This window comes from Coffea eugenioides, chromosome 9, assembly GCF_003713205.1.
Source record: "Coffea eugenioides isolate CCC68of chromosome 9, Ceug_1.0, whole genome shotgun sequence".
Taxonomy (NCBI): Eukaryota; Viridiplantae; Streptophyta; class Magnoliopsida; order Gentianales; family Rubiaceae; genus Coffea; species Coffea eugenioides.
Window position 1 is genome coordinate 8,956,409 of NC_040043.1, and position 72,089 is coordinate 9,028,497.

Sequence of the window (72,089 nt, forward strand, 5' to 3'; positions counted from 1 at the left end):
TCTTTAGCGATTCTTCTTTAATTTCGTAATTCCCCAAGACTTGGTTCACTATAAGCTGTGAGTCGCTATGGACCCTTAGCGATTCATCTCTCAACTTTCGAGCTACTTCCATCCCCGTGATCAGAGTTTCATATTCGAACTTGTTATTGGAGACCCTGAAGTCGATCCTCAAGGTGTAAGCCAGTTCTTCCCCGTGGGTTGATGAGAATGAGTCTAGCCCCGCACTCCTCCTTGCTTGAGGCTCCGTCCACATACAACATCCAGGTCGGAATATCCAGTTCGGCCGCTTCCTTAGGCTGTTCAACCGCTTCCTTGGGCTATTCGGCATTAGACTCCGTTATGGCCTGTTCGGTCTTCTGCAACCCGAAGGAAACTCTTTTCGCGATGAAATCAGCCAGCGCTTGGGCTTTGATAGCCGTTCGGGGCTAGAAACCCAGATCATATTCGGACAGCTCGACAGCCATTTGAGCATCCTTCCCGACATATCAGGTTTGGACAGGATCTGCTTCAAGGGCTGGTCGGTCACCACCACGATGGGGTGAAGCTGAAAGTATAGCCTGAGTTTTCAAACTGTGTGAACGCGTGTTAGGACATATCGCTCCACCGTAGAGTATCAGAGCTCATCCCCTTGTAAAGCATGGCTAACGTAGTACACCAGCTTTTGGACCTTGTCTTTCTCCCGAACTAACATCGCGCTGAATGCCTCCTCTCTCACAGCTAAGTAGATGAACAGAGTTTTGCCCTGTTCGAGAGAAATTAAGGTCGGTAATTCGGCAATATGGGCCTTCAGTTCGTCGAATGTTTTTTGGCACTTATAGGTCCACTCGAACTGGGGACCTCTTCTTAGAACCTTAAAGAAGGGGGAACCCCGAACTACTGATTTCGACAGGAACCTGTTCAAGGCCGTCATCCTACCAACTAGTCGCTGCACTTCCTTCATGTTTTTGGGGGGAGCCATATCCATGATGGCTTTAACCTTATCAGAGTTGGCTCTTACTCCGTCTTTGGATATCATGTATCCTAAGAATTTGTCCGACTTGACTCCGAAAGTGCATTTCTTGGGATTCAACAGCATCCACGAGCTCCGAAGGCCCTCGAAGATTTCTCCAAAATTCGTAATGAATTACTCCTGAGTTTTGCTCTTGACCAACATGTCGTCCACGTAAACTTTCATGTTCCAATCTATCTGATTCTTGAATAACCTGTTCACCAACCTCTGGTAGGTCGCACCTCCATTCTTTAACCTGAAGGGCATGGTGACGTAGTAATACGTACCGTACTCAGTGATGAATGAGATCTTCTCCTGATCTTCGTCAACTATGGCTATTTAGTGGTACCCTTTGAAGGCATCCAAAAACAGAAGATCTCATATCCCGTAGTTGAGTCTACAAGTTTGTCTATTCGTGGAAGAGGGTAGCGGTCCTTTGGGCAAGCTTTATTCAGGTCAGTGAAGTCCACACATATTTTTTAGGCTTTGTCGTCCTTTTTTACCAGCACAGGGTTGGCCAACCAGGTCGGATAGTAGACTTCCTTCACGATCTTTGCCTCCAATAGCTTGTCCACCTTTTCCTTGACGATCTCATTCCGTTCGGGCGCAAAGTTCATTTTTTTCTGCTTCACAAGTCGGACACCGGGATCTACGTGCAACTTGTGAACTGTCAGTTCGGGCGGAATCCCAGGTATGTCATCCGCACTCCATGTTAAGATTTCGGCATATTCCATTAAAAGGGATTCCAATGCCTTTCTGGTCAGTTCGTCCAGGCATGCGCCGACCCTAACTACTCGATCTAGTCTTCCCTTGCGGATCGGGAGTTCGAGCAGCCCTTCATCCGTCTCCAGTCTTTTCTTCTTTTCTACTGGCTCCCAAGGCTCTAAGTAGGCCGTTTGAGCTACCAGTTTCTCTTTACCCTTGAGATAAACGATGTAACAGGCTCGAGTTATTTTTGGATTCCCTAGCACCTCAACTACCCCCGCAGGCATGAAAAATTTCATACTGAGGTGCAGAGTTGAACAAACAGCTCGGAACGCGTTCAGAGTAGGTAACCCAAGGATCATGTTATACGACGATGGCTCCTTCACCACCGCAAAGTTCACTGGGACAGTTCGGCATTTCAGCTACACCCCCACCGTGACCATGAGAGTTATCATTCTCTTAGGTTTAATCGGTGGCCCTGCGAAACTAATCAAGGGAGTTCGGATTGGGATAAGCTGCTTGTCCTCCAGCTGCAATTCCTTAAAAGTCTTGTAGTATAACACGTCAATAGCGCTCCCATTGTCTATGTACACCTTTTTCACTTTGTAGTTGCACGTTATGATCTCTATCACGATGGCTTCATGATTGTTAGAAGCGAGAGGAACTGCATCCTCATGTCCATAGATGATTTTTTCGTACATCTTCAACCGCTTGCTTGGATTTTCTCCATTAAGGAATGGGCGATTGTTCCGTCGAGCTGCATGACTATCACCTCCGACAGGTCCTCCGGCTATGGTGTTGATTACTCCCGTCAAGTTCTACGTCTCCTGTTCGGGAGTTCGATCCCCTCGGCACCAGGGTCAGTCTCACGAGTAGTTCATACCTTCCCGTTTGTACTCCTTTCGTCTCTGTTTAATTCGCCGGTTCCGTATAAACTATATTAGGTGTCTCCGTTTGATTAGCTCTTCAATGTCTTTCTTGAGGTCTCGACAGTCCTCTGTATCATGTCCTACATCCCAATGATAAGCATAGTACAGATTTTGCTCCCTTCTGTTCTTATTACCGACCAATTTTCGGGGAGATCGAGAGAGACCTTCTTGTTCCATTACCACGAGAACCCGAGGTCTTGGTGTCATGAGAGGGGTCCATCCCCTTTCTTCCTCGAAGGGCATGTTCTTTGGCAGATGATCGAAGATACTCTTTTGCCTCTAACCTCCTTGCGCATCCCCAAGGTCTACGTTCTTTCTTCTCTTTTCGTCCCTCAGCTTTTCCTGTTCGCTCTTCAAGCGATTGGCCTCCTCGGCATTGGCCCTTTCATGAGCTCTGTCCAGCATCTCCCGAACAGATTTAGGAAGTTTCTCAACGAACTCCGTGTATAGCTTTTGTACACGCAGTCCATTGATGAAGGCAGCCATGACAACTTTGTCGTCCCGATCTCGGACTTGGAGAGACTCGTTGTTGAACCGCACCATGTATTCACGCAGGGACTCCTCAGGCTTTGGTGAATTGTCATTAAGTGAGCAGTGTTCTTAGAGAAGGTTCACGACGAAACGAACTGTACTGCGAACAGTTGCGTGAGTTGACTAAAAGACCAAACTGACCTAGGAGCTAATCCCTGGAACCATTGACGCGTCTTTCCTTCTAAGAACATAGGGAATATCTTACACTTGATCGCATCGGGAGCCGTTTGTAGGCGCATATGAATCAAAAATGCGAATAGGTGATCCTCCGAATCTGTGGTCGTATCATAGGACTTCATACTCGGTATCTTGAACTTAGCGGGCAAGGGGTAGTTCTTAATGTCTGACACGAAGGGGGAGACAGAATACCGGTTCTCCTCCAGATCTAACAATAGATCCAGTTCATCCTGAACCTGATACTCCCATTTCCTTGGAGAGTACTCCCTCTGAGGGACTCATCGAAAGGATTCATGGTGGTCTGTTCGGGAATTCCCGCGAGAGGACTCCAAAACCTCTATCTATTCGTGAGAGGGTTCCTTCCGTGCCCGCTTTTGTCTGGGGCTGGGGCTCCCAATTCGGGATTCTGACGGCTCCAATCTTCCCGCCTTCTTGCCCCTCAGTCCTGGGTCCGCCACAACTTGTACTAACCGTTCAGGCGGAATCCGCGAGGGCTCCGCCTCCTGTTCACCAGGAGTTGGTCCCTGGCGGGGATTTTGGGGATTACTTCGCTCGTTTCCTTTGGATTCTTCAGTGTTCCTCTGAGATCTAGTTCTCGGCATGTTTCGCGAGAGAAAAATTGTGTTTCCCACAGACGGTGCTAATTTATGCGACTGCCAAGAGCACGATCCGAACAGAGCAGCAGCGAACTGAGCGAACTGAAAGGGAACGGACTGATACCAGCGAAGTAAGCGAACTGACCTGCAAAGAGATAAACAACGGGGCTAGCTCCACGTTGTGACTTCAACGATCAAGTCAGTTATGCCTATAAGTAGAACAATGGTATTGATTATTGTAGAAGGTGTACCTTGTATTGTCTTTGTGTGCTATATTTATAGGACTCTTAATAGTAGTTTCCTTGTAGGATTATAAGCCCTAGTAGAGATGGATTCCCCTTAAGATTCGGCCTCCTGCCTAGTCTTGAAAAGCTAGGGAACTCCGGCCCATTCGGCCTACTAGTGAGGAGGCGACAGTCATGCACGAATTGGCCTCTATACCTGTCCGAACTGATTTGGCCGAGCTGACAAGTCATTATGTTCAACCTGACACGTGGCTCCGGTGGATTGGCCCCACTACATAACCGCTCTAGATCTATGAATCTCACATTATTGTTACATCATAAAGATTAGCTTTTGGAATATAATCCTACTCCTAAGTGATCAATGTTTCAGCAAATCGTAGGTCAAAACTGTCATAGCCTAATTTCCTTTGTAAGTACCTCACAGACTAAAAGGAATATACTTATTGGCTGTTTCAGCCAATAAACTGTCAATCATCTCCAACAACGTTGACGATTGAGCCTATACTATATGCCCATTCCCTTTGCCATTTGCCTTCCTCTCAGAAGTCCCACTGTTCAATTCTTCTTCAAGATCTTCCACTACTCAAAAGTCCACCAAGAAACAACTCAAAAAATGCCAATAATATTCGGAGAAACTTCTGACATTTTCAGTTATCACTCACACATGGGCTGGGATTCTATTTGGTTTTTACAGGATGCCAGTGCCAATCCTCTTCACCATGGCCACTGCTGGTGCCCATAGCCTTGGTCATTTTGGTCTGCTTCCTCTTCAGAACTCCGTCCTTTGTCCTAGACCTTGCGGCCGTGTTCATTCTCCACTTTCTCTCTCCCACTTTGCCGCCTACCTCAACTAGATCCTTCTCCCAGGGCTGATACTCAACACCATGCCCTTCCTCTTCTATCACCTTGCTTATTTTCTCCACCCGCAAGCACTAGTCTAGCCGCGAATAACGGCCCTCCAGTATTTCTTCATTTTCTACGTCTACAACTGTTGCATTCAAAATTTGTACCTGGAGTGGGATAGCCAAGAAGGCAATAGAGGTTGCAGGGCAGGAGTAATTATTGGCACTTATTTTCTCTTTGATCATCTTTTGTATATTCGGGAGCGGCTAAGACGTTTGAGGGAAGTTGCTGGTCATCTTGCTCTGGAGTAGGGTAGTATTTTAGCTAGTCATGATCCTTTGCTTTGGTAACAAAGTTGGAAATGTAGTAGTCCTTTTGTTGTTATCCTTTTTTAAAAAAAAATTCTTAAGGTTTTATCGTCTAGTAGTACTATTGCTTAATCTGTGGGAAATGATGTTTTGATGCTAGGGTTTGGAGAAGTAAAGAGAGAAGTGGAAGATTATGGGTTAAAATTGGACTTGTTCTGATACTTTAGATGCAAGATTTTTCTTGATGTTTATTTTTTTTATGGTATTTGTTTATGCTTTTCTGTTGGACATTCATGATATTATGATCAAGTTGTAATGCTCAGTCATTTTAAGTAGATTTGCGGTAGATATTAAGTAGATTTTAAGTAGATTAGAACTGACAAGATTTGCTCAGTCATTTTTTTCCTTTTTTGTTTATGTTTTAAGTAGATTTTCACAATTCATCAATTTCTAGCATAGCATGTCATTAATAATTTAATTACCGGGTTTTCCAAGCTTAATTAAGTATTTTTCTAATAGGTGCTCAATAGACACTTGTTAACGTATCTAATTTCAACTCGACCTATTATGTATACACACGCACTAACAATTACTATTCTTCCTTACATTTATATGTTTTTCTTAATTAATCTTTCCTTTCCAAAAATCTAACAATTGAATTACATCTTAACGCGTGTCTATTACATACCCGTTAGACAGATCCTTTAATTAATAAGGGAATGATCATAATTTTCTCAAAAGTCTAAAACTAGTAGTAAAGGGAACTGGGCTAATTACCACCAATATTGCAAAGTTTGAGAGTCCAACAAACCAATTGCTCATAAACATTAAAAATTATTTTTAGAAAAAAAAAGAAGAAAGAATGGTTAGTGTTTTGGTAAGCAAAAATAAGTAGAAGGTGTCCAGTTGTCCTTGAGATAAAAGTTTCAATACAACATTAATTCCAAGTCATTTTCATTTTCTCTTTCTGGCTGGGAAGTAGGAAGCCATTTTCACTTTCTATTGGCTTTACAGTTGATCATTTACTCTCATAATCACTCTTTAACTTCTAACAGATGATTAAAATACAGTGAAGGCCCCCAAATTTGTTTGAATAATTGTCCCTAGGACTTGTGTGGACTTTATTCTCAATAATTCTTGTATGAACCAACTCCTTTAGTATCTGCAACAATGAAAGTCTTGAGCCTCTTATATCACCAAATTTATGAATCAAATCACATGAACGATTGTCATGAGATATTATTGTCTCTCTTCAATATATAAAATTTCAAGAATTTACATTAACTCTCATTCCCTTAAATTAGATTGCCGAATGCCTTCCCTGAAATGCTAGAAAGATAGTATTACGAGTCGAATTGGAAGAATATATGCAACATTTGCAATAGTAACTTATAAGCTATATTAAGCTCTTTCTTTCACACACACAAATATAGCTATCTAATTTTCCAATTAAATAGTATTTCATTGGTATTAACAAATCTCAACCAGCCCTTCTTAAAAATAAATTTTCATGATGTTTTACCGACTATAGGACAAGACGTAGCAACTTTCTATATATGTCATTTTGTTCATATTAAAGACTCTGAGTTGGTAAGAGTTTTCTTTGGTTCTGCAGGTAATAAAAGTACTTCAGCATGGTGATAGCTATAGCTAGCATACAAATAAAGCTGCCAGAAGAAACCCTGCTGTAGTCAAATACCACCTGCTTCATTTCCCATACTTTGTCATGAGAACATGACTCAACCAATTGCTCTCTAGTTATCTTTTATCCAAAGATGTTACTGTGAGAAAATGACTCAGCAATTTCTCTTTTTCTTTTAACCAAAAATGACAGAGCAATAGCTCTTTTTCTTTACCCTTTATTTAGAAAAAAATGATTAAGTGTCAAAAGACGCATAGAATTGTTAAAAGGAAAGTTGGAATTGTCCTTTTGCGTATTAAGGTAGGTTTTGCAAAAGCTACAGTTGCAATATGTAGTTAAATCCTGTATAGATGGCCCAATGCTCTGTGCTTTAATTTGACACTTAATAAGCAATCTGACAACTACTAGTTCAAGGAAAAGTAGTAAATAACCATTTATAAACTTTACAGGCAATCAAGTTATACGATTTGATTCATAAATTTTGCAGATGGGTTGATGAGAATAAAGCTGCCAAAAGTCCTCGAAAGGCCATTGAAATTTATTTGCTACTTCGGGAAAGAAAATAGAAAATGAAAATGATATCCTTGAAAAATGAGAAAGGAGTGGTTGGAGATGATTTTACAAATTTTGGTCGCGACCGCTATTCTTGCTAAAGACAAGTAGCTATATACGAAGTTTTCTTATACTTAATTTGCTATAAATAATTCAATTAAATTATTTTGCTTGAGCAGTGAGTCTTTTTATTTTGTAAATGCATTTTGGAGGAAAACAAAAGAAATTGTGTTGTTGATTAGTTTTAACTATTTGTGACTTAAAATATTCAGTACTAAAAAATTATAGGATAAAATGCATTGACAGTATATATACTAGTAGATTAAGATTAATGTCACATATGCAAAATTTGATGTTCAAATTCAAAATGAGATGGTGTGCCATGCATCCAAATTCATCAATGTATATATTGATAACGTGGGAAAAATTAATTCAAGTACATTAAAAAAATGTTCTTTAGACTAAGCACATGAACTACGTTACAATTACTACTCCTCCAAATTTCCCATTTTAACCATAGAGAAGAAACTACAATTACCTCCATTTAGCAAAAAATTAACTTCTGGGCGTAATGAAAAAGGCAAAGCTGAAACAAGTATCCCAAGTGACATCATAAAATTCTTACAAAGTAAGATTACATCTCAATTTCAAATTAGAATCCCACACGACAAGCGAATTTCCTGCTCATTTCATCACATAAATCTGTTGAACATCTTGCAGAAAAGCACAGACAGAAAAGAGGAACAGTAAAATCAACAAAAGGAGCCATGCAATAATAGAGCAAAAGTGCCCCCGGGGCTAGAGCAGGTGGTAGTACCCCAGTTGGGGAGTACTTCCGCGAAGGTTCGAATCTCGGGTAAAGCAGTTGGGGGAGTACTTCCGCGAAGGTTCGGTGAAAAAGTTAGGCAGCCTCTCCCGACCCGCAGAGGATTAATTGGGTCATTAGATATTACCAGTCCGAAGATCCAGATACCTCTGTATTGCCAAAAAAAAAGAAGTAAATAATAGAGCAAAAGTACTAAACTGTTTATTCTTGTACCTAAATAAATGCCTATCTACTCATTCATCCCTTGACAATCTTCATGTATTCTTCTGCATCAGCAAAACAATTTAGGCTAGGCCCATGCTCTACGGCCTAAACCAGCAACCACTCTTATATCCCTAGCAATCTCAGCCTCCCTAAGGCGCCTTGGACGGTCTATTTCCAGACAATAGAAGCTAATAAGTAACATCATAGTTCCAATATAAGACTGACAGATCCCAAGTCCGTCCTCGTTCTCCCAATACTGATATAAACCCTTAATGCTAAACAAATATTCGGAAGCCATGAAGAAGTAACGCCATCCCATTAGCCTCGGCGGCGCGACCGCCACGGCCACCTGAGGAGGGTTGAGTAAGAGGAAGATTTGATATGAAACAAAGGGTATTGCATTCAGGATCAAGACTGAAGTTAGTAGCCAGTTGAGGTCCAAGTAGGAAAAAAGAGAGTGGACGACTGCTGTAGCTGAAATTTGTGTGACAGATGGTGGTGTTGCAAAGGGATAGTGGATAATCATAGTGGAGGTTAATGCTGCAAGGGCTGTCCAGGGAGAAGTGAGGTACCGGCTATAAATTAGATAGGTACCAAAGGCGCAAGATATTGTTGACTGAAAAAGCCAATAGCTCATGATTTTCTTGATTTTTGGAGGAATGGCTCAATGTTGAAGATGACGAATGATTTATGATGAAAATTTGCTTGGGTATTTCGTTGATGGGGTTCTGGACCTTCTGGTACGCTGGTAAAGATACTGCTACACAGAATTAAGTGATGGGATACCAGATAATATAGTACCCTTCCTGTGTTCCGGGTAGTAAAGGAGAAATGGACAAGATTTCTTTTTTTTTTTTTAATGACAAGATATAAAGTAATACCTGCTTTTGTTTTTTCTTCTTGGATAACGACATTGGTTGTACCATTTTTGTGTTTGTCTGCAAGATCAGTGCATACAGACTTGGTATGGAAAATAGCATCTGATCTCTCTCAAATTAAGGTGCGAAAGGTCAGAAAATTGGCTATTCCTAGTATATACAAGCCCATTACTGCATATCTTTGTGAATCTTTTATTGACCATAGCAAACATAAGTTGAGCTCAGGAAAAAAATAGGGTGAATCTGAATTAATCCCCTTTTCTATCATCTATTGGACAAAATTACTCCTATCATTCTAAATTCTTTTTTTTTTTTCTCTCTCTCTCTATTGTTTTTTTTCCCCTTTATCCCTCCTTTTTTCTTTGTCTCTTTCTTCTTTGTTTACTTCTTTCTCTTTCCTACAAGAAACTACATGTTAGTGATTGAAGTTAAAATAGAAAAATTGTAGAGATTTATATTTTCTTCAAATGATCACAAAATATTCAAACCCCTTCCCCACCATACCATGTTTTGACCTTTCAATTCTTTTGCATTTTCCCCTTTTCCATTCCAGTTTCTCATTTTATTTTCAAGAAAACATCGCAAAATTATTTTTAAGCTTATTAATGATCATTAATTGTAATTTACGATAGATGACATTATATAAAGATCAAAATTAGTTTTTTTATGCCTTTCAAAGTTTTATCTAGAAAGTTTATTTAAAGTTTTATGTTGAAATAAAGTTTTCTGTTGGGAAGGATGGAAGAAAGAAGAAAGAGAAAAAGAAATAAAGGACGGGAAAAAGGGAAAAGAAAAAATAAATAAAAAGTTATGACATTAATTTTTTTTGTAAATAGTGGTAAGCAGGTTCGAATCCACAGGGACTGGGTGTAACTGTTCCTTTTCAAATTCACAGTAATAAGGGAGTGTTTTTGGGTAAAAGATAACAGTTAAAGAAATTCAAATAAAATCTAAGAAGCTACTAAAATTAAATAATAATTTACTAAAATCAAGTGAGTGATAATTAATGATCTAACCAAGAAATAACTTTAGCAATGGTTCACCTAATTGATCATCGAAGCAAAGGGAATTCCAATTATTTGTCAATAAATAGGTTATAACTACCAAACAAGCGATGACACTATGACAGTCAACCCCTCCTTACTGTGTCGGTGACTAAGGTATGCTCGTTAATCACTACTCTAATTGGAAAATAATTCTAGATACGCCCGTAAGATTTAATTTTCCAATTACCTTACGTATTAGAGGAGCCCTATTCTAACCAAATAACGCACTACCAGGGTTATTTTAAATTAGCCCGCGTATCCTTTTGACACAAATCTAATCATGCCAGTTGTAACTAATTCAGAGCAATTAGATAATTACGGATCTAACACCCCAATTGACAATAGACTCCCCAATTAACTAATTATCCGTATTCAAGACAATCAATTAATTGAGCAATCACAAACACTATAATTAGGGAATATGCGAATACCAATAAATAAAAAAAAAGATAAAATTAAATTGATCTCATAATTTTTAGGCGAATCAAAGCATCCGTTGCTTCCTGATTAGAGTGCGAAAATTAGTTCATATTTGATGAGAAGAAACCATAAGAACTGAAGCAAAAGCTGCGACCATCGTCTTGCGTAATTGAGAAAATTCAACCTATTTGAGCAGTCAAGAAAACCGCGGCTACAGAGGAAGCAAAAATCCGAAGGAAGCAAAAATGCTAAAAGACAAGGCAGGAAAAGTCAAAGAAAACAACTCCTAAGTGCTCCTGACATGTGCAGGAGAAATCCTACTCAAAAGCATGAAAAAAAGAAATCAAAGCTCCGTTTCTAATTCCTATCTAATTCTCCCCAATCCGTTCGGCGGCTCTCTGCCCTCCAAGGAATAATGAAGTCTCTCCGTCCGCTGTCTTTGCCGCAATTACTAAAATGGGCATAAGTTTTCTTTTTCCAAAAATGCCCTTGGGACTCCTTTTCTGTCAAATTGGCACTTATTATCATATTTTCGTTCTACTCCCTGAAATAAACGCAAAATACTAAAAGTGAGTAGAATCCACCAATTAATCCACATCAGGTCAGGTAATAGGAGAAATTAATAATAAAATAAATGATAGAATTGCAACCTATCAAAAATCAAAATAATGAAAAGGTAATTTTGTCCTATAGAAGGTTAAGAAACAAAATTTATAGATTAGAGTTAAAATGAGAAATAGGATACACCTTAAGGGAATTAATTGTAATTAACTCGAAAATATTGTCTAGGTCATTTGATTCATAAGTTTGGACTTTGGACATAGGAGACTCTAAAGTGGCCAAGAGTTTCTCTAGGATTGCCGGATTGGTGCTATAATAAGCAGTTCACTATAGCGTTGATGAGAATAAAGCTCTCCTACCAAAAATGGGGAAAAAAAAGAAAAGAACAAAAAAAAATTACCAATTCTTTTTTTTTCTCCGTAACGATAACATTTGTATAACCTAATATATCCTATTATAGGAGAGGGGTAGACTAAAAAGGCTGTGTAAGGGAGGGGTAGCCTAAGGAAGTTATGTAAGAAATTAGCATGTATACAGACTTGATTAGACTAAAAGGTGCTCTGGTACTTCCTTTGAATTTTTTTCCCAAAAAGTGACTTAATCCCTTTTTAGTGGCCACTAAGCCAAAACCTCTGTTTTGAAACTCGGACCGGACCGGCCGGTCGAACCGGGAACCGGCCAGGTAGCCGGTCCGAGTCAAATTAAAAAACCGGAAATTTAAAACCCGGTCAAAAACTGGGTTTGACCGGGTTTGGCCAGGCAAAAACCGGTTTTTCCGGTTCAACAGTAATTTTTTTTAAAAAAAATTTAAACTTTTTAATATTATGTTTTGACCCCCTAAATTGTTAAAACTTATTGATATACCTCAAATATTTGATACTTTATAAATATTGTCCTAAAATTTGATGTTATTTTTCAATTAAATTCATAATTTTAATTCTAAACTTGTTAATATTTATTAAATAATATAAATTGCTACTTGATTGTTCTAATTTCTTTGTATTTTCTTGTTAAATATATTTGAAACATCAAATATATATGAATATACCTTTATTAATATCAATATATTATTAGATATTATATATATAATATTTTAATTTTTAAATAATTTTTATTTATGACGTCATCCGGTTCGACCCCTATCGACCCCCGGTCGAACCCATTGACCCCTGACCTCGGCCGAGTCGCTATCCGGTCCGGTTCTGAAAACATAGGCCAAAACTCGATGGTTAAAAGAAAAAAATACCAATTCAAAAAAGAGAAAAGGTATACAAACCTGACTAAACTAAAGGGGGTTTCTGACACCTCCTTTGAATTTTTTTCCCAAAAAGTGACTTAATCTCTTTTTGGTGGTCATTGAGCCAAAGTTCGTGGTTAAAAAAATTACCTATTCAAAAAGGAGAAAAGGGAGAGGAAGAGAGAGAGAGAGAGATAATAAAACTGTAATAAGTCTTCTGGATCACTTGAAAACTTGCCATTTTAGTGTTTGCGTCAGCTCTGCTTGAAAAAGTGGTTTGACAATTTTAATTTTAGACTGAATTGTTAATGGCTTGGTATTTACGAAATTTATTACGATACTTGTTTTGCTTTGAAATTAAGTACTACGAGAAACATTTCTCAGATAATTTAATTTTCATTATGGTGCAGTTTATTTATTGTTTTTTTTTTAACTTAATTGGGACTTCATTTTACTATGGTGGTTGTTATGAAGAATCGATTTCAAAGATTATCTTTCATTTTTTTCTTTTTTTTGCTTTGAGTTTATTGTGGTTCACACTAAAACGTCTTGGAATTGATTAATAGGTACCAAATTTAGAATAAGCGACTAAGCAATGCTTGATGGCTTCTTGAATTTTTATTGACCGTAGAAGTTAAGACAAGATTTCAAAACAATTACAAATGTGATCTCAGTCAAAATTTTCGAGATGGAAGAGAACAACAAGACTTTCATCAATTCAAGCCCTAAAACTAGTGCAGAATGTGATTCAGAAGAAAGCTGGCAGAAAAGTCATTGGTAGACTGTAAGTAAATTCTTTTGGCATTAAAAGCAAAGTCAAACTAACTTTCCAATTTTCATTTCTTTTGTCTTTTGACCTGGTACTTAATTGGAAATTTCTCAATTAATTGCTTTCCAGGTTTAGTAAAAAGGGGAGAAATTATTTTCTGGCACACATAAGTTTTACTTTGATGAGAGAAATTATTTTCTGTTTGAAAAATTTATTATTGCAGAGTTAATTAGAAATTCCACCTTCTATCTTTTATGGATACAAATGGAGAAAAGGACAATATATTATTATTACCCTTCTTCTTTTTGTTGCTTTTTCAATAGGGCAGTAGTTATACCATTTTCGTGTTTGTTTTTCTGCAACTGCAAGATCAGTAACAGGTTCATGATGACAATGAATTAAGCTCTCCTCCTACCACAAAATATAACCCAAAAAAAAAAAAAAAATCTTTTGCCGACCAAAAAACGAAATAACAAATCATAATAAAGGGGCAATACGTCCTATTTTTGGTCCTACTACAATATATCCTTTGCATAATTTGGAAAACTTGCCATTTTTGTATCTGTCTTAGCATTGCTTGATCAACGAGAAAATTGAATTTGAAGAAAGCCAAAGTGGCTTGGCAATTATGACGTTAGACTGGATTGTTGAAGACTTGGGGGGCGTTTGGTAAGAGGGTATCGGATTTGGGGAATGGAATGAACCCCATAAATGGTGTTTGGTTTATTGGAATGGGAATTGAAATCTTGGAATGATTTCTAAAAATTTGGTGTTTCTCCATTCCCAAGTATTTTGGTGGGTTTTGTCCGATTCCCAAGTTTGATTCCAAGAAACAAATCCAATTACATATTATAATTATACAATGATATAATTAATATTTATATATATTATATTTATTATACATTATAATATATACATATATATAATATATTATAATTATAATATAGTACATTATATAAATATATATTATAATTATTTAGTTAAATATAATTATATTCATATAATATATATTATAAATTTATTAATATTATATAATAATATATTTATAATATATATGTATATTTATAAATGCATATTATATGTGCATATGATTATAATATACACATGTATATAATATTAATAAATATATAATTATATTTATATTTATATTTATTATTTTAAATACAATAATATATAATAATTACTATATCTAATATTAATATGCATTATACTTATATAAAATATGAGTACAATTAATATTTATATATTATATAATTATAATTATGTATTTATTTAATAGCGTTTGTATTATATTTATTATACATTATAATATATACATATATATAATATATTATAATTATAATATCAGTACATTATATAAATATATATTATAATTATTTAGTTAAATATAATTATATTCATATAATATATATTATAAATTTATTAATATTATATAATAATATATTTATAATATATATGTATATTTATAAATGCATATTATATGTGCATATGATTATAATATACACATGTATATAATATTAATAAATTATATAATTATATTTATATTTATATTTATTATTTTAAATACAATAATATATAATAATTACTATATCTAATATTAATATGCATTATACTTATATAAAATATGAGTACAATTAATATTTATATATTATATAATTATAATTATGTATTTATTTAATAGCGTTTGTATTATATTTATTATACATTATAATATATACATATATATAATATATTATAATTATAATATCAGTACATTATATAAATATATATTATAATTATTTAGTTAAATATAATTATATTCATATAATATATATTATAAATTTATTAATATTATATAATAATATATTTATAATATATATGTATATTTATAAATGCATATTATATGTGCATATGATTATAATATACACATGTATATAATATTAATAAATTATATAATTATATTTATATTTATATTTATTATTTTAAATACAATAATATATAATAATTACTATATCTAATATTAATATGCATTATACTTATATAAAATATGAGTACAATTAATATTTATATATTATATAATTATAATTATGTATTTATTTAATAGCGTTTGTATAATTATAATTAATTATATATATAATATTTAATTTAATTAGTTACAAACTTATAATAATGATGTTATTGTATTATATAATTATATATTATAATTATTTATTTAAATATAATTATACTTATATAATATATATTATAAATTTATTAATATTATATAATATTATATTTATAATATATATGTATATTTATAAATGTATATTATATGTGCATATAATTATAATATATACATGTATGTAATATTAATAAGTTATATAATTATAATAATAATTATTTTAAATATAATAATATATAATAATAACTATATTTAATATGTAATATATATTATATTTATATAAAATATTATTATAATTAATATTTGTATATATTATATAATTATATAATTATATATTTATATTATAACATTTGTATATTTATATTTAATTATATATAATATTTAATTTAATTAGTTACAAACTTATAATAATAATATTATTATTTATATGTATTATATAATGTATATTAATTTATGTAATATAATTAATATTATCCATTATACTAATAATTATACATTTTTACTAATAGAAATTATTAATTAGTTAGACTAAATTTACTAATACATTTATACTAATATATTTAATTAGTGAAGATTTCTTATATCCCATTTACAAAGAGCTAATAACTATCATTTACGATGGGATTTATAATATATTTATTATATTCCATTCCGAAAGAGTCGACGAACCAAACATTAACTATAGTAATGATACACATTCCAGGTACTTGAACCAAACAAATGTATTGAAATGAATGACCTCATTCCAAACCCAAGATATCCGATTCCGAATCCGAATCCAATACCGATGTGCGAACCAAACGCCACCTTGGTTTGCTTTAAAGAGAACGTAGGTAATGCTGATGAAAATTATTAATTCTTGATTTTGACAATGAAAATATTGGTGAATCACCTATATTTGTTTTCTCTTGCATTTTTCATCGTGACCGTCCACTTCACACACACACACAATATATATATATATATATATATATGTATGTATGTTTTGATGATTGGTTTTGATTTTGTCTTGGCACAGAAAATTCAAGAATAAAAACAATAATTAATATTTGATTTGATCAATATCTGGAACCCAAAATAGCTATATCCCATTTTCTTTGCCTATTGGGTAATAAGTAACAAACTTGAGAATGAGAGGCTACTTGTCAAAAAAGAAGAATTATATCAAGAAACTAAACAAAACCAAATTAGAGTTCTTCTCCTAAGCCCCCAAGTAAAACAGACTAAGGCTCCGTTTGATAACACTGAATCTGAATTCTGAATTCTGAATACTGAAATAATTAATTTACTGAATTTTAAACACTGAAAAGAGATATATGAATGTCTGAATTTTAATGCTGAATCTATTTATACTGTTTGATAAATATTCATAACTTAATGCTTAATAAGCTAAATTGTACAATTTTGCCCTTCTATCTTTTAATCCAAAAAGGAAACAGAACCTATGATTTAATTAACTTAAAATTGTTAGGTATGAAAATGACAATGATTGTGAAGAGCAACGCATACAATGACAATGTTTCTTTGTGTGGGAAAAGGGTATGGTTTCATCGTTTTTGAGAATGGGAAAGCGAGTTTTTAATACTCCAAAAGCATGTTCAATTACATTTCTCAATCTTGCATGTGCTTGGTTAAAGCGTTCTTTTTTTGATCTTGGAGGAGAAGCATTTCGAAAATTAGACAACCAATATCTAATATTTCGATATGGTGTCATAAAGCCACGTGTGTGTGGATAAGCTGCATCACATAAATAATATTTATCTGCACACAAAAAATATATATCAAAATATAAATGTTTGTGGATGAAAATTACTGCAAAAAAATACTATTGTTAAAAAAAAAATTTGAATGGAGAATATCAGGTTGTTTTGTTTAATTAGATAAGGATTTTGAATAGGAAATATTAGATTGTTTAATTAGATAAGGATTTTGAATGTAATTAACAAACAGGAATATATTTAGTAGATAAGATAAAGTAGTTGAAGTAAATCTCTTGATTCTTATCAAATTAAGCATTCAGCTACGATTCTTGTGCTAAAAAAAATACATACAAATTCAGCACTACTTAATAAGTTCAGCAGGTGAATTTTTATTTATCAAACACCCACAACATCTGAATGTCTGAATGAATTCAGTTTCAGCACTTTTTTATGTTATCAAACAGGCACTAAGCAAAATTTCTAGTCAGAACCCCATCAAGAATATTTTTCCAGTTCAGATTTCATCCCAAAAGTCTAATCACTGAAGCACTGGACTATTTTCCTCCCTGCACTAAGATTTAGCTACTACGACATTAATCAATCCAAAAGATGTTCTTCATCTACTGATCATCTCTGCATAATCAAACCTCTGCTTTCATGGGCATCAACCTGCAATCTGCGCTTGCCTCAGACGCTCAATGCGCCATTTGAGAGTCAGACAATACATTCTAATCAGCAACATGAGAATCCCAACACGAAATCCGAATAGTTCAAGTGTTTCATCATCTTCCCAATATAGCTACAAACCCCTGATGCAGACAATGTATTTGCTAACTATGTAGATGTACTGCCAATGCCTCAGCCGTGGCCCAGCAATAATGTTGTTATAACCACCCCTAAGAGCCAAGAGAACGTGATAAGCAATCAAGGGAAATGCAGACAGGATCAAGATTGATGTGAGAAGCCAATTGAGGGTTAGATTGGTGAAGAGGAAGTGGGCAACAGCTACTGCTGCGATTTCAGTGGTAAATTCTGGGGTTCCAAAGGCGGAGGAGGACCCAACGAGGGTTCCGATTAAAATCCAAGTGAAAGTCCGTAGAGAGACGCGAGATTGGTCTAGGAGCAGAAAGGGATAGGTGGAAAATGAAGCTGTTATTGTTAATTCGAAACCCCAAAACTCTATTTTCTTTTTCTTGATTGAAAGAAGTTGATGGAACTGGAAATGGATTGTTGGCTGAAGGTTGAAGATGGCTATAAACGGTCTAAAATATGCAATTGGTAGCTTTTTTGGTGGGTGGGGAGCTGAGGACGTACGGAAAATATTCACCTGTGATTCTCTTCAGGCTCAGTACACAAGGGATCGTTGCGGGTACAGCATTTTTCTTTTTCTCTTTTTTTTTAACCTCCTGTGCAGAATACACGTAATCCATAATCTGATATCGCCATAACCATTTCTTGTGAATATAATGAAGTTTTATGGGATATTTATGTGGATTAATTATTCCTACACTATCAGTATATATATATTGATGGAATCTGATGCATGTCATATCGTTTTAATTTGAATTTGAACGCCAAATTTTATAAATGTGGCATATATCTAAATTCGTTAGTATGTACACTGATAGTGTATAAAAAATTTACTATATTTGTGGTGCAACTTTTTTTTGTGAAAATTGTGGAATTAATAGTGTGACAATTATCTAATTGAGGGACAATGGAGAGAAGAGATACAGGGTTTTTTTTTTTTTTTGGTGCTAGTAATTTTTCCGGGTTCTAATTTCATTATGCGTAGTACTATAATAATGCATTAATGCTAAAGGATGAGCTCAATTTGAAGATTTTGGAGTGTTGGTAAGCTATATACCTAAGTACAATCAATCAGGTAGTGGGAGTTTTGCCTCTATTGTGTATGGATATGCAGCGTCTTTCAGATGGTGAATTCCGTTGAAAAAAATGCACAACGAAGAAAGATAGGATGAGGCCAAAGTGCAGTATATACAAGACTAGATGGCTTTGCTAAAATCAATCCATTAAGCATAGGTTGAGTTCTTATAAGCAAATTCTTAGGGCAATCACGTACTAAACAATAAGTGGCACAACCGTGACCACATAATCTGATTTTTCTTATGGACTATTAGAATTGGATAGAACTATTAAATTTTCTATATGTGGTTTCTTACCATTTGCTGTGTAAATATGTTGTCTAAGCTCTTATAATTTCAAACGTTGAGGTTACAAATGCCACATAGGGATTCAATGGAGGAAAGCTATAGATTCAGTCGAACAATTCTTCGTTCTAATTACTTGAAGAATTGAGGATCCTTGAGAGTGGCCAGAAAGCAGTATGCAACATTTCTAATATTTATCAAGTAAGCACTGTTACGAGTTTGTATGTTGTACATTGTATAGTTATTATAAAAGTCTTTGCTTGGTTATGAAGGGGGAAAAAAAGTTTTAGATGTTGATTAATTATTTTAGTATAACACTAGATGCAAAGAACTGATTAATCAGTAAACTGTGAATCCTTTAACCAACTTGTTAAAACAAAGTTCACCAGTAAGAGGGATTTAAAATTCCTTACTGATAGTAGGTTTGGAGTTTTAAAAAAATCAAGAAATGATGTTTTTTTTTTAAAATTTTTTTCCTAACAAGAAAAGGATGAGATTTAAGAAAAAAAGGTGGGGAAAAAGGAATTGGGATCTAGAACTTCTAGATCTTGGGGAATAATGTTAATGCACCCTTCTAGTCTTATGTGTTTTTCCTTCTATCCCTTTATATGATCCAATTAAATTATTCCTTTTCCTTATGGTAGTATATATAGTATACCTATTAGTGTTTATAAGAAGGGAAAATGACCTGTTTCATCCCTCACATTTCGCAAAAATATTCTTTTCGTCCCTCACTTTTAAAATGAAGCAAATTCATCCCTGACATTTAAAAATTAAAACTATTACATCCCTGAATCTAATTTTCAATCTGAATCAAACCATCCAATAACCCAGTAATAAATTTCGAAAATAGAATTGATAGATCATTCGGTCAATTTCATTGTATTCACATGACATTTATTAAACCAAAAAAATAAAAATTATAACATAAAAGGGCATTCTTTGTCTTGGAATAGTAGAGTTTTTTTTTTATAAATCTTTTCATGCACCGTTAGTATATCCGCTTGCGAATCTAGATGTGTATCATAAATATAAAATTTGGTGTTTAAATTTAAATTAAAATGATATGGCGGTACATAAAACCTTCAGTATATACAATGATAATGTAGAAAAGATTAATTTTTCTTTTTTATATTATAATTTTTTATTTTTTCTTTTTAGGTTCATTAAATTTTACATGAATATCAAGTTGAGTTAATCGAGTGATCTACCAATTACACCCCCAAAATTTGTAATCAGGTTGATTGGTGGTTTGATTCAGATTGAAATTTGGGTTCAGGGATGTAATAATTTTAGTTTTTAAATGTCAAGGACGAAATTGCTTCATTTTAAAAGTGAGGGACGAAAAGAATATTTTTATGAAATGTGAAGGATGAAACCGATCATTTTCCCTATAAGAACAAGAAGTTGTTTATGAACTTTACTTTATACACTAGATAGAAGTATAATACAATAGGTAAGCACCGAATTATGAACATTAGTCCTAGTAATCTGAGTAAACTTGGAAGATGGGTTCGTTGTGATCCATGATAAATCTACAATGACATTTATATACATTCTTGGAAAGATGGGTTCGTTCTGAACATATAAGTCTCTTGCACAGTAGACGTGGCATCAATTTTGGTAAATAAGTATTGAATATAGTTCGTGCACTCAAAGGTACAAAAACAAATTTTGTAGTGGCCATAACACAAAATTTTAAAAATAATGAAATGACATATATCTGTCTGTCTTTCAAATGTCATAAAATTTACTAGCTTTATTTCTGCGGCTGCCAAACTTAATATCTAATTGCCCTTTAATTATAAAAGATTTCCTTACTTTTGTGTACTTAATTTATATAAAAAAAAAATAAAGTGATCACCCTTTTTTTTTCTTTTTGTGTGTCTTCTTGAAGTCAACTTAATTAACATAATAGACTGGAAAAATCGTTCAAAATGTCTCTCATATTTCGTGAAATGAATTTTCTGGTCCTTCACTTTTAAAATGATAACTTTACCTCATTTACAAAATTAAGTCAATAAATTTTGATCCCAACTTAAATTTTCAACTATTTTTTATATTGAAACCATCGCTTGACTCATACATATATATAATCATACATATTTGTCTTTTTTTTTTTTTTCCGAAACGATATTTGATTATATTACTTTCAAAAAATATACAAGTGCGAGCAAATGCTCGAATTGACTCTACAGCCAGTGTACTTAACACTGAGGAAACACCAAGTCCTCATCAATTGTGATGCCTAAGGCATACATGCTAATACTAGAGCTTAGATAATTTTTATCACTACGAGCTAGACAAAAGGAGCACATATGAAACAACCTTTTCAACTGTACAATGTCCTCCACCAGCGTGGCTATTCTGCTGTCACTTGCCTTCTGAGTTCGAATATGATTGAGGAGTTGCTTGTTCTTCACTTGGAACTGTACCTTCCTCTGGTGCAAAGTATTTGCTTTGCACATAGCCAGCTTTAATGCTACTGCATCGTCCACTAGCTGTACCCCTGAGCTTCTTTCCCTTAGCGCCCATCCTATCATTGGTTCTTGGTTCCTTTCAGCTGCAGTTATTCCAATGCCTAAGATAGGTTTGTCTGTTTGTCTTGTTGCCGCAACTATCATCTTCACAGTTCCCTCTTCCGGCTCTAAATGCAGGTCTTCATTGTTGTGAGTTGATGTTTCTCCTGTGCTCATCCTAGCTTCCTTCTTTGCAACTTCATCAAATTGTAGCCATTCCTCCTGTGCTTTCTTTATAATCTTCCAAGGCTGATGAACTTTCCCCGTAAATTCCATGTCATTTCTAGCCTTCCAAATGTGCCAAAGAATGTTGACAGTTAAGGCCAAATGTTGCAATCCTGCTACCCTATGCCTTGCCTCAGTGACAGAGATCCACCATCTTTTGAAACAACCATGATGTTCTTGCATCCCATCCCATTGGATTGGGGCAATGTGCCAGATATGTCTTGTTTCTCTGCAATTCAGTAGCAAATGCTCCACCGTCTCTACTTCTTCCCCACACCTTCTGCAGATGGGGTCACCTGCTTTGGTTCTGCCGTTGATTAGCTCCCGTACAGGCAGTACATTATTCAAACATTTCCATAGAAAAATCTTCAGCTTGTGTTTGAGCTTGAGTCTCCACATTACTTTCCACATCTTATGAGTTTGTTTCCCCCAGCTTGTAGATACCTCCCTCTGACTCACTTCTTGTGACCTTTCTTTGTTGGATACCAGCATGTTGTACCCAGAACTGACTGAGTATCTTCCATCTTCACCGTGCATCCAGAAGTAACTATCCTCTCTTCCAGCAAGACTGATTGGAATGCTCAGGATTCGTTCTGCGTCCTCTTTATTAAAATTCTGGAACACCAAATTTCTGTTCCATCTCTTCTGAATTATCAGGTCTTCCACCTTATGCAGTCTGCTATCCCTTTGTTTCATAGTTGTCACTCTTCCAGTGGTAGTATCTGGGATCCATCTGTCTTCCCATATTTGTGTACTCCTCCCATTGCCTATTCTCTTTCTAACCCCTTGCTCCACTACTTTCCTTGCTGCCATTAGGCCCCTCCATATCCAAGATGCATTCTTTGGAATTTTGCACTCAAATATGGAGCTCCTAGGGAAATATTTAGCCTTCATAACTTTACTGACCAGGAGGTTTGGATTTGTAAGAATCCTCCACACCTGTTTACCCAGCAAAGCCATGTTGAAAGCTTCCAGCTCCTTGAAACCCAACCCCCCCTTTTCCTTATCCAGAGTTAGTTTTTTCCAGGAGCACCAGTGGACCTTGTTCTTACCATTTGTTTCCCCCCACCAGTAGTTAGACATGAGAGAGCTGATGTCTTTGCATATTCTTTTTGGTATTTTGAAGCACGACATTGTGTACGTGGGCATAGCCATTGATACCGACTTGAGCATTGTCTCTTTTCCAGCTGCACTTAAAAGTCTATTCTTCCACTTGAGGATCCTATGCTGTATGTTTGTTCGCACAAAACCAAAAATCTGTTCCTTTGTTCTAGTCACCACCATTGGTAGCCCCAGGTACTTGCCTTGATTTACCTGTTGCATGTTTCCCATAATATGACAGATCTGATGCTTCTTATGTGGACACATATTTTTGCTGAAGAGTATAGAAGACTTATCCAGGTTTATCAGTTGACCTGAGGCAGCTGCGTACACTTGTAACACTCTCATCAGTTCTATTGCTTGCTGCTCGTTTGCTTTGCAGAAGATTAAGGAATCATCTGCAAAGAACAAATGAGTAAGACTTGGTCCCTGTCTGCAAATTCTCATTCCTGATATCCTCTTGTTCCCTGCTGCCTGTCTGAGAAGGCTTGAGAACCCTTCTGAGCAAAGGAGAAATAGATAGGGGGATAGGGGATCCCCTTGTCTGATACCTCTTCCTGGGATAACATATTCTTTAACATCCCCATTTATAGAAAAAGAGTAGGTTACTGTCCTTAAACATTCCATAATCCAGTTTCTCCATTTGTTGTGGAATCCCATTTTGGCCATCATTGCATCCAAGAAGCTCCATTCTACTCTGTCATAAGCTTTGTACATGTCCAGCTTCACAGCCATGAACCCATCCTTACCTTGCCTTTTATTTTTTAGATAGTGCAAATATTCATGAGAAAGCATAATGTTGTCCAAAATTTGCCTACCAGGGATGAAGGCAGATTGGTTTTTGCAGATGCAACAATGCAATACATTTTTAAGCCTATTTGCTAAAATTTTAGCAATGATTTTATACACGGTATTACAAAGACTTATGGGTCTAAACTGATTCAGAGAAGTGGGATTCAGCACTTTAGGTATGAGAGTGATCACCGTATGATTGACACTTTTTAAGAGATGACCATTGTGAAAAAAAGTTTGGACTGCATTTATTACATCCTTTTTGATGATGTCCCAGAATTTTTGGAAAAAGATTGGCGACATACCATCAGCCCCAGGGGCCTTTTCAGGACTCATAGAGAAAAGAGCAAATTTAATCTCCTCTTCTTCCACGGGTTTAATGAGGTTTTCATTCATTTCCACTGTTATAGTGTATGATATACCCTCAAGTACCTCAGTTAAGTCCCCCTCTCCCCTACTGGTCAAGAGTTTCCTATAATAGTCGGCAACCTCATAGCTGAGCTCGTGCTCACTCTCAGTCCATGATCCATCTTCCCTTTGCAGCTTGTTCATCCTATTTCTCCTCCTCCTTCCTTTCACAGTTGCATGAAAGAATTTTGTGTTCTTGTCACCCTCCCTGAGCCACTGAATTCTTGATTTCTGTGACCAATACACTTCCTCTTCTCTATAAGCTTCCTTTAGCTTCCCCTTGAGCATGGCTATGCTGCCTTTGCTGGCCCTGATATCCCTGTCCTTTAGCTCGCTCATTTGCCTCTTAATCTGATCTATGTTTCTTCTTGAGTTTGCTTGGAAGGAATTTTTCCATTTCAGTAGAGCCACTCTGCAGTTCCTAATTTTTTTTGTCACTTGGAACATTCTTGATCCTTCAGTTTGCAGTTCCCATGCAGTCCTAATAACCTCACCAATGTCCTCTCTTTTCAGCCATCTCTTTTCAAAATAAAATCTCTTCTTCCTCTTACTTGGCATTGGACGTGTGTCTATCATGATCATGCTGTGATCTGAAGCATAGGTCTCCATATGTCTACACTTGACTTGATCGAAAGTCTGATACCATGAATAACTGCAAAGCCCCCTATCCAACCTTTGTTTAATTTCACCTTCAGCATCCCAATTGTTACACCATGTCCATGGGTGACCTTCAAATCCAATATCAATCATCTGGTTTCCATTGATGAACTCTTTAAAGTCCCTAAAGCTTCTTTCCTCCCTCCAATTTCCACCCCATTTTTCATCATTTGAGACAATATCATTAAAGTCACCAGCTATTATCCACCTTTCTCCCCATAGTCGTTTTCTGTTCTGAATCACTTTCCATTGCTGACCTCTCACCTGATTATCACAGCTCGCATAAAGACCAATGAACCACCAGTCAATGTTAGCTTCATGGTCCTCCACATGTGCCTCAATGGTAAAGGCAGACATCAGAACCTCTTTTACTGTCACCTCTTCTTTCCATAAAAGAGCCATTCCACCTGCTTTGTTCATGGCTTCAGCTACTGCACACTCATCGAATCTTAACATATTTTTTATTTTTTCCAAATATTTTTTCTTGTTTTTGGTATCACACAAAAAAATCATGTTTGGAGAGGAGAGGTTATTCACCTCCCTCAGTTGGGGAATTGTCAAGGGGCTCCCCACTCCTTGACAATTCCACACCAACACCTTCATTGTCTCTCTGGGGTCCAATTTGGGTTGGACCCCTCCCCCTCAGCTTCTTCCCTTCGAATACCAGCTCCAATATCATTCTTACTTTTCTTACAGCCCCCAGTTCCTCCCCCAGCAAATTCCATCTCCACATCCATCTCGTTGATTTTCCTTTTTCCTTGATTTTTCTGATCATCATGTTTATTGTTACTATCCCTTATAGATAATCTTCTGTTCCGTGGTGGCCTCAAGGGATTCAGGATTCTTCTGATTTGTTTCAGCCCTGTCACTTTCTTCCTTTTATCTCTATCAGTATCCACCAGCATTATTTCAGTTTCTATTAGTCCTTCATCATTATGGATATGGTCCCTGTTCTGATGTTCACCGTCCAATTGTTTAGCCTCTTGCCTTCTTTCATCTGTGATCATTGCCTCTACAGTCTCATCAATCCCAACTTCTAGATTAGTAATGCTACTGACTCCCTCACAAGGTGTAACGTCCTCCTCCTCTGTGTCACTTCGCCTTCCCATGCATGTAGCTTGGCCTAATCCAGGTTGCGTTGTAATAATCTCCCTACCTGTAGGAGAAGGCTGAGCATGTCTCTGTTCCACAATCCCATCTCTGTTTCTTCCTGTGGGTATTCCTGTTTCCCCTCCACCCACTCCATTATTGTCTTTCCTTATCACTGGAGCTTCCTGGTTCTCTTTCTCCACCCAGTCTCCGTTTTTAAAGCTCCAATGCTGTCTTTGGGGATTATAGTTAACACTTGTTTGGTTTTTCTGAGGTGACATTTTTCTATTTCCATGCCCAGCCCGCATCCATGTACCATACTGATTGTCTCTTTTCCCTCCTCCAACAAGCATAGGTTTATCACATGTTTTTTCACTGTGGCCTATTCTACCACATTTATAGCAAAAGTCTGGACACCTCTCATACTTAAAGCTTGCCCATTTTGTACTCCCTGCTACCTTAACAGTTGTCCCTCTCAGCAGAGGTTGTGCAATGTCCATTAGTACTGATAGTTTGAGATGTCTTCCCTCCTTCCCACCCGTTTGTGGGATTATGACATCTCTCACTTGATGGAACACAGCACCAATCCTTCTCCCAGCTTCTTTAGACATCCAATGTACTGGTAAATTCCAAACTTGTACCCAAATTGGTGCCAGATTAAAAGCTGTTTCGTCATCCTCTATACCTTCATACCATCTATTCATCACTAATACCTGGTTATCCAGTATCCAAGGGCCTCCATTCATGACTCGGTCCCTGTCATTCTCTCCTGGGAGTATGAACTGAAAAAGGTTAGGCCCTAATTCTGCTACTTTCAGGTCTCTTGGGTAGCTCCAAGCTGTGCTAACAAAGTTCTTAACTCCTGTGTAATTTGCAATCTTTTCGCCCATAATCTTTCCTATGAGGCTGCATTGACACTCCTTAATGCCTATGGCCAACTCCTCCCTGCCCACATCAGTAACCTGAAGTTCCTTACTCGAAAGCTCAAAGCTTTGCAGTATTTCTGCCAACTCCTCAGCCATGGGACTTGAAAAGAGGTATAACTGGTACACCACACACTAGCACAGCAGAAAAAGAAAACACCAAGAAAGCAGCCATGAGAAAGCCTTTATGTTTCATCACACCACAGTAAATATCTCTTAATTGTCGCTTTAAATGCTTCCTTCGTGGTAGATCCAGACAAAAGACTTGGTTTAAGGTTGTCTGAGATCGTGGAGACCGCCAGCAATTTGGATCTTGTTGACCTTAAAAGCTTTTTTGTCACTTTCTGGTCTCCCACTACGGAAAGAAAAAGCTCCCTTTCTAAGAGAGAGAGAGCCCCTACTAGAGAGAGGAAAAAATCGAAGGTATATACATATTTGTCTTGAAGTTAACATAAAACTATAATAAAAAGACGTAGATAGTTATCTGTCTTTCGGATTAAGGAGAAAAGTCTGAACATAAACCTTTTGTCTTTTGAAACTGGAAACCTTGAACGCTTAAAAATTGTCTGTTTCAGTTTAAGGGAAAAAATGGGTATAAAAGAAACCACATCAAATATATTCTGATTAACTTGAAATTGTCTTTGGAAAGTGTAAGCCCACATTTTGATAAAACTTTGACTTCCTCAATTACTTCATTAGCAAATGAAACACTAATGGTTAAAATTATATAAGCAGCTTTTCTACAGAATCCATGTTGAACAAGTTATAATGAAGCATAGATTAGGTCGAACAATTCATCATCCTAATTGCTTGAAGAGTTTCAATCCTTGTCTGTAAATTGGACAAAAAAAAATTATAACTAAAAAAAAAAAAAGAAATCCAAAAGAACAGTGTCAGAAAGCACCATGCAACATTAAAAGGACAATTAACCAAACAGTCATTACTTTCAACTAAGCAATGTTACAGGGAAATTTCTTGCACGAAGTAGAGACATTATAAGACTTCACTCAAATAAAAGTATTTAATCAGTATTCATTACTCAAAAGATGATGTTACTTCCACGATCTTGTGCAGAAATACCAATTAAGGTTGCGCTCCATGATGTAAATTAGTGATAACGCGCAACTTTCCTGCGATTTGATCCTTCCTAGTCCAAGAAACGCCTTTGAAAAAACTCCATATGATCATGAACAACCGCACAATGAATGCCTACATAAAACAGAGCATATCCCACAGCAGCTTCCTGGTTCCTAACGGCTTCTTCATCTCCCCAACTTTCGAATAAACCCTTAATGGACACGAAATAAGTCACAGCTATGGAGATGTATTGTAATGCCGTTAATCGAGGTGGCCCCAGCTCCCCAAAATCCAGTGCTTGCGGATTGAATATGTACAGAAGGTGGTATGCAATGAAGGGTATTGAATTAAATATCAGAACTGAAAGAAGCAGAAAGTTGAGGGGCAATATGGATGAGAGCAAGTGGAGAATGAAGATTTCTGCAATGTGCATTAGAGTGGTGGGAAGGTTCTTAAGAGGTAGTAGAAAATAATTCTTAAGGTAAGTGCTGTAATGGATGGCCATGGGGAGGGGATGTATTGGCTTGAAGTCAGATATATACCAAAACTGTTTGATATCAGCCACTGGAAAAGCCAATAGTTGCACCAGGACACTGGCATTTTTCTTCTGTGAAGCGTGAAGTAGAACTGAATTCAGAGGAATGAAAAAAAGGTTGAAGACGGGGAAGAGTTAGGTTGAAATGTGCTGCTTCTTGTAAGGTGGAAAAAGTTAAGAAAGCCTATGAAGATACCTGATGCAAGATATGAGGCAAATGTACTTTACTAGAAGATAGGCTAAGTTACAAATTGTCCCCTTGTAATCACGACTCAGAGGCAAATTACCCTGTATTCAAAACGTACAAACTGCCTCTGATAATTAAAGTCAATTGTTTGTGCATAGCAAAAGGACAATGATGGCCTCATTATAAAGATATGTCTAATAACCATTTTTTCATTTTCTCTTTTTTCTTCTTCTTCTTCTTCTTTACTTTACTTTACTCTGTTTACATCTTTTTTCCTCATCCTTCATTCCTATCTCTATACATTTATTTTAAGTATATTCTTATTAATTACTTATTGATGTTAACTACCATTATATATGATGCATCAATTTTTATCAAAAAATAGAAATTATGTAAAATATTTTTACTAAACATATACTTTTTAATTTCATTATATTTGATGATAATTTGATATGCTATTTAACAAAATAATGGTACGTATTTAAACCTTAAAAGAAACTGTTAATAAGAATAAAGAAGAATGAAGAAGAGAATGAAAGATAAAATTAAAATAGTTATACTATATATGTAATATATAATTTTGATGCTTAATGAGAAATTGTTAGTAAAATTAGCATGTACTTGAATTATCTTTAATAAATGTGCATTAATTTTTTATTTCTCATGATGATTTAGGATGACTAAATCCTTTATAAGAAAAAAATAAATATTTAACCATAAAAAGAAGAACACAAGCACATATTCATCGAGATTTATATTTCACAATATAGATGGAGGAGGAAAAAGAAATTTGAATACAATATAGAAAGAAGAAGAAAAATAAAAAAAAGGAGGTCATGAGACAAATTTCCTTTCTTACTCATTTACATTTGACTTTAGTCATAAGAGAGCAATTTGTACGTTTCATGAATATTGGGGTGATTTGCTACTCATCCTTAATTATAAGGGGACAATATGTGATTAAGCCTAGAAGCTATACAATTTTGTGCTTCAATGGTAGTTCAATATGACATTGACTTCTTGGCCTTCAATGGACTGAAAAAGCCTACAGATATTTAACTCTTGCCAATAGATAGGAATATTTTGGAGAGCCCTTATGATTTCCAAGGCAAGTAGGACGAGGGCGGTATCTACCTATGGCTATGAGCCATGAGGTTGTATCATCCAAACAAGGGTAACGTAGTTGGACACCATTGCCATATATATAGTGCAAAACAGAATTGGACCAATTTGCCAATAGTTCGTTCAACCTGCAGAACAAAAATAGATTAATTTGTTACACTAGTAAAGTTGACAGAAATTTGCAACTTATATTCGTGGTTATGTAGATTTAATACCAGAAAAGCAAAAAAGTTTGGTAGAGAAGATATTTTTTGGCAGAGACTAGTGATGAAGATTTTGTTTGACTACTCTTCTACCCAACCCAAAAGAAAAAAGAAAGTTTTTGGTACCATACGAAAAGGTTTGCTATTTATAATGTGCCTGTGGTCTCTGTTAGAGCCATGAGAACAAATTATCATTACAGGGGAAATTAGTCGAGACTGGAAATGATTCAAAGCAGATGCAAGTGAAATAACTCCTGGCAACTTGGACTGAGACTTTGATACTGTGAAGGACAAGGCAGCTAAAGGAGTTATGGCTACTTATCTGGCACGCAAAAAGTACGACGTTGCCTAGTTTCTTTATTCGAAAACTGGGTTGTGAACTTGAAATGATAGTCTATCAAGGAGTTATTTTTAGCCCTTTTAACGGCCTTTCAATCCCCAATTATCTGGTACAAGATGCGAATATAGAATATGGCGATTCCTAATTATCAGGCACAGAATTCGAACAGTGAATATGGTAAAGGGAAGTACTCAAAGAATCGCCCTTCCTCACAGGACAGTTCGTTTGGTCACGATTGCTTCCTTAAGGCCGCTGTCCAACCTCCCGAAAGGGTTCGAGTCCCGTGGTTAACGTGTTCGGGGGATGGGGCCTTTTCTCCCAGGTCGGAGTGGGATTAGTCGGGCCCCATAAGAATTGACCGGACACCCACTCCGTCAGCAAAAAAAAAAAAAAAAAAGTACTCGAAGAATCTCCCTAGCCATTATTTGTTGGCTCAAAAATATGCTCAATAAGAAGTTTAATAGAACTTGAGTTATTATTTAGTTAATTGCCTCGTGTACTTCAAGCAAACAAAACTTAATGAGATTTTGTTCAAATATATGAGTTTGTGCACGTATATTCCTATCTAAAGCATGACTTCAACAGCTAGGTCGCATATTACATTTGGCTTAAGCTCGATATAACATGTTCAAGAATATCTTTTAGTAGTAGATTTTTGTACTTTTCATGGCATAAACTATCAAAACTCGAAATGAGAATGAATACGATTGATTGCAAAACTATGCTGTACAAATTCCATAACAAACCGGTTATCCTATTTTCAATATTCAATCTGTAATTAGCAGAACTTTCTAATACGGTTTATGTTTAATTGCTTTTGAGAAAGAATGAAGAAGTCATTAACAAAGCCTAACTGCAATTAAACAAAAAACAGAGAGAGAGAGATAGAGATAAAAATAAAAGAGAGTGAAGGCAAAAATAGGAGAAGAAGTTCCAAATGAATGATTAAACGATTATCTTTTAATCTTTTAGCTGAATGTGCTTAAAGACAGAAGTTCATGGGATTATCAAAAGATATCTAAAGGTAGAATATCCCTGTAAGCAATGGTTACTAGTTTTATCATAAATACAAATTTTGATGCCATAATCTAAACTAGTGAGCAAATTCACAAGTCTTAGAATATGCTGTGGAATAACTTAGACAACATCAACTAATTGCAAAATCTGACATAGAAAAAATTATATTGAATAAATCTAAGGTTATTAGTCTGTTTCTTCAATTACTTTGTCATACTAATCTAACAATAATTAAAAACATATAAACACTTAAAGAGCGAGTTAAAATCAAAATCAATAAAAGATTGTTAATTAAAATAGTTACACTGACAATTAGCCATACTAGCTACTACTAAACTAACATTAAGCCATACTAACTACAATTAGACTATTTCTTGCACTAATAATTATTTACAAGGGTTGCCAACCCACACTTAAACACTAAAATTAAACTAACTTCGCATTATTGAAAACTTTTGTTTTCTTTTTCCAAATTCATGATATTTTCTGCAGCAACCAAGTTAATTAGGCTTGTGTTCTCCCGCCAAATCCACCAATGACTCGGATGTCTCTAGCAACCTGAGCTTCCCTGAAACGCCTAGGGAGCTCAATCAGCAAATGACCCAAAAGGCAATAGAGGCTAAAGAACTCCAGAATAATCCCAATAACATTTTGCATTTCTCTTATCCCAGCTTCGATTTCTCGACTCACGAAGAAATTCGTAACGCTGTAGAGATAACTGAAAGCCAAAACCAAGAAAACAAACTGCCAAAGCTTTGGTCGAGGCGCAACCCTCCAAGGATTACCCATGAGGTTTAGTGCCATTTGCGGGCTGAGAAAGTAAGCAATGTGAATGGACAAGAAGGGTATTCCATTCAAAATCAGCACTGATTTTAGTATCAAGATGAAGGATGATTGTCGATAGAAGAGAAAGTGGACAAGTGATATTGCTGTTATGTCCATGATAAATGGTCTGGTTCGTGTGAGCCGGCGGAGAGCAATTGTCCAGGCTATTGTTGCAAGCAAAGGCCATGGAGAGGCGGTCAGGAACGAGTTGAAAAACATGTAGGATCCAAACCCGTGTGACATTGTTGATTGGAAAATCCAAAAGTGTTCCCAAGATATTGCCATTTCTTGGTACTTAAATCCTTTTTATATGTGCAAAATCAATTATATTGGAGGATCAACTAGAATAAGGAAAGCAGTAGCATGCTAGGTGATCTTATATGGGATTATGGACTCACAGTTGAAAATGTGATGAAGGGATGATTTTGATGAAAATTTGCTAATTCCTTTCTACTGCTTGCTAGTCCTCTATAAATAGATCAAGCTTCTTTTCTTTCTTTCTTTATTTTTTTTCCCACCTTTGTGTGTGTTTGGTAGCAACTACAAATTGAGTTTCAGTTAATGCAACATTAAAAAGTTGTTGCGTTTTGCAGCTACAGAGCTGAGCATGAGTTTCCTTTGGTGGACGGGAAATGGAGTCTTGTCTATTTATGACCTATTGGTGTAGCCTTGATGAGTTTAAGTAGTCTATTTTGCACATTTAATGTTGGAACCATTTGCCATTTTTCGTGTGTCTGAAACCTTTCTTGGAGCCGGACAACAAATGATCACCATGAAGTAAATTGGAAGTGGAAATCATTTATTAGGGAAAAAAATAATAAGTGATGTGACTTTGGCAACTTTGACAAAGGGCTCATGTTTATAAAAACATGGTAGCTTAAGAAAAACCAGAGTGGTACTTGAGTTGCTTTCAAGTTTCACTGAGAAATTAATTTTCTGGAACGTATAAATTGCATTCATGAGTCTATAGTTGAGAATAATTACTAAGCTGACAATTTCTAAATTCTTTATTGGATTATAGATTTCAGTATCAAGCTTTAAGCAATGTTCATTAGTTATTTGTTCAAATCACCTCAAGTTCACGTGTATACGCAACAAAGATATTGCTTAATTTAGATCTTTACCTTAAATGCTACATAATTGCATAACTATTCCTTTTCCCCTAAATTGGTCATTAGAATTTGAAAACTGTGATTAACTCATAAGATTCTTATTAATATATATATTAGAAAAACATACACATTGAATATCATTAATCGAAGTAGTAGTTTTGTGATTTTTATTGGTTAAACTATTCAATAGTTAGGTTTTCATCCAAACTTGATAGAATGGAAATATTTTCCTAATTTTTATATTAGAATGGAGAGGTTTGGGTTGGGTAGTAAAGTGGGACGGATTGTAAATAAGAAATTTTAGGTTCAAAACCTCCTGCTTAAAAAAAAAAAAAGAAGCTCAATTAAATGAAACAATATATAATTGGAAATATAAAATTTATCCTACCTGAATTTGGCCTAATTGTGGAACATTCAAAACCAAATTGAAAAGTTTAAGAAGCAAATGGACATTTTTAAAAGTTTAGAGATCAAATAGGAACATTCTTCAAAAGTTTAGTGATGTTTGGGATTTTTCCTTGCGTCGCTAATACTTAAACTGAGCTTGAGCCTCATTTGCTAACTAATTAAAGTAAATATGAACAATATTTTGACTTCATTAAATTTTCAAATACGGATTGAATTTCGTGCAATTAACATAAAATTTAACATTCATGTGCATATAGTTCAATCTACTCGAATTTGACTTCAAAAAGCTCATTTGAATTTCGATTACTAAACAAACAAGCACAATCCTGATGGGATTTTGAACTTGCTAAATAACAAAATGCTTTTAAACACTAAGGTGGTGCTTGGGTAGAGGGTATAAGAATTAAGAATTGGAATGAATCCCAGCATATCTAAAACTACTTGTATTTTTATTTGTTTAGCTTAGGATCTTCACAATCGCGAAAACTGTCTAAAAATCAATTGTGAAAATACCTAAAGTATAGGGATAAGGAGATAGAATAATGATAAATTTAGAAAAATTGTGATTAAGAGTAATTTGTAACGTGTTTTTAACATTCTTATTTTACTTCTTAGATATATCAATAGTTGCATTATATAATATTATTTGAAAATTACTATCGTAAAGAAGTTTGCGGAAATTCTGATTTAGGCCTGACCCATTTTGAGCCTAAATCTTATTGAATTAAAAGGGCCAAATTTGGGCTATTATGTTGAAGTACAAATTGTCCTGACACAGGCTCTAGCAATATCTTTTCTTTGGGCCTAAAGTTCATTCTTTAAGAAATGTGATCCAAATGGCCCATTTCAGATATTCATATTATAAGGATAATTCAGAAATCTCCCATGAGGTTTGTAACATTTTTATTGACCTCTCTTGAGATTTTAAAAATCATACTAACCTCCTTTATCAGATTTTTGGGACCCTTTGCTTACATCATCCAGGCTAAAATCACTTATTTGTCCAAAGACATTGGGTTTATTACCAACATTTATTTGGAAAAAGTTATCCCATGAATTAATCAAAAGAAATAACGATTCTTAAGAGGAATAATTATTTTTTTATGTGTAATTAACAACAATAACTGTAATTACTGTCATTCACACAATACTATTTTTTGATGTGTAATTAACAATAAAAATTGCAATTGCCTCACTAAACTGCTATCTCTTCTTCTACTGTAAACTTCTTCTCTCACTAAATTGTTGTCTCTTCTTTTACTACTAATTTTTTCTTCACCTCCATCATACCATTTGAAGTACCTACACTTTGCATAATAGAAATATAACTTGTTTCGATTCTTTTGACTCTCAAATATCTTCACTATAGCCTTGCCATTGCAGCTGCAATATCTATTCTTAATGGTGGAAGTTGTGGGTGAATTCTATGATTCCCTACTATGGCTTAAAGAGGCCATAATTTCTGCACCAAGTTTTTCACTATCAACATGCAATATAGTACAACAAAATCACTTCTTTTCACCTTAAATATTGAAGTTCATACCCCAAATGGAATAGTTGTGAATTTTATAAGTTGTTGTACAAGAATGAGAAAAATGGCCATTGCACAAAACTAGCCATTGGTGTTGCTGCTGAAACATGGCTTCGAGTTATTACTGTAGCTTTCAAGTTTCTAAATTGCACTTACACCTCCTGAATTGTTTTTCACCCTTTATTGATTTTCAATCTTTTACTAATACAATAAGCAAAAGGGCATTTGTGGAATAGAGATATCATCTCACTCATGAAAATGCTATCTTAATGGTGTTTGGACTGAATTGTTGCCAAAAATATAAAACTAAGGGAGGTTAGTGTAATTTTTGAAAACTCAAGGGAAGTCAATGAAAGTATCAGAAATCTCAGGGGAGGTTTCTGAAATTACCCTATTAATGCTAGGTGATCATACATGGCCTCAATGTTAAGGGACATTATTAATGAAAATTTGCTTGGTTTCCGGTGTTTGCAAGTCGGCTACAAATGGAACTTTAGTTGATTCAACGTTAACATTTTGTGTTTCTATGTTGCCTGCTTTGTATGATGTAATTTAGTGCCCAAATATGTCACGTTGACATGGCCAATATGACCTGCTCCAATTCTGCCCCTAGTCTATCTCAGTTATTGCTATGCAAGATCTTTATTAAGATTAGAATTGTTGTAATAGAAGTTTCAGAACAATCATACAAGTTAACGTCTTTATCTCTCATCTAGGACACTAGCAACATTTTTGAGGTGTCTTCTCTCGTTCGGTCTCAGTTATTGGAATGCAAGATCTTTATTAAGATCAGGATTGTTGTAATAGAAGTTTCAGTGCAATCATGTAAAGTTACATCCTTATCTCCCTAGAACACTAGCGACGGATCCGTCTATAGTGAGTATTTGTGGTGCAACGAGAGCTTGAAAATTAAGGATGTTGTGAAGTCAATGCAAAATGCAAAACGCTTACAGCAGAAGACCGTGAATGACTAGAGTGACCAGCCAGAATCTCTTTAGCCATGTCGGGTGATGATACAACCACCACCACAAAAACTTCACCAATCCCAAGCCGCAGCCACAGGGGCGGCCATGTTTTGCTGCCAAACCTCTAAGGTTGCCATGAGAGGCAACTTTTAACGGGCCTCCTGGAGCCGTCCGACTATGGTAGGAACTTCTTACCGTAGGTAAAGCCTAGCCTACAGCACCGCTCGAATTGTGTCAACAAAGAACTTCTGAGTTTGGTGTGGGGCTTGATGTTTGTTTCAACTTCATATTTTCATTGCTATCTAGCGCATGTAATGAGGTCACTGATTTGCTTTACTTAAGGTGGCTGTCACGAGAAAAAAATAAGTTTTGGAAATTCTTATTCAATCACATTTAGGTAATTGGTATACTACTGTTGTGACACTAAACAAATTTGTGATGCTCAAACTAGTTTTCATGTAACCTGAACTGTGGTTTGCAATTGCCGCCTTTATAATAATTTAGTGATACGAGTGCAAAATACGGCATCTTTCTTCCTTTTTACACATTATGAATTAGTCAATCACTTGAAAAGGTTTTACTTGTTAGAATTTTGGGCAAATTACACTTTACCCCCTGTGGTATAACTAATTTTTACATAATCCCCTATAGTTTTAAAAGCTATTTATAATTCTCTCATAGTTTGAATTAAAGTGTCAAAGTGATGAAAACGATCATCGGTAATAGAACTTATAAAAATGTCAAAATTACCCTTATTTAAAAATTAAAATGGTTGAAGTGACCAAAATATATAAATATAATATGCATGACACTCTAACCTTGTATAATTTTATATTTTACCATATAACTCCTTTATGGTTTAGTGTTTACCATATAATCCCCTTATGATTTTCAATATATATACATAACCCCCCATGGTTAATAAATAATTTTCAACTTTACATAAGTGTATTTTTGACATTTTAGTTGGATCTGTCATGGATTGCAAATTTCGTCACTTTGACATTTTAATCTAAACCATGAGAGAGTTATGTATTATTTTTGAAATCATAGAGGGGTTATGTAAAAAATATGAAATCACAGGAGGTAAAGTGGAATTTGCCGTAGAATTTTGTATTGGTACGAACCTAATGGGTGAAGGTCTAACTGTTATCTTGGAGAAAGGATATAGGAGTAAACCCCAAACGGGCCCCTAATTAGGCTTCAGAGCACTAAACACCCTTTTAACTATACAGCAAATGGCAGTTTACTCCCCTAAACTGTTCTATAGGCACTTTACTTCCCTTAATGGTGTGTTTAGACAAAACTATTCTTCCTATCATAATAGTTTTCTCTTGTCTCCCTCCTCTTTTTCTTTTTTGTTTTTCTTAATTTTTTCCATTTCTCTCACTCCACTAGCCAATTCTTTAACTCTACTACAAAATAATTACCTTGAATTTTTTAAGTTTCTTAAAAAATAAACGAAATAATTACCCAAATTTTTCTACTACAAATCAACAAAACAATTGTTTATTTGCCAAATTAACTCTTAGTAATTCATTCATCATAAACTCTAGACTGATACAAAATATATGTAGCTTACATCTTAAAGTATATTTGATGTAGTAATTCAACAACTTAAGCACATATAAACTAGTTAGAGTTTACAATTACTCAATCAAATATAACATGTATATCATGCAAGAAAGCAAGATTTACAAGTTATTTATAGTAAAGTATACAAAGAAAACAACAATTATATTAGTTGATTTGTTCATTTGGTATTTATCACTATTAACAATTGATTAATCAATACGTCTATTTAGCTAGTACGTATGTAAAGATTTTTAAATTATATATTATCCAATACAATAAGTATTTATTGAACTATATATTCAATTAATATACTTAAAAGCATATAAGCACTTAATAAGTGCTTCTATTAAAAACTCTATTAGATAAAGTATTTTTTAATAAATTACTGCAACTTTGCACCCGCTGGTTTGTTTGAATAGAGTATTATTTAAAATAATTACTGTAACACTTTTTATGATGTGATGTATGTGAGATAAAAAAGTGATTGAAAATATAAAAAGATAAGTTAAAAAATGTATTTATGATGTAAGTAAAATATTATTTGGAAAAATCTGTTATCCAAACATTGTTGCACACTTTCTGCTATTATATTAAACATCTTAAATGACAACGACAACGTATCATTTACAAAATTTCTTGCCTGAGCATCATTCACAAGTTGAAAAGCGAGTGGCCCTTTAGAATGAACGAGTGGACACCCATGCCGGCACTACAAAAGAGAAAAACAACCTCAGAAGAGTTCAAGCACAAATTGGATTTCACAGTCCTTACCAATTACTCCCTCCCTTTTTTTATAACTGACGTTTAAGGTTTTGCACACAAATTAAGAAAAGTTTTTCATTGCTTAAATCTGTACACTACTTTCCTTTTGTACCCTCATTAATTGTCCAATTCATCCATATTTTCTCTCACTAGAGTACTAAATAGTGTTGTTTTACTAGGCCAAAAGCAATGCAATAATTACTAGGAGTAGTAATTAAGAACCCTGTATTGGAAAAGAGAGATAAAAGGGTAAAATTGTTAAAAAATAATTAATACTGTATGGAAATAATAAAACGACAGATAAAAATACACTAGAGTAAATTTCTTAAACGTCAGTTATAAAAAAGGAAGGGAGTATAAACTACCGCTACCTAGGGATGGCAACTGGGTCAGGGTGGATGGGGCGAGGATCATTTTCTTTCCCTGTTAAAAGGTGGGCACTGGATAGGAAATATAACCCTGTCCCATCGATCGTCCCATCACACACGCGCGCGCACACACGCAAATATATATATATTATTTATAATAATATTATTATTAATTATAAGTATTAGATTATGTATATGTAATATAATTAATATCATTAATTGCACTAATACATTTACAATAAATTACGAATTATACTTTTTACTAATTATATGTTTATTATATTATATACTTTTTTAGTAATTATATATTTATATTAAATTACTAATTGCACTTTTTTTCCACGGTCACCCTTAGGGGAAGTGGAGCGGGGCAGGGCAGGATGAGCGGGTGATGAAGCAAGATGAATGTTTGGACAACAGGGCAGGAGGAAGGATTTCCGTCCCACCTTATCTAAGAAAGGGTCCAATTGGATAAAAAAAAAATCAATAAAAATTGAATCACCATCGAACCAAACAGATGCACTATACACCTATTTACATTTAAAGGAGTCACGTATTAATGGCAAATGATGGTAAACAAGGGTCGAACTCTAAACCTTACACCTCACAAAGACACAAAGACACTTAAAGGTCTTTGTGATGGCCTCGTTGGTTGAGTTTTATCAATAGATGCTCAAGTTCATATGTTCATATTAGAGGAAAATGCATTTCTTGTACCCAAACTTTGGCCGATTAGCCATTTTCATCCCCAAACTTTGGATGAAAAGAAATTCAGTATTCAAACTTTCAACTTTTGAACACATTTTGTATCTTTGACAATTTTTTTCCAAATTGCTATCAGAAAGTCATGTGATAGTCACATGTCTGGTAACTATTGTATAAAAAAAATATCAAAAAATGTAAAATATCCTTTTGATAAAATTATTAATCCTTAAACTTAGTACTTAGTGTCAGATGGATATTTTACTTGATAAAATTATTAGTCCTTAAATTTAGTACTTAGTTTTATAAGGATATTTTACATGACACTTAGTATCAAAAGGATATTTTACGTATTTTTGACATTTTTTATACAATAGGTGTCAGACATGTGACTATCACGTGACTTTTTGTAATAGTAATTTGAAAAAAAATCCATCAGGGGTACTAAATGTGTTCAATAGTTAAAAAATTAGGTACTAGATATGTCATTGTCCGAAATTTGGGGATTAAAACCACTCATATGTCAAAGTTTGGGTACCAAAACTGCATTTTTCTCTTCATATTATTAAGAACTATCCAGATATTTTTAAACAATGGAAAAAAAAATAGTTACAGGGTACATAACTAAATTTTGATTAGCAAAAATTGTCAACCTAGTTAAAGCTTAACATTCATTAAATATTTGAAAAAAAAATCCAAACCCATTAGAAGCTAAACTGAAATTGGACGTTAGAGTTTCAATTCAGCTAGTTTTTTTTTTTTTTTTTTTTTTGTCAATTCAGCTAGTTGCTAGGCGGCTAACTTGACCGCGTGGCTTAGGCTCAAAAAAGTGAATTGAATTTTTACTAGAATACTATAGCTGATGACTTAAAAAAAGTGATTTGAATTTGTACTAGGATCTTGTCAAAAAAAAAAAAATTTTTTTTTTACTAGAATAGCACTATAGCATACGCATGCCTATGCATTTCAAGTTTTTTTTTTCTTTTTTCTTTTTCTTTCATCTTTTTCATTAGTCAAATATTCTTTCCATTCCAAATTTTTGCCATATCTCGGGATTTGAACTTTTTAAAAATAATGATTTGACGTAACGTTAGTGTATTTATTTTTAAAATTGTTCTTAAAAATTTAAATTTTCAATCTGAATTTAATTGAAAATATAGAAAAAGGTGATAAGATGATAAGATGATAAACTTTGACTTGGATAAGATGATAAATATTTTAAAATATCCCAAATGGAAAGCATTTCGTTTTCAATCTCACAGAGGGAGTACAATTTTGATTCATGTCTATGTTTCTGGTCTATCTGATACTTTTTCTTAGCACTAGAGAGAAAAACAGGTAGGGACGAATTGATAATAATGGAGGTAGGGACTAGTAATTGATAATAATAGATGGTAAAGAAAAGGCTGCCTCGCCTATAAAACTCGTAAGCCTGTAGACTGTAGCCACTAGCCAGTCACAGAGTTGCAAAAACAGGATATCTTAGTGGGCGATCCGCTTTCAGACAAGCAATTGTGGTTTCAAGGAGATATTGGCTGAGGTGAAGTGACCCAGTTAGAGATGGCGATGAAGCGTGTAGCTGCCTCTGCACTTCGTGCTTTTACCTCTTCAGGGGATTCAACTTCATCACTTGTCACCAGACACCTCCATGTAAGTGGCATTTTTTTTTTTTTTTTGGTTTTACGCTTAAATTAACAGCTAAACTCTTGCAATAATCACTCTTAATCTCAGTTGTACATGAAATCATTGATTTTAAATGCAATAAAACCTTCAACAAGTAGACTCGCACTGAATTACAGGCCTCTCCTGGTAGCAAAAAGATTGTTGGTGTGTTCTATGATGCAAAAGAATATGCTGCAAAGAATCCCAATTTTCTTGGGTGCACAGAAAATGCATTGGGCATCCGCCAATGGCTAGAATCACAGGGCCATCAATACATAGTCACTTCGGACAAAGAAGGACCATATTGTGGTAAGGAATTCAGTATCATATGGTAAATAAACATGTTTGTTTAGTTAGAGCACAATCTTTCGGTTCCTGAGAATGAATTGTGTTGCAATTGGCCCATGACCAAGTAGTACATCGCTTGGCAGTTTGTTTTTGTGGAGATTATTTGGTGATTGTAGATCAGGCATTTGGTATATTGGATTTTGGTGTGGAGAGTATTTGTTTTTTCTAACATATACCGCTAGCTAAACATCTTAAACAATCATGTTCGAGGACAATTTGTTGCTGGATCTCAACCTCAGGTTTAAGTATTCAAAATCCAAAGCAGCGCTGGACTATTAATATCAATTTCAAGTTGGCTTGTTTCCGTGACTAAGTACCTAGAACCTTTTCCAGTAGTGATTTCTGACATTGTTTAAATGACACTACTTACATTGGCATTTCTGATTTATCATTTGCAGAACTTGAGAAACACATTCCGGACCTCCATGTGTTGATAACTACCCCATTTCATCCAGCATATGTCACGGCTGAAAGGATTAAGAAGGCAAAAAATCTGCAACTTTTGCTGACTGCTGGAATTGGCTCAGATCATGTTGATCTGAAAGCTGCAGCAGATGCTGGGTTAACAGTTGCAGAGGTCACTGGGAGTAACGTTGTCTCGGTTGCAGAAGATGAATTGATGAGGATCCTCATTCTTGTTCGAAATTTCGTGCCTGGACACCATCAAGTCATAACAGGGGATTGGAATGTTGCAGGTATTGCTTACAGAGCTTATGATCTTGAAGGCAAGACTGTAGGAACTGTTGGTGCTGGGCGTATAGGCAGGCTTTTGCTGCAGAGATTGAAACCTTTCAACTGTAATCTTCTCTATCATGATCGGCTCAAGATGGATCCTGAGTTGGAGAATCAAATTGGAGCCAAATTCGAGGAAGATCTCGATAAGATGCTGCCGAAATGTGACATAATTGTTATTAATATGCCTCTTACAGAAAAAACTAGGTAAGCTGGGGTCATGCTATACATTGCTGTGAGAATGGTAAACTGCTTATTCTTTTGAATCAATCTCTATATTTTGAAAGCATCGCTGGTTGCATTTGAGCTAATAATATGGGGCAGACTTGCACCTTACTCTATTGTGAAACGCTGAAACTTGTTGCTTGACAATCAGCATAACCCTTTTCTTTGAGTACTCATAAAAAAATGTTTTGTTTTTTTTTGGAATCAGAGGGATGTTCAACAAAGATAGAATTGCTAAGCTAAAGAAAGGAGTTTTGATTGTAAACAATGCTCGAGCAGCAATCATGGACACACAAGCAGTTGTTGATGGTTGTTCTAGCGGACAAATTGGAGGTGATATTATCATTCAGTTTTTCTCATGACTTCAAATGATACAAAGATGTGACTTTCCTTGTAACTTTTAGTTTCTGATAGCACGTCTGATGCGTCAAATTTGATAGAAATCGATGAACAAATTTCTTACTTTGATAGAAATCAATGAACAGATATCTTTTTCTTTCTTTTTCTTTTTTTTTTTGGGGGGGGGGGGGGGGGGTTTGCGGGGGTGAGCATTTCAATTTTTCTGTGTTTAAGTTTTTTATTTTTTCTAGGAAGTAAAAAAAAAAAGGTTAACTTTTTATCAACCTCCCTCCTTAACTGGCTCTTCCTTGTTGTTTTTTCACAAGATTAGGTTACAGTGGAGATGTTTGGAATCCACAACCAGCTCCAAAGGACCATCCTTGGCGTTACATGCCAAACCAAGCTATGACCCCTCATATTTCTGGTACTACCATTGATGCACAGGTACCATTCCTGGAGATGTCATATCCTCCCATGTTTCGAATTTTTCTTCTTTGTGCTGTGACGCCCACCTCCCCAAACTCTGTTCTTCTACTTTTTGCTTGATTTTTCGCAAATTATAGTTGGGACTTCAATTCATCTCTTACATATATTAGTCTTCAAGATTCCAGCTCTGTTAAGCGCTTCCAAATTGTCACCGAGGCAAACTCATATTATCCCACATAGCTGCTATGTTTAGGCAGATGTTCAATCTCTATTTGCCAGCCTTTTACGTAACTTTGATATGATGAGAAAATGCTGCAGATACGCTATGCAGCTGGAGTCAAGGACATGCTGGATAGGTACTTCAAGGGAGAAGATTTCCCTCCACAACATTACATTGTTAAGGATGGGGAGCTAGCAAGCCAGTATCGTTGAATAAAACCTAGTCCATCGAGTTTGGTGTGTGTAGTAAGTGTCAAACTTAGGAAGACGCTTGCAGAATAATGAGGAAAATTGGCCTTGTATTTCCTCTGAATGAAAGATTTCAGACATTCCAGAACATTTACATATATATATATATATATATATATATATATATATCGGTTTGTGAACTTGTATGGGTGGGTAGTTGTTTGTCCAGAAATTATGTGCGAAAAGCTTCACTCATTTAAATTTAATTATTTTATCCTATATTATGAACTAAATAGAGAGATAAATATATTAAAAAAATTTCAAATTATATAGTATCCAATACAATAAGTACCTGTTGAATTATGTATCCAAATAATATACTTAAAAACAATTAAGCACTTAATAAGTGCTTTTATTAAAAACTCTATTAAGTAAAGTATTTTTCAATAAACTATCGCAATCCTAAGCAGGCTCTAAAACATGTCTCTGCACTTCAAAGGGAAAATGCTAGTTTTTATCCTCAAACTTTGGGTTATGGACACATTTCGTCCCTCAATTTTTGGGCACGACACATTTGATGTCTGAATTAATAATTTTTTACCATTGTCATCCTCAAATGGCAATTTAGCCAATTTTTAATGGAACTGGTCATGTGAAAATCATATGACCGTTAAGTAAACTTAAATGTCATTGTCTGAAAAACAAAATCAGGTGAAAATGCAGCTGTCTTCACTTTCCTTGTCCGAAACCAAATCTGAACTTTCTCTTTCTCTTCTTACCCTTTTCCCTTTCCCCTGCTCTTCAAAATCGCATTCCGTGAAATTTTAGAAGATCGAAGAAGCTGACCTGCTGTGATTAAGTAAGAAAGTGGAGAAATATGTTGATGCGAAAGAAAGAGTTGAACAATCGTGCACCCCCAAATTATGGTAAGCTGTCTAGGGTTTAGTAATTTGTTAATTAAAGTGTTAATAATGAAAAGTTTGACCTTTTTTTGGCATTCTATGTAGATGTAGTCCTTCATATCTGTTTGTGATGTTTTTATTGATTTCGTTGGGTCCAACTACAAAGTTTGACCTTTTTTTTTGAATATGATACATAGGGGCCCTTGATGTCTGTTTTGTGGATGTAATCTTGTTAATGTTTGGTCCATATTGTTTGAAAAGATTAATTTTTTAATGGTTAGAACATATATGTTTGAATAATAAACTTGTAGTCCCTTTTGGATAGTTAAGTTATAATAAAAAGTATGAGTTTATCCGATTCTGTTAAAATATGAAAGTAATGGTTTGGTTATCCGATTCTGTTAAAATATGAAAGTTATGGTTTGATTACTTATTCAGTATTTGATATATACATTTTTTTTAATTATCAGAACAAGGTAGCTCACTGATTACGCTAAGATGTCACTGTGGAGGATTGATTTTTTACACTCCTCAATCACATTATCAGGGTGGAGATGTATGTGTCCTTGATTACGTTGAGAGTATAGGTTTGAGTATTTTTGAAGTGAATAGATTGATTGAGGCTGCTGGTGTCTTTGGTCACAAAGTGCACTATGGTTGAGAGAACAATAGCTTTAAAAGGATAGACAATAGTAGAGAATTGCATGGATATATTCAGAAGACTGCTGGTTCAATCAGGGAAATTATCTTGTACCTTGAAGTCTCATTCCATGAAATTCTAGTTCACCAACTTGGTTATGATCCTTATGAGGTTAATGAGAATGAAGAAGGTCCTGGTAATGGTAAAGATATAACTGCAAATCATGACCATGAATGGGGAGGGAATGATAACAATGAAGCTGATTCATCCAGTGAATCTTTCTTCTCAGCGGTAGATTCTGATTATAATCAAAGTGAAGAAGATGATGCTGATTTCAATGATAACATAGATAAAAATGCTGAATGGTTGGGTGTATAACACTATAAAGAATTGCAAACTAATTCGGCAAAACAAGGACAGGTTGAAGCTAATTTGGTTCCACCTGAAGATGATGATGTAGCCTCTAATTCTGAATCAGATTTTGAGAGTGTGCATGGGCCTGATGATGAAAATGGTAGTAATAGGTGTGTTGTGTTCAATTCCAAGCACATGGATAATCCAAAATTGGAATTAAAGATATTTTTTAGCACCATCAAAGAGTGCAAGTTATCTATTATAAACTACAGTGTGAGACAGGGTAGGCTTTGTAAATTTGTGAAGCAGGATTTGGTTAGATTGAGGGCAAAATGCAGAAGTGAATGCTGTAATTGGCAGATCTATGCTAGAAAATTAGGTGGAGAAGGAAGTGTGCAAATTAGGACATTTGAGGACATTCACAAATGTGGCTTTACCTATGAAAATCCACTTGTAAATTTTGGATGGGTTGATAGAAAGTACTGTGAGGAGTTTAGATCCAATCCTAAGGTAGATGTGGAGCATTTTAGAAAAACAGTGATGAAGGATAACAAATGCTTCTTCACAAAAAAACAATCATATAGGGCTAGAAAAAAGGCTCTAGATATTATTCATGGTAGTGAAAGTGATCAATACAGCAAGTTAGGAGCCTACATGCATGAAATTCAGAAATCTAATCCTGGTAGCTCTATCATATTAAAGACTATGGATGGCACTTCAAAAGGACAGCAAAGGTTCCAAAGACTTTACATGTGTTTTCATGGAGTGAAACAAGGCTATTTAGGTGGGTGTAGGCCCTTGATTGGGATAGATGACACATTTTTGAAAGGAACAGTAGGGGGTTCTATTGATTGCTATTGGACTAGATGCTAATAATAACATTTTTTCAGTTGCATATGCTGCAGTTGAGGGTGAAAACAAGGAATCCTAGACATGATTCTTCAAGTTACTTAAAGAGGATTTGAAAATTGAGAGAGATTATGAATGGACTATCATGAGTGATAGCAAAAGAGACTTATTCAGGCTTGTGGTCATGTTTTTCCAAATGCAGCTCATAGGTTCTGCGTAAAGCACTTACATAACAACTTTTCTACTTCTGGGTTCAAAGGTGAAGCTGTAAGGAGAGCATTGTGGGCTGCTGCAAATGCAATTACACCAGCAGAATTTGTTAGGAAAATAGAAGACATGGCAGCAATTGACTTGGATGTTGCCAAGTGGTTTAATGATAAACCACCATCTCAATGGAGTAGAGCTCACTTTAGCACCTATTCGAAATGTGATGTCCTATTGAATAATATTTGTGAGTGTTTCAACAGTAAAATTTTGGATGCTAGAGAGAAGCCAATCATTGAAATGATGGAATTACTAAGGCTATATATGAAGCAAAGAATGCAGTAGAATAGAGACATTGCTAGATAGAAATGAAAAGACTATATATATTGTTCTAGAATTATTGAGAGAGTACAAAAAAGAATGGATAAGGCAACACAATGTTTTCCTTTCAAGTCGAATGATGACTTGTATGAAGTTTCATGTCCATATGGTGATCATTATGCTGTGAACATTAAAGAGCACACTTATTCATGTAGGAGATGGGAGCTGACAGGAATTCCTTGTCCCCATGCAATTGCTGCACTTTGGTTAGCTAAAAAGGATCCCATGTTATATGTATCCAGCTGGTATACAGTTGAGACATACCTAAAATGCTATGAAGGAGCTATTTATCCAATGACTGGGAAAGAAAATTGGGAGAAGACTAATGTTGATGGTCCAAAACCCCCTTTATATGGTAAAGCAGCTGGAAGACCAAAAAAACAAAGGAGAAGGACTGCTAATGACAAACAACAAGCAAAGGAAAAAAAAGGCCAACAAAATACGTAGAGTGGGGCGGTTAATAAGATACAAATACTGTCTGTAAAAAAGTCATAATGTGAGATCTTGTAAGCTTAAAAAGGCTGAAAACAATGCCTCGGGATTTGGTATACAGAGCAATAAAGCTGCCAATAATGCAAGATCTGATGAAGTTGACAGTGGAGATTGTAATGAAGCTAATTGCACCGAGGTTCTGGTTACATGTACTCCCCAAATATTTGACAAGAATCCAAATAATAAGTCTGCCAAAATACCAGTAAGCCTTTTATTACAACTATTTTTATGTTACAGTTTCATTTTCTCACATTCTATTCAATAGTTTATAAAAATTAAGTCACTGCGGGTTGTTTTTCTTTCTTTTGTAGAAAAGACCACATGCAAAAAGTAGAGTTCAAGATGGGTTAATGCATGATGCAACAAAGTTTGCAAATTCAACTGTGAGTGTGGTACATGTTCACCACAGTAACAAAGTTTATCATAGTATCTTCTAATTATTTATTTGGATGGTGTAGGAGACTAATCATTTGGAAGATGTTACTGTTACAAGTTCTGCCCCAGCTTCGCCTAATTTATATGAAGTTTTCGGTCTAAAAAGATCTCAAGTGAAATACAGCCAACCGCTACATTCAAGAAAAGAGAAAGAGAATGTGCAGATGCCTGTCAAGGGCAAATCTATCCACATGGAAGTTGCTGCTACTGCTACTGCTGCTACCAAACGAGTTGCTGGTTCTTCAAGAATGAAGGGGAAAAACAAATTACTATAAATGTTCATAATAGATGCCTTACATGGTTCTTTTATTTTGATGTAGATTATGGACTGAAGTTGCCAATTGGAATTGTCCTTTTTTGATGCTGACATCTTATTTTGGTAGTGGTCACCTTTTTGTTTATGGTCCCCAAAGTGAAACAATAGGAACATAATTGAAATGTTGAGATGGACTGATTCTATTTTCTTCTGCCTTGTGGCTTGTTTTTGTAATGAAATTTGGTGGTCAAATGAATGAAAATCTTATGATGTTTGTTCCAGTTGCTGCACCTGCTTTCTTGCCACTGGTAAACTGACCCAAAAAACTGACTTTTATGATGTACCTCAACAAGGAAATTTCAACACAGAGGTTCCATTAATTAGACACTAAGGTTGCTATCAAATGCATTACGTTATTTGCTTTAATCTGACTATGAGTATCTGTGCCTCTAAATTTTTATTACTGAAAGATGTCTCTTAGTTATGCTGACATCTAAACTTTCTTGACAAGTAAAATACTGTTAAAAGCCTTTCAGGCTAAAAGAATCATTAGACCGTAATAACCCTTTTTACAAAGGCAAGAACCACATGATCACCTAGATGACCGAGCGGAAAAGGATGGTCCCTAGGAATAGGACAAAAAAAATGATTAAAAAAAAGTATGAAACAGTATGTTTTTGGTACTTTATTAATGGAAATCATCATTTGCAAAAATTTGTCCTGTCCAGATGATGCTTATTGATACATTTCGCTATCTTCAAACTAGTTTTATTGACAAATTATTCGCAGTCTAAACAAGCAAAAGGACAATCAAATTACCAAACTAAGATTACATAAATTAAACAAAAGAGATACATAGAACCTCAACATTCCACATAAACAAGAGAGATACATAGGATACACTGGTTCTTTAAGACCTAAATCCTACATTCTCGCTAGGTGAGTCAATACATGCCGTCATTTGCAAGAACCAACCAATGCTAGTTCTACTGCTGCTAATCCAATAAAAAACAATACAAAAATCAAAATGAACTAGATTTAGTAGCTCCAATTCAATAACTCACTCCAAGCTTAGCACTAACTTTCGCTCCATTGCATGTCCAGTCTTTTTTATAATAATAGACATAATCAGCAACATAGCCAATAGTATGATGATGCCAATCAATATTTTTTCCTTTCTACGGCTTTTTACAATTGTTTTTTTCCATCCGATTCACCCTCCTTAGCAAACCCTGTATAATCATTCTTCCTCTTGTACAAATTGGTTAATTATGCCATTCAAAATATTTACACCTGTCAGGTCTCTACAAATATAATCCCATTTAGAAACATCAGCAAAGCACAGCCACAATTTAATTTGAGTTGAAAGAGTAACAAAAATAAAAATTTTCTTTCAAACCATCTCGAACAACCATAGAACCGTCTCCCAGGATTATCATCCCGCCATGATGTTGCCATTCTTGCCCGCAATCCACAACCACAGAGCCAGGTGTTGCTGGTTGATGTTGATGATAATGACGACTCAAGACTTCTCGATCTCATTTTAGGAAAACGCAGCCACAACGCTGGGTGTTGCCTTATGCTGGTTTCTTCTCGATTTGTTGATAGAATTTGATTTGGAAGAAGGGGTTTACTCTCGGAGAAATTTGCAGGCAAAGCTTAGTCTTGAAAAATTTGCAGAGGAAGTTGTCGAAGTGAAAGAAAAAGGAAAAGTGAATACAACTGCATTTTCACCTGATTTTGTTTTTCAGACAATGACATTTAAGTTTACTTAACGGTCATGTGATTTGCACGTGACCGGTTCCTTTAAAAATTGGCTAAATTACCGTTTGAGAATGACATTGATAAAAAATTATTAATTCAGACATCAAATGTGTCGTGCCCAAAAGTTTAGGAACGAAACCATAACCCAAAGTTTGGGGATGAAAACCGGCATTTTCCTGCACTTCAAATAGAGAACTAAAGTAAGGTAGAATAAAACCTATGACGACAAAATTCGATTGATTGAGTTAGTTCATGCTTCAGTCTATAGGATTCTCGCGAGATTGCACATGTATATTGAGACAGAATGTAGCATATTCTAATAAGGCTTTAAGATAAAAACACATAATAAAAGTTATATTGCTTATTTAAGTTTCTTAAAAGGACTAAAATTTTGAATAATGTCATTTGACCACATAATTTTCCTTTATGTCCTTCCTTATCTGTGACTATAGTTTCAAATTATTTGGTTAGCACGGACTATACTATCTTCTTGAAATGTAAACTCAGAAAAAATCATAATTGAGCTATAGCTAATTTTACTTGTGAAACAATAATGGATTAAGGTCTTGATCTAATGATTAAGGTTGAGATTTCAAATTTTAGAATCAAATTGCCCTAATACTTCCCCATTCTTTAAATTCCATTCTTCCCATGCTATAAAAAAAGGTACAAAAAAATAACGACGTTTGATAATTCAAGTTCTTGTATTTTCTATTCATTTTGCACTTATTACATATTTCCTTAAGTTTGTGTATTTTCAAACGCAACCGTATCTTTGACTTTGATGATAGGTGTGTTTGGATATGAGATTATTTGAAATAATTACTATAACACTTTTTGGGAATTGATGTATTAAAAGATAAAAAATTGTTAAAAATATAAAATATATATAAAAAATGTGTCTATGAAATAAGCGAAATATTTGAAAAAAAATATACCGAGACTTATTCTTTTTTTTTATTATTCGTCATTTATCTACTTTATTCTTATTCCAACTTAATTTAGGAGGAGGCCCAACTGGACCTATAGGGAAATCGGGACTGAACCACCATCGGATAAGACGGATGCACTATATGGATTCGAGAAAACCACATATTGTGACAAATGATTGGAGGCAAGGTTTGAACCTTTGACATTCTACTCATCAAAACTTACAGTTTTTTATGGTGGCCACCGGCCCAAATAACTGGTGGTTGGGACGCATTCGTACAACATAGTAAGTGGGTTCCTTTAGGTTCCTGTGATCTTTTGGGTCGCTTTGCCAGATTTCAATGGTTGTCTGTCCGCTCACACGTACGCTTTCTCACCAGTTTCACAATTGCTTTGTTGTCGTAGCTTTACCTACGGTTACTTCCTAACGTAGGTGGAAGCTTTGTATTTATTATATGAGTAAATTTTATATACACTATCAGGGTTGGATGAATGACATATGAACAAATTTTAAATTTAAATTTTGCACATGTGTTATTAGTTACATGAGCAAATTTTGAATTTTGAATTTAAATTTTATACATATGTCATATAATTAATGGTGATAGTATATACACTGACAGTGTATACATGTTCATCCCAATTTATATGTCACGGTCAATGTTACACACAATTTAAGAAAAGTAAAATTTAATCAGACACTTCAATTATTAAAGAATGTTTTTCTATTATTGCCTCTCAATTATGTTTTAATATTTTGCTAATTGAGTTTGGAATTTTAAAAAAAGGAACAATTACAAACAAAAAAAATCATAGTTTGTAACATAATTTGTTTGGAGTACATCTGTATTTATTTTTTTTAAAATTATGACAAATTTTTTAAGGATAAATCAAACTAGAAATTAAGACTTATAATATGGGACTGAGGGATTACTAATAGATGTTTTTGTTCTTTTCGAAATCTTGACAAGAAAAAATAGGAAGGGAAAAGAGAAGGAATACATCATAAAGGGAGCTGAATTTCATAGAGAATCCATTATCCTAGAAAATTTTGTCGCCAAGCTGAGGTTATTCGTGTGGTGCTCCCTTCACTTGATTTTGCGTTGTATTTGAAGCTCGAAAATTCACATATTTTATTTTTGGTTATCAAATATATTTGAACATATTAAAATCTGAACCTATTAATTTAAGTAATGACTAGGGTTATCAAACAGGGCCTTACATACATCACACCCTCAAAATAAAAAACAAAAATAAAAATAAAAAACAAAGAATTGAGCATACATAACAAGATTCTCAGCAACATCTGACATGGATGGATGATGTGGCAGAAGACAAGCGCACGCTCGATAAAGTTGCACTAATCTCATTTTGCAACTACGAAAGTTTTGAAGTACAGCACAGAATTTTGGGTACTAAGATTATGGATTAATCTTTCCTATAGTAATAGGATATACACTCTCAGCATTAGATGAATGATAACTATGTAAAATTTGAATTTGAAATTCAACTTTTGCACGCATATCATGAATCCAACGGTTATAGTATATACACTGTTAATGTATATAAAATTTACTCTAAGATTATTGTAAACGGATAATTAGATAGGAAAATTTACAGGATAAGGTTTTCGAATTGAAGGTGGAAAATGAGTTCAGGCCATGATTCAGAAGATCTTTTGAGCTAACGTGTCATCTTTTCTCCAATTGGAGCCATAGTTACCCCAGAAGCCTTTTTAGCAGCATTTGCTTCCCAACCTGAAAACCAAAGTACAATTAGAGAGAATGGGATTTGGGGTAGGAACGGTTGCACGAAGCAACCTTTTCGCAAGGTTAATGGCCAAGAATTGGTCAAAAAAATGTAAGGTCTAGATTTCATCTTATATATCATTTTTCACATCATGTGTGGAACTCACAAAATTTTGTTCTATAGTTACGTATTGTACAAAATGAGTTACATCGTATGTAAATTGAGTTACATCTTGAACAAAATGCACAAACCAGTCTTGATGGTTTTTCTGTAGACTGTTCCTGCCCCAAATCTGGGAGAATGGTCCATAAAGGTACAATATTGAGTATGTGTCAATTATGATTAACTTCTGATTGAATAATTAGTTGACACAGCATGTACCTCAACTCAAGACTTAATTCTAACTTCTAATGAGAAAGAATGAGGTTATTGAGATCATTAAAATGTCAGAGTTTTTTTTTTTTTTTTTGCTAATATGAACAGTAAAGGCACAAGATAAGCATACAAGAGAACGGGATAGATTCACCCTACCTTTTAGTGAAAGTGTAATACCAGACATACTTGTCCAATAAAATTGAGAATTTGAGGTCAATAAGGATTCAAAATCACTCAAGTTAATTGCAAAACAATTTTAATACATTCATAAGATGCAACATTTTCAATCTTCCTGTTTAGTGATGCGCTCTTGTTGAGGAAAATAAGAATGTTATAGGCTCTGTTAATCACTGAAATTTTTAAACAGATCATTATTTTATCTCTTTATTCCTATACTTTATGTATTTAACATCCTGCATTTTAGACACTTTCACGAGTATTTATCATCCTAATATATATATGTACACACACACAGAGGCGTAACTCTGGCTATGATGCTACTAGAATCCATTCTTTTACTAAGACTTGCATCTACACCATCCAAAATCGTTCTAGAATTTAAAATACAAAAAAGGAGGAGGACATGGGTAGCAAAATGTTCATACCAGCACCAACATCATATCCTTGGAACTGAAGTTCACGGTACTCTTGGCACAAGGCACAACGCCCGCAAAAGAAATGAAGGACACAATCTTCGCATGAGCCTCCCATAATACCGTATTGTTGCCTGATCTTAGTGCGATAGCCCATGCTAATAATCCACGCCAAGGACCCATGATTCAACAGAAGTAGATTCAGCACACAGAAAATGCACCCCATCTTGCAGCAAGCTATATATCAAAAAAAAAAAAAATTAAGGATCAATGCATTTCATATCTGATCATAGCTAGCAAGATTAATGATGAACAACTATAAGAAAAGTTCTTGTTTTGTACTTACAAGATTGGCCTTTATCCACAATCTCAGCAACCCTCCCAAAGGTAATACAAGGGCACCAGCAGGTAAGGCAACCTGTCAAGCCAAAATGTTCATGAACATGAAGCATGGATTGCATTATAATAGAACAATTAAGACCCTTAGAAACCTTATACGATGGTATCTATTGAGCATTTGAATTCTTAGAACTTACAGGAACGGCAATCTTTGATGCAATCACAGAGGCCGGAAGACCAATCGTTCCCAATATTTCCAGAAGCCATGCTTGGAAAAACTAGTAGTAGTGTAGTAGTAATTAGAAACTAAAATTGATTACCTAGAATCTATAGTGAAACACAAGAGGGACCTCGAGCGTACTTAATTTGCAGGGAATGCTTCCTTTCATAGGCATTATATATAGAGTCAGTCTAAAGAGAAACAATCATTTGTTATCCGCAATAGAAGAAAAACAAAACCAAGATATAACTGGACGACAAAACCATTTACTAAAAGCACTCGTTTCAAACACTCATCAACGTCCTTTCGATGATATTAAGGTGTGCCCATGAACGTTGGGTTGAACATCTACAGCATGTTAAACATAGGCCGTTGCAGTCACCGTCACCACCCAGCTTATTTCTCATGGTGGCAACATAACATAATGGCAAAATGACCCCTTCTACCAGGACCCTTCTATGGTGGAAAATAATGGAGAGAGCCAATGGAAACTTGACAGCAAGCAATGCGATGGAGATGAAAAGGAAGTGTAACAGAGCGACAATTTTATGTGCATTGAAAGGCACCTGCAATAATGGTATAGTCAAGACATCGATCAAGACAAATCCACTAGCTACGCTAGGTTTCTTTCCATTTATTTATATTCAAATTACTATAGAATTTTTTTAGAATCGTCTGATTATGTTATTTTTTCTCGTTTTGATGGTGTATAGATCAACATATTGAAAATCGATATTTTCTTTAAGAATACTTGGGCATTCAATTTGCTTGAAATATGTAAATGGTGAAAAATTCATCACACAACAAAATTTTGCAATAATTAACCAACGAATAAAATTAAGTCAATTTAATATGAGTTTCTGCATATAATTAACATGAGTGGATGAAGTATATTTTGAACGTTGTTGATTTCAAATTCATTTGTTGTGATGTAATAATGGAGTGGAGAGAATTTATATCTAATTCAACAGAGAGGAGCTTAGTCCATCAATAAGAAAAGATTCTAATATGGAAACAAGCTACCTACAAAAGTGGATTTGATAAGGGAATATATAATTTCCACCCTTCAATTTCCACAATCCTCCCTTTCCACCTACCAATTTATACATATACATACTTTGCCTTTTAGTGTGAAAAGGATCAAAGTTAATTCCTTTCGATTTTCAGACACACTCCCACAACGAGGAGAAGAGTAGAAGACACTCTACTTTAGAAAGAGAGGCTCTCACTTAGAGAGAGAAAATCTCGAGAGGTTCAAAAGAATGATGCTAGTAAGTGGTTAAACGAAGAAGATGAATATATATTTTTTCTGGAATTGCAGCTTTAGTCCCCTTGCTTTTACTTTGTTTTTTGTTTTGACGAATGCCATAACGTGAGTTGTTTTTCTAATTTGACCTCAATACTATGGTGGTAGTAAGATCCATAGTATTAGAAAGGTAAGAAGTTAGTCTAATTAACATTTATATTTGTCATATTAGGTAATAATTAGTTTAATTAGTCTTCCCATCCTTTATTTAGGACTTGTACGAGCCTGATGTAACTTTTATTTACCAGTATTACTTGCACATGAAAGTTCAGTTTCTAATATGCAAATCTTGATTTCTTCTTTGCATCATTTTAAGTCGTGAATGCCAAGCATAATATATAAAGGTGCATTTACATTTACGTAGCAAAATCAAATTTTATTTTAAAGGCCATATATATAATCGCATTAAATCTTTGCTTTTTTATCATGAGTTGAGACTCATATAATGATTCAAGTCTAATTCATACTTAAGAACACAATGAATGACCAACTTAAATTAGTTAAATGTGATATACTTTCGTTACCGACTTTCTATTTTAACAAGATTCTGTCTAATGTTTTCTTTTATATGTAAATAATAAAGTCCTTAAGAAAATTAAAATATTAAATTGATTGGTGATGTTTTGATTCACAAGATCTTGCTTTATTTATCTAAACTCATCTAATGAAATATTGAAGTTCTTATTAGTTTATATACGAAGCATGAAAACTGAAGAAGTTAGATTCAAATTATTCTTAAATAAGTAATTTGGATAGCAAAAGAATTTTACAATTACTTATATTTTGTTATTAATTAGTACATTAGACTTCAAATTGACGTTGTACTAGTTTATGGGCTCACAGCATGCATGAGCTTGCCAAGACGAATTCCCAGATTGTATAGCTACGTTGATAATAAGCCTCTATATCAATAGTCTGGTTACAATGTGGCCTTGATCTCAAAGACTAGTGAAGCAATGAAGTTTTGAAAAAGAAGCTCAAGGAATGTGGGAATGTGGTTGAAACAGTAAGATTTTTTTTTTTTTTTAGGGGTTCTAATTGAAACAGCAAGATATCATGCATTACCACAAATTTTTGCTTCAATCCTCTTACCTGAAAGAGGATGATGACGTAAAACCTTAGTGTACTGGAAAAGAAGAATATAATCATATATTTACTTTGTTTTACTTCAAGAATCTATATTGAAACACAAGAGGGACCTCGAGCGTACTTAATTTGCAGGGACTGCTTCCTTTCATAGGCGAGTCAGTCCAAAGAGAAAGCATATATCCAGTGTTTTCCAATTAAAGCATTGCAGTCATGTTTTTAAATTATCAGAACACTGAGCTCATGGTCTTCCAGTGTTCTACACTCTCACAATGTTACCAATAAGTACGGCATCCACTTCTGTAGTTTTAGATCTCTAACACCATAATGATAGATTGATGGAGTACTAAATTGAGTACAGACACTGTAAATTTAAAAGCTACAAACATATATAAAACTACCTGTATGTTTACTTGTATAGCTTGGGATCATAATAACCGTGAAAGTGTCTAAAGATCATTTGTGAAAATACCTAAACTATAAGGATTAGGAGATAGGGTAATGATAGATTTGAAAAATATTAGTGATTACGGCCTCATTTTCAAGTGTTTGAAAAAATTAGTGAAAAGCCCTAAACTATTACGTGAAATACTTTTTAATAAGTTATCGCAATCTGAAACAGGCCCTACGAGTAATTTGTAACCTTCAAAATTAGACCGTTGTTAACATTCTTGTTTTCCTTTTTACATATATCAATACTTGAATTATTAGGGGTGCAAACGAGTTTAATCAAATTTAATACTTAGTGTTCAAGTTTTTTTTATTATTTTAACAAGACTAAAATTTTGTTCAAATTTGCCTTGTTTTATTTACCGAACCAAACTTGAACTAATTTTTTAAAATCAAGATTAAATATTATCAAACATAAAATGCTGTTCAACCTTATCTTGACTAACTAGTTTTGTACCCGTTCGTTGAACGGGAATCTTCGAAAAATAATAAATTATTTAGTCAATTTTATAAAAATGTCGATATGAAATAAAAACTTAATGTATATTTTACTATAACCTTTTCTTAAGTATATTACTATATGCGCATTGTAATATAAAATATTCTTATAATATAAATTTAAACATCTAATTCAATAAATAATAATTTAAAAATGGAAAAAATAACATTCGACAATACCATAACATTCAAAAACTTAAAACTAAACAAAAAAGTGCAGTAAATAGTATCAAATAATATTCTACTCTTCAGAAACTTGTTTTTATTTTTCTTCTGTTTGAACATTCTCCTCGATTTGTCCGTGCAAATCAGCATTTATTGATTTTTCATTATCACTGCATGATAGCAAAGCAGGATAACTAAGTATAAAAAAATAAATGATTTATCGCATTCAAGATTGTATATAACAACACGTAAAGATTATAATTTAAGAAAGTAAAATAGTATATTAAATCTACCTTCTCATGCAAATCTTTTTATGAGGATTCCCTTCCTTTGTAGTTTTTGTTGAACCCTCTGATGAATGATTCATATGAAGTGTATTGAAGTGTTGTTGATTAGAATCATCTGTTATACTAATTGAGATCTGGGAAGAAGATGCTTCAGGTTGGTATTGGTTGTCGATTCCACCAATATGATAATAATATATCAAAATTAAAGGCAAAAATATTATGTGAGATATAATATGTGAAATATAAGATGTGAAATATAATATTGGTTGTCGAATGTTATTTTTTCCATTTTTAAATTATTATTTACTGAATTAGATATTCAAATTTATATTATAAGAATATTTTATATTATAATGCACATATAGTAATATACTTAAGAAAAGTTTATAGTAAAATATACATTAAGTTTGTATTTCATATCGACATTTTTATAAAATTGACTAAATAATTTATTATTTTTCGAAGATTCCCGTCCAATGAACGGGTACAAAACTAGTTTATTACTAATTCAAGATATATTACTAATCCTATGTGTTCATAAAAAACAAACAAAAAATAAAAAAAAAAAAAAAAAAACAAAATTCAAGATATATTACTAAACTTTTATAATTGAAGATCAACATGCCTTTTTAAAAAAAATATGTATTGAAAGAAGATGTACCTGATAATCAAGAGGAGTGGAAACCCAAAATCGATATTTTAATGTGCCAACCACTTGCACTGAAAATACCTAACCATGAATTTGATACTTGAAATCAATATATTAGAGGCTATATGTAGTGTAGGCATAAGAAATAAGAATTGATAAGAATATAAAAAGATATTGATAAGAACATTAAATGTAGATTTATCTTGATTTAAGTTGTTTAAAGTACGTAACTTTGGGTAAGAAATAAGAATCCTATAATATTAAGAATTCTTATAGGAAATAAAAGTGCGTTCTCAAGACAGATTTTACCTATTTTAAAAGACCACCTCAACTATATCGAGTCCTTTAAGCGCATGGACTCCTATGGTGTGGGCCCACACACTAAATACTTCCCACCATCTGAGCAGAGATGTATTGTGAATTCTATAACCTAGCAATGAGTATAACCTGCATGTTTTGATTAACAACGAACGGATTTATAGGAATTTACAAACCCATGCTCAAATAGGAATTTATATTTGACCGTACAGGTCAAATACATATAGTTAATTGGATTCAATTAGCTTTTTCTTTTCCATAAATTTCGTGCTATGCACTATGTCTTGATAACGCACTTAATAATAAAATTTATTAAGAATTTTATTTCCAACATCAGATATTGACTTCTGTTATTAATGGTTCCTTTTGAAATTAGTTACCTTTCTATTTTTTCTAGTGATAACAATTCTTATTTACTTCGGTTCCCTATGCAGTACACAAATTATTGGCATGAATTTGGAGATATATCTAATAGAGATATTTATGTCTCTTTTATTTATATCGCATTACTTTCCAGTTACATTTTTGGGTAGGAAATAACAATCATATAATATTAAAAATTCTTATAGGAAATAAGAATTGATATATATCTGAACAAAAAAGGAGCAAGCCACGTAGGAAACTATTTGCCGTCTCGTTAAGCCACGTAGGAAAGAGAAAACATGAAGGGATAAGAATGAGAATACGACTTTATTATATATATATATATGATTGGCGAACCAAGTTCAAACTAACTCTTACTAAGTCGAGTTCGATTCGAATATCAAGTAATTTGGTTCATCTTTTAACCCCATTCATTATATAATATTACTCGAAAATTACAATCACATGTAACGTTTGTGTAAATTATAATTTGGGCCTATCCTGTCCTAAATTGGCCCAACCCAGGCTTTAGATTAGGTTTTATCTGGGACTAAGTCCATCCTTAGTGAAACCTGATCCAAATGGCCAAATTGAGAGCTTTATATTCTATTAATGCTAGGTGATTGTATCTGGGCTTAATGTTATGAAGGGACATTATTGATGAAAATTGCTAGTTTTCAAGTGTTTCAAGTCGTCTGCAAGTAGAACTTTAGTTGATTCAACATTAACATTCTGTTTTGGTAAGAAAAGAAAGTTTCGTCGGGTTTGGTTTACCTCTAATTACCACAAGATCCACCACCATGCCAGAGCATGCTCTCAATACCATAAGTCACTTACAAAAATTCTTACAAATCGTCTATTAATACAATCTTCACATTGATAATGAAATTTGAACGTACGACTTTTATGAGAAAGAGATCCGTCTTTTACCAGTGAAATCAACTCGCGTCGGCAATATTTTGTGTTCTTTTGTCGCCGGCTCTCTATGATGTTTCCTTGGTGGTATAGTGACGGCAAAACAGAGTCTTGACTGTGAATAGTCTTTGATGACCCCCTGTACATTAGGTGTTAACACGGATTGATTGCATAAACGTTTTGCCGATGGAGTATTGGGCTGAAATAGCGTGGCCCAGATTTGAACAGTCAATTTTGCCATTTCGAAGGAATTAAACAAATAAAAACTGCCTCAAAATTTTCTAAAAGTATATAGTTTGCCCTCAAATTTTATTTAGAAAATTATGTTAACTTCAAACTGAAGGGTGATCTTGTAATTTCATAATAATTTTATGTGAAAATTTTGACCGTCCAAATTTCACCGTTAAATCTAGCAGAAAATTTAACGGTTCACTTTGATTACAACTATAAAGAGTTAAATTGTAGGGTTTCACGCGACGAGAAGTTAACATGTACATTAACTAAATCATAGGAAGGCTTTTTGTATTTTATACTTTATTTTATTAAAAATAGGTTAAATGAAGAATCATAAAGCCTACTACAGCTTGATCCGCTTCTTGGAGTCCAAGTCTGTCTCTATTATTGATCGATGTGCGAGGTATATGAAGTCTTATTAAGATTAGGGTTATCATAACAGAAGTTTCAATACAATTATATAAATTTACGTCCTTATCTCCATCTACAACATGAGTAACATTTTTGACATATCTTGTTCCATTGATAACTGCCATATAGAACTCAGACAAGGAGAGACATCACCCACCTATGCTAGATAAGGCAAAAATCTACAGATGTCCAATACTTACATTCAAATATCCCAACGTGCGGGAGCGGCCACGTTTTGCTGCGAAAATGAAAAGAAACGAGAGTGTAGTCTATTACCTCTGTCTAGACTCCAATTCGAACTTCTTTTTTTTTTTTTTTTCACATAGCTACTGAGAAAAAGAAAAGAACACAAACGACGCAGACAGAATTGCATATGTGTAGGCATTGAAAAAAAAAATTACAGCGGAAGCATATCTAATTTGAAACACATAAACACATGTGAACCGAAACAAATATATTTTAATCAACCAATATGAAGTATGCTCAATTCTGATATTCAGACCGGCACACATTTAAAATAGAATATGTATGTATATATGTCAGTATGTATATATATATATATAAACTTATGTCAAATTTTAAAATATTTTTTACTTCGTATATATCAAATTATTATAATATAATTTTTTACAAAATTTTTAAAAATATAACAATCCAAACGGGATCTTATAGTCGGGAGGGGACCGACCTACCACCCTAAAATTGAATAACTTCGATTTTCAAAGACCTAATAGTTTGAATTACATCACATCACTGGGTGAGATTGTGCAACACAATTTGGGGTATTGGACAAACAAAATGAAGCTTGGTTTGAAATAAAGTCCTCGGACAACTACATAGATTCATCAAAATCATGTTTCCTACCATAATGAGCATCTCTTCTTTTTTTTTTTCCTTTTTTTGGTATTAAAAAAGAAATGTATTAATTAGTTAATGTCTTTAACAGTCATATGAGAAAACCTAACTTCTCTAATATCATCACCACATAATTTCCTAACAAATGATGAGGGATCTAGATACATAGCAAAATTTTCGCTTTCAACAATCATACGAGAAAATCTAACTTCTCTAATAGCTTCATCACATAATTTCCTAACAAGACATGAGGGATCTAAATACATAACGAAACGTGCGGATGTGATGGCAAAACGTGGAGGACAAGAAGAGGAAGATTTTGTTATGTATCGCATCCCTCATCTTTTGTTAGGAAATTATGTAGTGATGACGTTAGATAAGTTATAGGTTTCCTCTTATGGTTGCTAAAAATGACTTCTCCGTTTGGATTGATCATTTTTTCAAAAACAAGTTTTTTAAATACAATATTACAATAATACATAATAATTCAAAAAACATCTCATTCATACAATATATCAAATATTTCAAAAAAATTTTATAATAAAAATTTTTCATAAACACTATTACAGTAAAATTTTCAAAAACACCCTCAAAAACAGCTATTTTTGAATTAGCAGTTTTTTAGGGGTGTTTTTAAAAAATTTCACTGTAGCAATATTTATGAAATTTTTTTTGAAATATTTAATATATTATATGAATGGCATTTTTTTTTAGTTATTATATATTACTGTAATATTATATTTAAAAATTTTATTTTTGAAAAAATGACGAATCCCAAAAGGAAACATATAACTTATCTATGACTTATCTAACATCATCACTACATAATTTCCTAACAAAAGATGAGGGATGCAGATACATAACAAAAACTTCTTCTTCATGTCCTCCACGTTTTGCCATCACATCCGCACATTGTTTGCTTAACCCAAGATGAGGGAACATGATAGCCTCCAAATATTCCAGGATGATCCTGATAGGGCTTATGTGTCACAATAATACTAGTGGTTAAAAACGAATCAAGAGCTTATTGGAAAGTCATCGAGCACATACGTGTTAACTTCTCCAAGACGTGTACATCAATCTACAACGTAAAAGTGTGATGAGTTTCTTTAATTGGTGTAAATGATTTTCAACACGTTGTTTTTTCTTCCTTTTAAATTTATGCCGTAAACAATAAGAAGAACAACAAAAGAGAACGTGACAAAAGATAATGATTGTGTTTGGATACAAGATTATTCACGAATTTTTTTAAAAAAAAATTGCTACATTTTTTATGATATAATATATATAAATTAAAAAAATAACAATCATAATTAAAAGATATCTTTATGCTCACTTAAAATGTGTTTCTGGAAACACGTCTTTGTTATATGATCCATTGTATAATTATATATATGTTAAAGTGATCTAATATGTTCTTCTCCGTTGTAACATATGCTCTCCTTTGTCACTTTCCTAGTTCCATGTCAAAAGTGAGAAAACAAAAATTTATTTAATTATGCTTTGCGCCCTCAAACTTTTTATGTCCGACAATTTGCCCCTTCAATTATCGTCTCAGCGCCATAGTACTTACAATTTTACTTTGAAGTAGTGCAACAACTTGATGTTGGACCAAATTTAGCTATTCTATACTGGTGGAAAAGGCTACTGGAGTACCGGGTAGCAGCGTTGATAATGAGGGTCCCATTGTATTTCTAGGAGAAATAAAATGCAAGCCCCTCAACAACTTATGGACACTTGTTTACATCCAAAACGAGTGGGAATACCCGTGCTATGCACGGTGCTGACATTATTGAAAAAATAATAAAATGGTGAACAAATAAAGGAAAAAAATTTTACCAATAAAATTAAAATATAATATCTATTTAACAATATTTTGAAATATAATAGAATGTATATATCATTCAAGAACTGTCTTTTTTCGGTTGTATGAGAATTTTTTTTATCATTGTATGAGAATTGTTAACAAAAAAATACAATAGTTAATATAGAATAGCATCAATAGAATTTAATACAATTGTGTTGTAATCAAATGAAAAATACGCACCAATTGAATTGTTATTAGCACCCATAGTTAATGAAGTAATCTCTATATAAAAATATTTTGGTACATGTAGTAATTGGTAATCTATAAAATAAAATAAATTGCTAATCTATAAAATTGCTAAGTTGTCTATAAATAGCATCAATAGAATGTAATACAATTGTATTGTAATAAAACAATTGTAATACAATTGTATTGTATTGTATCTATAGTTGATTTAGCAAGATAGTGCAGCCAAAAAATGTGTGTGTAAGATGAGTATGACGATATAAAAAGCTGTATATTTACCATGATCACGCAAAATCATTGGTGATGTGGATGCCTGGCGATCTTGAGGACAGTTAGATTTTTCATTTCTTTGATCTATAAATAAAATATATATTAAATTAAAAATCAATAGTTTATGTATTTATTTTATGTGTAAATAGTGATACATTGTATGAGAACTGTTAACCAAAAAAATACAATAATTAATATAGAAATAGCATCAATAGAATTTAATAGAATTGCATTGTAATCAAATGAAAACAATTACAGAGAAGTGGTTATCTGAACTAAGGAATGCAATTTTAAATGCTCAAAAGTGCCTTGACGATTGCAGATTCATAACAAAATCTTCTTCTTAAGCAAACAAGGTGCGGATGTGATGGCAAATAAGAAGAAGTTTTTGTTATGTATCTGCATCCCTCATCTTTTGTTAGGAAATTATGTAGTGATGATGTTAGATAAGTTATAGGTTTCCTCTTGTGGTTGCTAAAATGACTTCTCCGTTTGGATTGACTATTTTTTCAAAAAAAAAAAAGTTTTTCAAATACAATGCTACAGTAATACACAATAACTCAAAAAAATCTCATTCATACAATATATCAAATATTTCAAAAGATTTTTATAGTAAAAAGTTTTAATAAATATTGTTACAGTAAAATTTTTCAAAAGCACCTTAAAAAACAACTATTTTTGGATTAACTGTTTTTGGGGGGTATTTTTAAAAAATTTTACTGTAATAGTATTTATGAAAAATTTTTATTATAAATTTTTTTGAAATATTTGATATATTATATGGATGAAATGTTTTTTGAGTTATTGTGTATTACTGTAATATTTGTTTTTTAAAATGACCAATTCTATATTTTGTTATTGTGTATTACTATAATATATATTTAAAAATTTTATTTTTGAAAAAATGGCCAATCGTACTCGTAAGAGGAAACTTATAACTTATCTATGACTTGTCCTACATAATTTCCTAACAAAAGATGAGGGATGCAGATACATAACAAAAACTTCTTCTTCTTGTCCTCCACGTTTTGCCATCACATCCGCACATTGTTTGCTTAACCCAAGATGAGGGAACATGACAGCCTCCAAATATTCCAGGATGATCCTGATAGGGCTTATGTGTCACAATAATACTAGTGGTTAAATTGGAAAGTCATAGAGCACATACGTGTTAGCTTCTCAAAGACGTGTATATCAATCTACAATGTAAAAGTGCGATGAGTTTCTTTAATTGCCTTGAATGATTTTCAACGCCTTGTTTTTTCTTCCTTTTCAATTTATGCCGTAAGAAGAACAACAAAAGAGAACGTGACAAAAGATAATGATTGTGCTTGGATACAAGATTATTCACGAATTTTTTTTTAAAAAAAAATTGCTATATTTTTCATGACATAATATATATAAATTAAAAAAATAACTATTATAATTAAAAGATATATTTATGCTCACTTAAAATGTGTTTCTGGAAACACGTCTTTGTTATATGATCCATTGTATAATTATATATATGTTAAAGTGATCTAATATGTTCTTCTCCGTTGTAACATATGCTCTCCTTTGTCACTTTCCTAGTTCCATGTCAAAAGTGAGAAAACAAAAATTTATTTAATTATGCTTTGCACCCTCAAACTTTTTATGTCCGACAATTTGCCCCTTCAATTATCGTCTCAGCGCCATAGTACTACTTACAATTTTACAGTGAAGTAGTGCAACAAATTGATGTTGGACCAAATTTAGCTATTCTATACTGGTGGAAAAGGCAATTTTTAGATTGTATTTTTCTGGACTTTTTATAGAAAAATTACTATAGCAATTTAATATATGTAAGGAAAAAAAATGATTGAAAAATGTGTCCACGGAAAACATAGCAATCCAAACACACCCTGATAGTCTTGTTTGGAAAGGGATTTTTTATCAAAAAAATTTCTATATTTTTCGTGAATATATTTTCTGATAAGAGAAACACCTTGAGAGAGTCCACCAAAGAGTCCAATATGTAAGTCAGGAATCCAACTCTGACCCAAAAACTTAAATTGTTAGGTTTCGGGCTCTTACTTATATATTAACCGCTCTTTGTCTATCTTTCGTACCAATGTGGGATATAATCCTTTTTACTCATGAACCTAACAAATCTCCCCCTTCATGAGTAACCCCCACATTAAATCCAAATTTACAAGCTCTTTTTTGAACCTACTTTAATACTCAATGCAAGTCCACCTTTATCACCAAGGTCATCTCTTCTCCCAAACATGGACCCACTCTTCAGTCCACCACCAAGAAGAGAATTTTCATCGGTCCAACTTCGAGAAAAATCCACTTGCCTATGAGTAGCCCAGTTTCGTAACCTGAAACTCTGATATCAATTTGATAGGAAGAAACATCTCGAGAAAGTCCACCAAAGAGTCCAATATGTAAGTCAGGAACTCAACTATGATCCAAAAGCTTAAAATGTTAAGTTTCGGGCTCTTACTTACATATTAACTGCTCTTTCTCTATCTCTTGGACCAATGTGGGACATAATTCTTTTTACTCATGAACCTAACATTTTTCAATCACCTTTTGATCTCACACATATCAAATCGCTACAGTACATTTTCTATAAAAACTCCAAAAAATTGTAATCCAAACACAAAGAATTCAAAGTGCCACAAAGGATGAGAAAAAAAAATTAGTTACTACTTTTAATAACAAAAACCTGTTTTGCCACCTTACCCTCCTCAATCTCTTTTCATAGCATTCATCCATTTATTCTCACAAAAAGTATGCAAGAAAAAGTATTCTCTCCCACCCCCCCTCCCTCCAAAATCAACCTAAACAGGAAAAACAGTCATCTTTCCATTTCCTTCCCTTTCCTTTGCTTCCTATTCCTTCCAAACAATCACTGCAGAAGAACTAATTGTTACATAATCTCTTCAAGTATGATCAAGATGAAAGTTAAATAGTGGTTTGCTTATCAAGATCGAAATATATCACTTGAGTTCAACATAAAAGTGATGCAATCTGGACACGAGCGTTAATGTTGGAAAGAAACCCTCCATTAATGCTTAATCTTTAGTACTGCTATTTATGAAGCACCATTAGATGGTTGAATCTTAGAATTCATAATATTACCATGATCACCGCTTATTCCCTTGTCAAGTGAGCCTCCTGAGTTCAACAAATTGTCTGTTTAATACCGTTTTGTTCTAGATGTACTCAAACTGATGATACTTGTGCCGATTTGAAACTGAAATTCCAAGCACAAAATGCTTACGTACGTAAAAAGTTACAACCAATTGCAAATTGCAAGAGTGGGGTGGTTACGCAACTGCGCATCCACATTTTTCAAGATTAAAAAAGAAAACCAGAAATTCTTTAATTTGCATCATAGTTGGAGAGAATCATTTTTTGGAGCTATAAATACAACGTTTAGTCAAGTTAATTGAGCACCACTTGGATTGTGTCCTCTCAACAAAATTTCCTAATGGATCTTTTCTACATTCCTATCCCCTTCCAATCTAGCTCCCTTACCAGTCTGCTCCTCCTGTTTTCCTTCTTGTTTTTGCTAGCAAAGATTTCCAAGAGAGCAAAAACATCTGCTAAAATCATACCTGCAAAACTTCCACCAGGCCCGCCAAAATTGCCTATCATTGGAAACATGCACAACCTAGTTGGTGGCCTTCCACACCACATTCTTAGAGACTTGGCTGCAAAATATGGGCCGCTCATGCACCTTCGCCTCGGTGAAGTTCCTGTTGTGGTTATATCATCGCCCGACATGGCTAAAGAGATTCTAGTCTCTCGTGATCCTGCTTTTGCTGCAAGGCCCCATACTCTAGCCAGCAAAATCATCTGGTATGACCATCAAGATTTGATCTTTGCTCCTTACAGCGATTATTGGTCGCAAATGCGTAAGATTTGCAATGGATTTTTTCAGTGAAAAGAAAGTGCCAACTTACAAACTCGATTCGGTCTTCTGAGGGAGTAGCAATAAATTTGACGGACAAGATTTTTGCCCACGTAAGTTCGATGATCTGTAGAGCAGCATTTGGTAGAGTGTACAAGGATCAGGAAACCACGATTCAGAATTTGAAGACAGCAATTGCTTTTGCAGCTGGAATCAACGTAGCTGATTTCTTTCCATCCCTGAAACTGTTACATGCCATTACGGGATTGAAGCACAAGTTGCAAAAGATGCACGATTACTTGGATGAAGTTCTCGAGAATGTTATCAAGCAACATAAGGCGAACCACGCAAGTGGGAAAATGGGTAACGCTGAGTCGGGAGATGGAGATGTTATTGATGTGCTACTACAACAACAGGAGAGTGGCAAATATCAGATTCCGATAAAAGCTGAAAACATAAAAGGTGTCCTTTTGGTAAGTATTGTATTGCATCTAGTCCCTTGCCCCCTTCCCTAATAAAACATAAATTATAAACTACTGATCCCTTTGTGGGACCAAAAAAATATATTGAACAGTTCAACCCAAAGGGTTGCTGAAATGGTAATAAGTCACCAAATGAGTACTTCAATATTCAGCACAAGGTTCAAAACTTTATTCTCATAGAGGATAAATTTGGAGAAGTAAGCAGTGCATATCATTTAAATTTGCAGGATATCTTCGCTGCTGGATTGGACGCATCATCTGTTATAATTGAATGGGCAATGTCAGAATTAATGAGGCATCCAGGGATTTTGACCAAGGCACAAGAGGAACTACGACGAGTTTGCAAGGGTAAGAAAACGATCGATGAGGATGACGTCCAGAACTTGAAATACTTGAAGATGGTGGTAAAAGAAACTCTGAGGCTTCATCCAGCTGCTGCTTTTATCCCAAGAGCAACTGCAGAAAATTGTGAGGTAAATGGATATATCATACCGGAGAAAGCCCGCGTCTTAATCAATATCTGGGCAATAGGGAGAGATCCTAAAAACTGGGACGACCCAGAAAATTTCATGCCTGAGAGATTTGAGCAAAAATCAGTTGATTATCTTGGAACCCATTGTGACTATATCCCGTTTGGGTCAGGAAGGAGACTATGCCCAGGAAGTACGTTAGGTTTAGCCACTGTGGAGCTCATGCTAGCTCATTTACTTTACCACTTTGACTGGAAACTTCCTGATGAGATGAACCCCAAGGATTTGGACATGGATGAGGTTTTTGGAATAGGTATAGCCAGGAAAAATGCCCTTTGCCTGGTTGCGAAAGCATACGATCCTTTCCAGGATCAGTAAATTCATGGAAGATAAAGAAACATTTGTTGTAGTATGTAGTAACTACATCAATCTATATCTGTACTACGTATAGTGCTTAAGAAGTTTCAAAGGGTGATCTATGGTTTTGCCTTTTGTAAATGATTATTCATGTACTGCCTTTCTTCCTTTTTCTTCACCTTATTCTCTTCTTTTCTAATTTTCAGTATTGAATAACCGCGACGGGGATTATTTGCACTTACATCCCTAAACAAACTGTTAGATGTCAGTTGTGGTATCATAGTTTCTAGTTACAATTTTTGTGTCTTTCATTCATGGTACTGGTAGTCCGGTAACTTGAATAAATATGTCACATTTTAGCAGTGCTTTCACCGGTGAAAAAACATCAAGAACCCTTTATATTGTGAACTGCATAAATTATCCTTTCCGTGGTTGGCAACCTAACGACTTCTATTCTTTGTCTCAATGAGTTCAATGTAATATTTTGTTTTTTCTATTGAGAGGTACATATATATCGAATGTTAGGTAAAAATAACGTGTCATAAGTTGTACTTCTAGATCGTAATTCAAGTTACATTTTTCTACAACTTTCACGCATTGTAGCTTCATTCTCAGTAACTCCTTTCTTTAAAATCCAAAAACTTGAGTCCCTCGATTCCAAATTTTAAATGTCCAACTTGTCTTTTGGTTGGTAATTTGGGATCAAAGCTTATGAATTTTTTACTCGAAGAAATTAGGGTTGTGGTGTTTTCCAAAAGTTAAGAGGGGAGGTTTAGTGACATACCCAAGAAATTGGGGTGCAACTTCAGATAAGATTTGAAGGCAAGTTCGACCAGACAAATTAACAAGGCGATGGAGTCTTATATATATCACTAATGTGAGTATTAAATGCAAGAGGAAGGGATCAAAACATGAGTAACTTCTTACGCCATGTGATTAGTGTATTCTCAACGGCGGATTTTATATAAATTAATGTGTATGATGTTGTATTATTTTGTTTTGCACACAAAAGAACAAATGTTTAAGAATTAGGGATAATTTCAGAAACCTCCCCCTAAGTTTTTTTGACAATTCCACTTGGCATGCCTAAGGTTTAAAGTACTATACCTACCAGGCTACCACCCCTATTTTGAATTTTAATGTAACAAGTCAACCAATGTCCATTTCCATGGCTTATAAAGAAGGATACAACCAATCTAACAAAAAAAATTCCTATTCGTTAAAAAAATGAACAACATTTATCTTGAAAACTTACTCATCGCATTAATATATATATATTGGAAGAATTAAAATCTAAACTTGATGCTTGAAATACAACTTTAAAAAGGGTTTGAAATTGTAAAAGAGAAAAAGAATGGGCGTATTCCCTATTAGCAATAGTAAAGTAGGCGATATTATCACACTTTTTTCCTTTGTATGTCATATTATCAAACTCAACAGCATCGAAAAATTAATATCTGAATTAGAAAAGAAAATTTTGATATTTTTCTTTAAGTATTTCTTTGCATGAAGTTTTAGATATTTAATTCTCTTAATGATTTTGTTGTGATATTAACCCAAAAAAATTTTGTAAGATCAATTCATTTCCTTTTTATTACATTTTTCTTGTCCTTCTTTTTTTCAGTTTAATCCATTATGTTAGTATGCAATGGTAGTGTGGAAAAAAATAATATTTTTCAGCCTTTTATATCAGTTTTTTGAGATATATGGACTGACTATGTTACATGAAAATTCAAAATAGGAGAGGAAAGTGTACTATTTGAAGCCATTGAGGATCTAAATGAAATCGTTAGAAACCTCAAGGGAGGTTTCTAAAATTATCCCTAAGTATTATGGTGTATAAAACTTCTTACACCATAAGATGTTGCATTAACCCCAACGACAAAGTTACATAAATTAATCAAAATGATATTATTTTGTAATATCAGCCAAAATATTGAAGAGTGATGGTTGGTGCATGAATAAATGCCACTGACCAAATAAAATTGGACTGACTCTAGGAAGTTCGAAATCCTACAGAACCCCTACACGCATTACATCTGTTGATGTTTTACGCCCCAATTCATTTTAGAGATCTTTCACTTTTTTTCTTCTTTTACCATGTCATGCGAGTTTTGTCGGTACTTAAATGTTTGCCTAAAAATAACTAGAGGAAAAAAAAAAAAGAATGGCATTACACTGACATCTTTATCTGGACTTTGGCCTTTGAGCTCACTATTTTCGGGGTTAAGATCATCTCTATTGTTCCTTCTATTTATTTATATCTAAAATTTGATAACTCCATAAGATTGCGTTTGGATCGAGGGATTTGACGAAAGATTTAAAATTCTCTTAGATTCTTTTAATTGTTTATATTATTTAGAAGATATTTGAATTTATAAATCACAAATTATTGCAGTGTTTAAACAGTAATTTGATAATTGATGAATTATAAATCCAAATTGCTCTTAAGAAATCCATACAACTTAAGCGACTTCAGTGGATTTCAAATCTTTCATGA

General features: G+C 34.1%; 3 protein-coding genes across 3 annotated transcripts; 2 read left to right on the plus strand and 1 right to left on the minus strand.

The window, feature by feature from the left end:
- The first annotated feature begins 41,362 nt into the window (after window positions 1–41,362).
- Window positions 41,363–44,081, plus strand: LOC113783137 (formate dehydrogenase, mitochondrial-like). Its single transcript, XM_027329198.1, has 6 exons — window positions 41,363–41,561; window positions 41,711–41,882; window positions 42,320–42,860; window positions 43,087–43,211; window positions 43,549–43,661; window positions 43,962–44,081. Exons 1-6 carry the CDS (start codon window positions 41,472–41,474, stop codon window positions 44,073–44,075), a joined length of 1,155 nt encoding a protein of 384 aa, XP_027184999.1. The 5' UTR covers window positions 41,363–41,471; the 3' UTR covers window positions 44,076–44,081.
- Window positions 44,082–52,881: 8,800 nt separating this feature from the next.
- On the minus strand, window positions 52,882–54,663 carry LOC113783872 (cell number regulator 9-like). Its single transcript, XM_027330113.1, has 4 exons — window positions 54,512–54,663; window positions 54,322–54,393; window positions 53,988–54,212; window positions 52,882–53,015 (listed from the first exon to the last, which is right to left on the minus strand). The coding sequence occupies exons 1-4, from the start codon at window positions 54,579–54,581 to the stop codon at window positions 52,942–52,944; spliced, it is 441 nt and encodes a 146-aa protein (XP_027185914.1). The 5' UTR covers window positions 54,582–54,663; the 3' UTR covers window positions 52,882–52,941.
- Window positions 54,664–68,031: 13,368 nt separating this feature from the next.
- LOC113782143 (premnaspirodiene oxygenase-like) lies at window positions 68,032–69,610 on the plus strand. Its single transcript, XM_027328052.1, has 3 exons — window positions 68,032–68,284; window positions 68,419–68,753; window positions 68,990–69,610. Exons 1-3 carry the CDS (start codon window positions 68,032–68,034, stop codon window positions 69,608–69,610), a joined length of 1,209 nt encoding a protein of 402 aa, XP_027183853.1.
- The last annotated feature ends 2,479 nt before the right edge of the window (window positions 69,611–72,089 follow it).

Bases quoted from the DNA above. Each gene is read 5' to 3' on its own strand.
- LOC113783137 (XM_027329198.1), top strand. From the start codon at position 41,472: ATGGCGATGAAGCGTGTAGCTGCCTCTGCACTTCGTGCTTTTACCTCT. The intron at 41,883-42,319 runs GTAAGGAATTCA...TATCATTTGCAG, and splicing joins CAAAGAAGGACCATATTGTG to AACTTGAGAAACACATTCCG. The intron at 42,861-43,086 runs GTAAGCTGGGGT...TTTTGGAATCAG, and splicing joins CCTCTTACAGAAAAAACTAG to AGGGATGTTCAACAAAGATA.
- LOC113782143 (XM_027328052.1), top strand. From the start codon at position 68,032: ATGCACAACCTAGTTGGTGGCCTTCCACACCACATTCTTAGAGACTTG. The intron at 68,285-68,418 runs GTAAGATTTGCA...TCTGTAGAGCAG, and splicing joins CGATTATTGGTCGCAAATGC to CATTTGGTAGAGTGTACAAG. The intron at 68,754-68,989 runs GTAAGTATTGTA...TTAAATTTGCAG, and splicing joins ACATAAAAGGTGTCCTTTTG to GATATCTTCGCTGCTGGATT.
- LOC113783872 (XM_027330113.1), bottom strand. From the start codon at position 54,581: ATGGCTTCTGGAAATATTGGGAACGATTGGTCTTCCGGCCTCTGTGAT. The intron at 54,213-54,321 runs GTAAGTACAAAA...TTTGATATATAG, and splicing joins TGTGGATAAAGGCCAATCTT to CTTGCTGCAAGATGGGGTGC. The intron at 53,016-53,987 runs GTATGAACATTT...TTTGGTTTTCAG, and splicing joins AGGATATGATGTTGGTGCTG to GTTGGGAAGCAAATGCTGCT.